The sequence below is a fragment of the Pseudopodoces humilis genome, chromosome 3 (genome assembly GCF_049639895.1).
Source record: "Pseudopodoces humilis isolate 2021_Gansu_Grassland_sample_001 chromosome 3, ASM4963989v1, whole genome shotgun sequence".
NCBI classification, from domain to species: domain Eukaryota; kingdom Metazoa; phylum Chordata; class Aves; order Passeriformes; family Paridae; genus Pseudopodoces; species Pseudopodoces humilis.
In genome coordinates, this window is record NC_142202.1 from 88,326,098 (window position 1) to 88,398,186 (window position 72,089).

A 72,089-nucleotide genomic window follows, 5' to 3' on the forward strand; every position below is an offset into this window, starting at 1 on the left:
CAAATGACAGTGTGGGGTACTCTGTTACCTTACAGTAAAAACTGTCATTATTATAATGACAGTGAAAGGTATAAAGAAAATGAATGTTGCATTAGCTGAATCTTTACAGAGCTGTGTACAGTGAATTCAATAAATATAAAAAAAAATCTTTTAATATACATTTTTCAAAACAATGTTCTTATAAGTGTAATACCTGAGGACAATAAAAAAAATTAAAATTAAAAATTAAAAAAAAAATTTAAAAAAAAGTCAAGATTTTACTATATCAGAGATTCTAGACAGGCTAGCACATTGCTTTCTTCTACTATTTACTGTCTTGTTTTTCTTCATTTATGACACTTACAAATGTTTTAGAGCTATTAGTTTAGTATTTTACTATTTGGTTTTCGGTGTTCTCATTAAGACAGGTCTTGACATCAAACAGTATTTCTGTTTAATCAAAACCAAGCTAGTTCCATGTCAGGTAGTATGCATTCTTGTAAGAAATGGGTTCCAGTCACTGATCATTCTTTTAGTTTCGTACATTAAATCATCTTTCAAGTGCCACTAGTACAAATATTCTTTCCAAAGGCTTCCAAGGATTTCCTTTAATCTATGATTGTATTTGTTCTTCCCCTTTCATGGCTGGTGTACCCTCACACACACTTGTCACTCCTTTTACTAAGCCACAAAAATTGTAATACACGTGTCACTGACACACAAAAACAGTAGTGGCTTTGTCATACTGATAAAGCTGTAGCCCTGGAGTTTATTATACAATAAAGTGACAAAAAGGAATGTAACAAACATATTATATCTGGAACATGGCATGGACAATCCAGAATATACAGTACCAAACCCATAAGTATTGGTGATGGTGTAACATTTATAATTCAAACTGCTCCACACAAAACTAAAGAGAATTAAGACATTAAAATTAATATTCAAGGGAAATCCTTACACAGTGGCTGATCCTTTCACAACCTTATGGTTGTATTCCACATCATAAGTTCAAATGGACATTTCTGTTTTCTGCACCATTAAAACTTCTGCAACTCTGATTCCAATAGCTTTAAAGAATCCAATATTAGATCTTAGTGTGATATTTGTCAAAATCAAAAGAAAAAAGAAAAGAAGAATTTTAGTGAGCTTTAGTCTCTACCAAATCCTAGTAAAGTTTTTTTGATAGGAAAAGAGGGATTATTTTCAGAAGGTTTAATGCTGTTTAGTATCTATTAGAAAATATTTAAAAGGATAAGTGTAGACAATCACATTTAAAATTAATCAATCACAGTAATGGAAAATTAATAAACAGATAAAATATCCAGCATAAAAGAAAAATCTTCTATCAGTTTCTGTGAAATTAATTCAGAAAGTTTAAAACAGTGTAATATTTATTATATTATTTTAAGTCTCATTTGCTATTAAGTTTGTGCTTAGATGAAGCAGAGAAATTCAGAATACTCTTAATGACATCCAGAAAATTATGAACCCATACCTAAGGATACAAACTTAAATTCACAGAAATTTTTGACAATTAGCTTAAAATATTGTATAGCTAAATGAAAAGAGAACGTCTTGAATGCAGGTATAACTCTCACAATGCTCGGTCTGTTTGGTCTCAAACTTTACCTTTGTTGTCCTAGCAGTGAATTTACATTAGTTTCATTCAAAGATGTGATAGTCTCAGAAAGATATACAACATAGACTTATCGTTTCATCATAGGATAAAATGCTGGGCTATCTTTTCTGTTTATTAAGAAATGGTTCTTTCCAGGTAAGCACAGGAAATAGAAATAGTTATTGATTTTGCTTCTGTTTTCTCACAGGAAATTAAAGGCTTTATCTAAAGTACATATATCTCAGGTGGATAAGATAATTAATGTATCCTGAGCAAATTTTAGAAATGCATGAATACTAAGGTAAAGAGGTCAAACCTGTTTGAAACTCTAGCCAAATTTATACATTTTAATGTCCTGCTGGAAGCTATAAAAACCTGGCATATTAGAGATATATATAAGTATTTTTTAAGCTATAAAAGTCGAATAAGGTGTATCTGTTCCAGAGAAGAAAAGGTTGCAATTTGTACATATATCAGTAAAATTAATGAGTACCTTCACGCATCCAGTCACAAAGTTATCAGATGTCATAAAACAGAGATAATATTAACATAAAGGAATTGTTTCAGCAATAATGTAGTTTACAATTCAGCAATCACAAATTTGTTTGGGTTTCAGAACCACTCTTTTACTCCCTGATAGGGAGTGAAACATGATAGGATTAATTTAGGTATTGCTAAACAAACCTGAAAAGAATAACAACTTACCTAGACCTTAAATCTGTGGGGATGGTGAAACTGCACTTTTTTCCTCGAAATTATTTTCAGTTGCCATACCTGATCAAAAGTTTTATTTACCCCTGTTGCCCCTTCTATAAATTAAGTCCATTCCTATTTTCATCTTTCCATGTTGACTGGAGAGATAATTGATGTTAGTTCACTTCATTATATCACTTTATACAACTGTAGACAGTTCTGTCTCCATCCATTTTTTAACAGACTGAACAGTCCTGCTCTATAGGTTGTAGTTTGTGAGGTTTTAGTAATTGTTATTGCTCTCATCAAACTCTTCTGCTGTTTGATAATATCTGATTTAAAATGTGGCTTTCATGATGAATGAAGAAAAGAAATATGGCAGAATGCCAAAGCACAATTTTTCACAAGACACTCTGGAGCTAAAGTATTCATTGAGGTAAACTACCATTTCAGCTTACAGACCATGCACAGACAAGGTGATCATTATATAATATTTTGTTGTTTTGAATTTATCCTGGTTCTGAAGAGTGCTAATGTCCAGAAAAACTTGCTTTACAGAAGCCAAGCATTTCTCTTTCTTTTAAGAATGAGCATATTTTTTTAATGTTTGTAAGCCATGCATCATCTGTAATTAAAATATTTTGAATACATTCAACCTCAGCACTACAATGGAACTTCTTCTCTTGAAGGAATATAATTGTATAGAGGTGGAGTTTCTAACTTAAATTTTGCATATGAAAGTCTGATGATCTACATAATCTGCATAATATCTATATTATCTTTCATCTTATAGTTTGGTAATATTTTTCCCTGTTTGTAAGGAAATAAATTTTAAAATATCTCATTCAAAGGAATCTTTCAGATAAGTGTTTTAGCACAAGGCTTACTTAGATGCTCACCATTGCAAGTGGTAGATTCTGAGTGCAAACAAAATTCAGCAAAGAACTAGACCTGTTAAAACATTAGTGAATGCACATCAATAGTTTCTTTTTTTTCCTTCATCCTACAGTTCTTACACTGTAGTATGTGCTTTTTTTTTTGTGTGGGGGAAAAGCCCTATTAACATACATAGCAATCATATTCAACCCGAGAGAAACGAAATAATGTTTTCTTAATATTCACTTTAATAATAACATGATTATGCTTTTCTTTTTTTAAAAAATTTTATTTACTTTAGTGACTCACATCTGATCTCTAAATGGAGATCAGTTAATTGCATGTGCAACAGCGCAATGGTGTATTGATACTCAAGTATCTACCCATTACAAATTTTATTCTTAAAATTCTGAAATATTCTTTATAAAACTCTTGGACAGAATGAACTGCATTCTTATGAACAACACCTTGACATATTATTGTCAGACAATTAATTTAGACATCAAGCAATCTTTCAGTCTGCACAGTGTATGTATTATTGCAAAAGTGTCAGTTTGTTTACTGGGCTAGATGCTCTGAAGTGTTATCTCTTTTCACGTCAAAGGTCAGTTTGAAATTTCTTTCATTTTCTGCCAAAAAAATCTATGAACATTTCATAAAGTTGTGATCTTGTTTCTATCTTTCCTTCTCAGATCAACAGAAAATGGTATCTGTAATGCCACCTGAGACACATCAATCTATACTCATGGCAGATATATCATCTGTGAAACTAGTTCAAGAAAACTGTCAGGTCTCATTGGGAAAATTAAGCTTTCTATTAGGGGAATGAATCATATATGACAAATACTGAATGATAGGTTGGAAGAAGTTATTGTCCATGAACTGCATTTTAGCTTCAAGTGCCTTCTCACTTCACAATTAAAGTAGTCATTTCTTATCACTCCTTTAATTTATATATATATTTGCTCATAAAATTCTGTTGCACCATTCTACAGATTTAGGATATACCATAAAATAATTATTCAAGGTATTACTATTATTCAGATAAGCAGAGAATAAATGATAATTCTCAAACCTTCATTTAGCAGAAACAAAGAAGTTTTATAAATTACCATTTTTCTGATTAGGTTCTACTGATTTTTTTCTGTCATACTTGTGATAAAATACATCTTATGGCAGAAGTGGCTAATCTTTCACAGACTGAGATCCAGGGAATGAAAATGTGCAATATCAGAAAGACATTTTAAAATAGAAACAGGTTTTAAATAAAAAATAAAACCTAGAATAGGTTTTAAAATAGAATCACTTAATTTAGTACTTATATGCTTTTTCATAGATTAGTAAAGTATTGAGAGCTTTGTGTGTGAACCCCAAGACTGCCTAAAGGCCTCTCTTGATATACATGGAAAAGGCATTTTCTTAGTTTCAAAAACGGCTTTACACCTGATAACCTTGTGAGTGCATGCATACTCATGCAGTGCATTCATTTAACTCTGACACTACACAGTATGCTGCTGCAAATAGCTGACTCTGAATCTGCTGTAAAAACATAATGCTAATTACATCTTGATTTTGAGAAACGGTGACTTCGACTGACTTTGATTCTTCTGTTCTTTTACAGCTAGAGGAAAGCATTGCCTATCCTGCTGTACTGTCACTGTACTAGTGAAAATCAGGTAAATCAGCTCCTGTGCTCTGAATAAGTTTTATTCTAGTCTAGTTAAAAAAACCCCCAAAACACAAGATCCAGAGTGTGAGAAAAAACAGGAACTTGGAGCTAAGTGACAGTCTGGTGAAAGAGGTAATGATGACAAACTGATGATAGCAAGGTACCCAGTGTAGCTGGGAGGAGAAGTGCCTAGAGTGACAGTCTCTTCAAAACTGATTGGTCAAAGTGTTAAAATTAGTTACTGCAGAAAGATTCCTTTTGCCAAAGAATGATATTAGAAGAGTAACCCCTGAAGTGCTAGGCCAGCATTTCTAAAGCATTCTTACTGCAAGTATTTCTTGAAGGCTCAGAGTCATGCTTAGCTGATCACTTTCAAACAGATAAATTCTGCTCCAATATACAGACATAGCAGTAACGTAGTGAAGCTATCTCTGAGAATCAAAGACCTGTTAAATTACATTTGACAATATCATTAGCTGTCTGCAGGACATGCATTTGCATTCCAATGATCTGAAATGCTGTAAACTGCTAGGGCTCCTTTTAATAATTATGCTGTCAAAGAAGCATTTGTTCCATTACAGAACTGGAGAATTTACTGCAAAAATCCTCTAATATGTTTGTTCTGGCATAGTAACAAATTAAGGATGTGAATAACATATAAATATTTAAGAATAACAGATTTATGAAAAGATACCTTAATAAACAGATATATATATAGATATAGATAGATATAGATATAGATATAGATGATATAGCTATAGCTATAGCTATAGATATAGACATAGATATAGATATAGATATAGATATAGATATAGATATAGATATAGATGATATAGATATAGATATAGATATAGATATAGATATAGATATAGATATAGATATAGATAGATATAGATATAGATATAGATATAGATATAGATATAGATATAGATATAGATATAGATATAGATAGATATAGACACACACATATGTACATAGTATACATATAGTAAGAGAGCAAGATGATTATAGCATATCCTAAAAAGTATGTTAAAACCACCTTTATTTAAAAAATGTTATGAGCAAGAATGATGATTGTTTGCACAATTTTAATACTGTCCTGCTGTATTTTCCCAAAATCACAACCTTAATTTATTTGCATAGTAATTTCTCACCACTGAATCTTAGCTCACTGAGCTGGTAGGTAACAATTAATCATTTTCTTCACCTTTCCAACTGGTGCACATCTTTCAGCCTCATTTAGTAATAGGGCCAGATGACTACCCAGCCACTTGGTCCATTCCCTCCTCAGAAGGACAGGGGGCAGATAATAAAATGAAAAAGCTCGTGGGCTAAGAAAGACAGGGAGATAACTTACAAGTTACATTATGGGCTAAACAAGCTTCACTTGAGGAAAATCATCTTAATTTACTTCCAAGTTAAAAATATGCAGATAGAGAGAAACAAAGACAAAAAATTAAAATAAATCCTTCCTGTTCCCCACTTACCCTCTTGCCCAGGAGGAAGTTTGCTCCTTACTTCTGACTCCTCTATGCCCCCATGACAAGCAGCACAGGGAATGGGGAGCAGGCTGTGGACAAACCTCAAAGCTCCTCTTTGCTGCTCCTTCCTCCTCACCCCTTGCCCCTGCTCTGGTGTGGGTTCTTCATGCAGGCTGCAGGCCATGAAATGCTGGTGTGGCCTGGGTCCTCTTCACAGGCTGCAGGGGGATCTCTGCACCCACACCTGAAGCACCTCCTCCCCTCCCTCTACTCTCACACTTTTTAACCTCACTCCTCTCTGCCAGGAAGTGTTTTTCCGTCTCTTATAAATGCTTTACCATAGGTTTGAGGTGGCCTTACCTTACCTAGGGAGCTCAGCTCTGCCCTGCAGCAGAGTCCAGTGGAGTGGGTTGGATATATCTCCATGGGAACAATACAAACCTCTGCACATTTCCACTGCAGGCTACAGATCTGGCTCAGTGGCAAGAATTTCTACTAGATGAGACCATTGGAGAGCAAGGAAACGCTTTCTTCTCCACTGGATCACACAGCTGTCGGTAGCATAGAGAAAACAGCTCTCTCTCTGTTTAAAGTTGTCTGTTAACAACACATTTTGAGGTCCAGTAAGCTTTTTGAGACTTATCTGACTTGGCTTGTTTTGTCCATCACTTCCCTCATTATGCATCCTATGCCTCCTGGTTTTGGAAGTGAAGTGAAACATTACACCCCTCGGCTGTTTAATACAAAACACTGGCAGCTACCCTGCCTCTGGCTCTTCTGAAAGACTGTGGGTGGCAACTGTGCCAGCTGTTCAGTTCAACTTTGACCTCCAATATACATACATAAAAAATATACATATGTGTATGTATATATATATATGTATGTATGTTTGTATATATAATTTATATAATTTGATGGATAGACGTACAGCTAAAAATTGTCCCTGGGAGAAGCAAATTCTTCTACAGTTGCCAAAGAGAGTTAAATGAGTCTGGAGAAATTATACAGGAAATGGAATAGCTATAAAAATCCTTAAGATTATTAAAAGCAGATATAAAAAGGTCTGGATTGCTTTTAGTGGTCTTAAAAAAAACTTTGAAAGTATAGGATGATTTTTAATATCCATAATAATGAAAAATGCATCCAAGACTTAGGTTCAGTTACCAGCTTTGTAGATATAATTAGATTCAGAAAAGGTTATGTTTTTGCAATGTTCACAAATGCCTAAACAGAGAAAGATTATATTGCTACCTGAGCAGGGTAGAACATTTAATTAAAAAATTCTCTTTTACTGCTAAGATGAAATTCTTTTTGTTAAAATTTCTTCCAAGAGAAGTCACAAAACTGTTTTCACAAAAGAAACTTTAACAAATAAATTAGGAACTTTTTTTACAAATACCACATTTTGCAGGGCACTTCAACCAACAGTAACATGGCAGTCTCAAATTTACAGTGGTCTAAAAAGTGATCTAGTAAGGTTTTGTTATGTGCAAGTGATATAATTCAGTCCCAGAGATTCATTTTTTTAGCAGGTCAAGTGGTCCCATTCCCTCTCTTCTACACAATGGTTCAATGTTTAAAGCAGTCACTGGTAAAGAACTGCTTTTATTTCCAAGGAGAAGTAAAGCTCCAGCCTCGAGGCACGTATTGCAAACAGACCCCTCGGGGTAAAAGAGCCACTCGTATTCCTGAGGCAGCGATTCATCACTGGACAGGGAATGCACATGGAAGGCAGGATGAGCTCCACTCCTGACTCAGTAAATATTTCTGTCTAATATTACAGTCTGTGTGATTAGATATAATGCTATTAGAAAGATATTTGAGACAGACAGAAGACTGGCCTTTTCAATAAATCACACAAACTGCCTCATTTACCTCTCTTGGTCTCTTTCTGACAAAAAAATTCTTCAGGCTTTGTTGTGAAATATTGAATGGGATGGACAAGCCTATCACAGTGACAGAGACTGGAATTTTGATGTGAACCTTAATGTTTCAGAGCTTTGTCTGTACATGTGGTTTCTGGGAATTAAGGTGATTCCTCTCTGGCTCTGATAGCAGAATTTATACAAAGGTTGAGTTCCAACCTGTTGCAATAGACTCACAAGATTTGAGAGTGGATATAATTTTAAGAAGGCTAAAATGAAGCATTTGCAAGGTATCTTGATAATAAAAAGGTTTTAAAATAATTGACATACTAGAAATTAAGTCTCAGTACCACAGATAACTCTCTTGTTTAACTGATGCTTCAAATTATGAGAATCCATTGCTATTAACAAAATGTAGAAAATACATAAAGAGGCTATAAACTCACTCATTTTCTAATCTCTTCCTGTATCATTTTTCAGCAGCCTGAGTAAGACCAGGAAAACTTGAAGAAGGAGCTCAGCCTGGTTTAAGCCACTACCCACATTGTAAGTCTTCTATATCTTCCATCTGACACCTAGCACATCTGATTCATCTGTTTAAATGGTCTATACCCATCCACCCAGCAGGTGCTCTTGGCTTAGCCTTCTTAAAAGTGAGTTGACGTGATTTAGAGAGTAATCTCCAAATTTGAATTAATGGGAGAAATAAAAAATGAAAATATTACACCACTGGAAGCTTTAAAACCTCCAAAAGGAACCCCTTGGAACTTTGTGAGTGACTTTCAAAAGTTTTGGAAAAGTCCCACAAAAAATAAAAGAAAAGAAAAAATTGTCACAATATTCAAAAGGAAGGAAAATATTACCATGCTAATTGTAAACTGTGTTGACATGACATTGAGGCTGAGCTGAGCTGGGGTTTGATTAATTAGCATTCAAAGTTGGATAATGAAATAAACACTGATTAACAGGAGAATAAGGAAATATAAGTGTTCTACTGAAAAAAAAAACCCTTCCCATTATTTACAGGTTGGCTGAAAGCAAATAATAGGGTTGCTGAATGTGTCTTACTCTTCTGCAAAGCAAATAGAAATATCTACCTTGGCATGTACTTCATATGGAGAATGGGCCCAGAAGAATGGGCTCTTGGCTTGGTTACCCTTTATTTATTTTTTTTTTCAGTGGACTGGAAGAATTGATTTGAGCTACTTAATAAGCTTGAGGCAAAACCCCTTTTGGATACAAACAAATAAACATTCTGAGGAAATGTCAAGTAGGTGTATTTCATATTGAGATTGGAGTGCTTTCTGCTGTAATACCGTGGTATAACTTACAGTGCAGGAAAGATGTTGAAATTGGAGGAGGTTCAGGGAAGGACCTTGAGAGTGATGCTGGGATGTAAACACATGGCTATCATTGAAATATATGGCTCAAACAGTTTGTCTAATAAAAGACAAGTCTGTGGGGGTGACCCAAGCATAATCGATAAATAATTTCTGGTGAATAGAAATCTATTAGCAGAGAACTAGCAAAGATGGAAGGTAATTGTCTGTAGAAAGCATCCAGCTAATGGATTTTCCATCTCTGGAGAATATTCATAAATCTGCACTGGATATTTTATTAAACAATATGCTTAAGCTAAAACAGGAATTAATTCAAGGGTTTCTCTAGCCTGTATTTTGTTGGAGAACAGACTAGATGATCATAGCCTGTAAGAGAATCCAAAAATGTGTATTTTTCCGCTGACTAAATGAAGTCATAAAATCAGTAAAATTCTATTAAGGTGCTAAGTCCTTTTTAAAATAACCACCAAAATATTGTTTCTTTGATTTTTTCTTATTGTTGTGGGAAATAATTATGCAAGAGTATTGCTAATGAAAAGAAGTAAATTTTACATTTCTTTTGTTCTTGTCACCTGCTACAGAATCTATTAGTGAATGACTAATAATATTTTAGTGGCAGCAATAACAGCAGTTAGAAAAGCACAGATCAGAATCACAGCAAAGTTTAAGTCTATATGAGGAAATCACAGGGTTGTGGTTGATTATGAGCTACAAAGCATTTTTATTTTTAACAGGTGTCACTATCATTTTAGTGAATTAAAATACAATTTAATTGTATTTCAGAAAGTATTCTTACAAAGGCGTATAGAATCATAAAATCATAAATCATAGAGTGGCTTGAACTGAAAATAAATAAATGTTATTTACAGAAGATGTAGAGAAAATTGCTAAAGCAGAGGAAATAGATCTAGAAGGCACCTGCAGGGAAGAATCTAACTTTTAACTTTTAACGAAGAAAATAAGATTAGAGACTTTTCATTTTTACAATTTTTTTTTTCTTGATGTTGTAATATCACATCCTTTAATAACATCAGGAGGGTTTGCCATCATCATTGTGTCACGTGGAGTAGGTGACACTTCTAGCTGTTAGCTGTTTTACATTCTAGAACCTCTTCCTTTTGTCATTGAGAGGCATTGGTTGCTTTGTGCCCACTGTATACATGAAGAGTGGAGAGTATGCACTGCTATTCTGACTGTAGTCTGTGTTTGAACCTTCTTTTCTGTCCAGCTAGGACTTCACTCAAGAATTAGGGGCAGTATTCTCTTTGACTGGATACTTGCATTCATGGAGAAATTAACTGATGTGAATGGAGCTGTGCCTACTTGCAATGAGTCAATCTATGCAGATTTGATCACAGATACATTTTGTGTACGTTAATTGAAGTTTTTTCTCCTTAGGAAATATTATGTGTTTCAGTCAATTCAGTGCATATGGTTTAAACTAAAATCTCATCAGTAGTGTGAGCATGTAGATCACAGTTTCTGTGACTGTCTTTTTTTCTCCTTACTGTAGCTACTGGATGTATGGGCTTTGTGTTTTCCTTTGTCAGTAAAAAATATAAGGGTTTCTTTGAAGGAGTAGACATCTCTTCAGTATTGTATGCTGGAAGTAAATGTATGAAGTGAACCTTGATTCTGCATCATATTCTTATAACAAATCAATACTAAAACACAAATTTCTTTTCAAATCACAGGATATTTCTTAAGACACATTATTTTCAGATTTCTATGATAAATGGTACAATATAAAACTGATTAAATTTTTCCATATGTATTATTTATTATGTAAATTATTTATTATTTAGAATATTTTTTTTTGTCTTTTGTTCGTGACGTAAATTTTATTATTTGGGTGGGTGGATTTGTCATCACATTTTTTCTCCTTAGGAAATATTATGTGTTTCAGTCAATTCAGTGCATATATTATACCTACTTTTTAACTTGAAAGTACTTAATTAAAAATATTCAGATCCAATTCTACATCTATTTGTTAAGAGAAAGATGATACTTATATGTGCTGGCTTGTGCTCAAATAAATCCTCACTTTACAGACCAACTGGCAATGCATACTGGACTGAGTAGAAAAGTGCTGAAGTCCATTTTATACCTTTGCCATTCTGCCTTGGAAATTGGGAGATGAACTTTACTGGCAGCAGTACTAAGAGAGTGCAATCACTGTACATTGCATTAAAATGCAGAAAAGTGGCTGTAGTCCAAGAGCCTCAGAGGACTGTTAAGTAGCTAAATCTCTAAGTTTCAGAAGCTCAACATATACCAAAGGGTTCCTGGAAAGATTATTGACCAGAGAGAGAAAAGCTCAGACAATATAATATTATTTACCAAGGTAAAATATCTCTTTTGAGTAAAACTATTTTTACGGAAAAATTGGCTGAGAGGCTGATGAATATTTTCTTTGAATGGTCAGTGACTTCAGAATTAACTCAGAGGAATATTCTTTAAAATATTACATAATAATGACAAGCAACTTTTCAAACATTTTTGTCCAAAATTTGGAATTACTTTTGCATTAATTTCTTCCTAGTATTGAGATCCAAAGAAAGACGCAATTCAAGGTAGAAGGGATGGTGGAGGGAAAAGAAGAAGAAAATATGGGACATTTATGCTGCTTAAATTTCATACTGTAGGTGCAAGGAGTAGCAGGGGGGGGTGAGGACTGGTACTGGCAGTCTTCCATGGGGCTGCATGCTCCTGGAAGAAGAAAATTTTCTCAAAGTTCTCCCTTATGTCAGCTGGCTCAGATCTGAAGGGCAGTCAGCTTTGAGGAAGAGACACTGCTCTGTCAGATGGAAGATGTTGAAAACTGCTGGAGCTAAGAGGATTCCTTTGGAAGAGTGTATTTTTTTCCTACTGGGAAATTCTTTGATAATTTTACATGAAGTAATGATTTTTGAGATCTGGCTGGTCACTGGTTTCCATAAAATACTGAAAGCATGCTCTAATGATATGTTGTAGTATTCCTTTTTAAAAATGAAATGTAATCTGTTAGCAAGTCACACTGCTTGACACAAATCAGACTGTAAACATTTACAGTGTTTTTTTGTCTGAATCACACTGAATAATAATATCAAATCAGATTGAATTAGGCTACATGCCTTTCCACAAAATAGTTGTCACAATTAAAATTTACAATTAGCATTCCTTATTTTTCTGTAGCATGGCTTTAAAGCATGTTAAATAATTTAGTATTTTCAGTTCAAAATCCTTAACTCTGTGACACATTTTCCATAGCTTTTTCTTCTGTTTGCAAGAACAATTTGAAATTTTAACAACTGGAATGGAATAGAGCATGGATTAAAACTAAACTGGAGTGTGGAATTGATAGAAAATCTGCTTTATTATTGAAGATGTTAGTGAACTTCATACCCTGTAGTTCCCAGTTCATGTATAGATATACATTAAGTCCAATGTAAACCATTGAATATGTTATATAACATATATATATATACACAACATAGTTGGATTTTTTTTTAATGTGATACTGTTACACTTACACTGTCTACCTGTACAACTGGTTTATGGAAGTAGAATTCAGTCCAGTTAACCAATTTAAGAGACCAGCTTTTCTTAGAAGTCTTTCAAATCAGATATATTCAGATATATGAATAGGACACGTATTAAAAATCTATTGAAACTACAAAAGGAAAAAGTAGAACACACAACTGTGAAGAAAATGGATTATTATTCATTATTTTGTACATTGAGTTTAATCTCTTTTATACATTAGTCACAGAAAAAGAGAAATATAGAATTAGAAAGCAGAAGATAAAACTGCAAAATAGGAAAATAGAATGATTACGATGTGTTTATCTTCACAGCATCTGTGAAAATTGCTGTTGTATTTTGTTGCACATTTATACATTACAGTGACATTTGATGTGCTCAAAACATTCATTTCAGGGTGATAACCAGTCTGGGTACAGTAAATAACCTACCACATAAAGAAAAGCATGATAAAGCATTTAAAGGCAGAGCTATTACATAGAAACAGCTTCTCAGTCTTCTGGTGATAACATTTATAAAACAATTTTGCTTGTTTCCTCTGTTTCTATTGTGCCAACATTAGTCTTTCTACCTTTGCTATATGACTTGAGATTGAACCAAAACTTGTTGCATTTTCCCAGTAATGCTTGTTGAAAATCTGCTACATTACATGAGGACGTGGAAGCACTGGAAAGTGGTGGTAACTGACGCTTTTTCCTTAAATAAAGTGGGGAGAAAGTGAACTGAAAATTATATACTAGAAAAATGGAATTATCTACTCACCATTTTTAGTATACTGTGGTTGAACAGCGTAGTAATACCTATAATATAAAATATTACTCATTTGTTTATTCCTCCAGACATTAGTTAACAAATTTTCTTCGTGGCCCATTTCAGTAGGCCACAGATCCCAAACAGCTTTCAAACTTTGGGCCTTAATGTTTTTTACTTACCTTTCAAGGCTCCAAGTGAGATACCAAAAGCAACAATTCTCAGTATAATGATCCAAAATCTGTCCTCATCAAACCTAACATCAGGATATAACTCTCTGATGATAGTATTTGACATACAATTTAGGCAAATATATCAAAATACAGCTTCATTTTTCATACTGCATTCTTTCCATGTACCCCAAGACAGTTAGAAAGACTTGAGCTACACAAGCAGTCTATTCAATTCTGAAGCTGCGTGCACAACTGAAGAGGTATGTTGGCTCTTACTTCCTCGTGCATAACTGGGCTCTTTTTGACTCCTCGCAAGAAAATGTGTTGGAGATGCTGAGACACTTTTATCTTCCATTTAACCTATAAAATTTTATAACCCTACTAAAAATAATAGCAGCATTTCATATTTGCAATTGGGTACATTTAATAATAGTCTTTAACAAAGACAGCATGTCGGTGTTTGTTGGAGTCAAGGTAGGAAAACAAAGCCATAATTCTCACACCTTTATTGCACACATATATTTGGTACATGTGTATTTTTGATTTGTGAAGAACTAAACAAAACAAAACAAAAGCCAAAAGAAAATCAGCTTTTAAATAGATTGACTTTTTGATCTTCAGCTCTTTTTGAAGACCTGGAAATATGTTTTCTTATGAAATTGTTTGTGTTATCTTACAATGTGCAGTACTTGCTTCCAAGGTCAAAAACCTCTGATGAATTTAGTAAATGCTATCCACTGTGGATATTCCTGTTGTAAGTGGCACACTTATTTATGCTTCCATAAGAGTAAAATGATAACCATTTGTTTTCTAATACACGTCAAAAATAACAGGGAGAAATTAAAAAACATCAGTCATATACTCTACAAAGTGGTCATTTTGGTCACTGAGGAAAAGGTTTTCATTTAGCAAGTCAGAGCAAAATGCAGGGATCAGCAGAAGCAGAACAGATTTGTTGAAGTTTCGAGGAATCCTGTTGACACCAAAAAGAATCCTGAAATATTGTTTCTATGTTTTCACAGTTTGTAAAATCAATGAATTTTCCAATGGCTGTCTTCTTACTGCACTTAGACTATGAAGTGAATCTATATGAAGCACATGAAGCAATGATCTATCATAGAAATGTAGGTGTTTTCTGTATATCAGATTTGAACAAGATGTTGCAGTATAGGGATTTTTTTTTTTTGGCTGAAATAAGATCTATGCTGCAAGACTGTTTAAAAAACCCCCAACAACTAAGTAGAAAATTTATTTCTTCTATAAAAGCATAATCAGTTAGACCTATTTTCCTTCTTGGGTAAATTTTATTCTGCAGAAAGACAATTTCTGAGTCTATCTGCTCTGTTTTTGACTTTCCAGCATAGTTCAGCTTACTGTAAAGAGATGCAAGTTGGGAGGCAGCCTGGGTTTTGGGCTATCAGGTATTCCCAGCACCAACATTCCCATTTCTAAGAGAACTATGAGTGAATCCAAGACAAAAAAGAGTCAGTCCATTGGGGATATTAAATAAGAAAACAATGTTGCATATTTCTTTTAAACTCTGTTCAGTGCAGTAGCTTGGACTGAACCTGTGAGCTGTTTGTTGACATTCTACAGCAATGGTTCCTCTGAACATATGGAAAGAATATTCCCAATTATAGTTTGATTACAATTGCTCCATCTCACTGCTACCTTATGTCAGCGTGCCTTACTTACTCCCATCCTCACTTCATAGCACAGATCCAGAACATCAGAAATAAACAAGGAAAACAAAAAATAAAAATTTTGGAGTTATTTAAATGATTGTGAACAGAGAAAGGCAAACTCAATCTGAAAATGGTGGTGTCTGTAAAAAGGTCTTCAGCGACAAACCTACAAATGCTATCTATGAAACAGCAATTTTTATAACTTGTTTATTCATTAGGGGGCTTTTTATTTCTTTTTTTTCTTTATTAATTATTATTTACTATTAGAGACTGAGTAGTCTATCAAATAGGTGTCTCCTATGAGTCAGATAGCAATTATCAGGTTATTGGGCTTGCATTAAGAAAAAAGAATTGCAATTTTGGCTGATAATTTTTTTTTCTAGAGATTTTTTTTTTCTAGAGATTACAGATGTACTCATTAGTCAACATCATAAAGCATCCCTTTTAAAATGCCAAATTACCTTTTAAACTGAAGAAAATACAAATATATGTATACTGTTCAAGTACTGATGAAGATCCCTTTGTCTGCCTGCTGCCCTTCAGATTCCTTAATATAAATAATGATGGACATAGGGGAAACAGATCTCTGTAATTCTTTCTTGTCAAGTCCTTATCATATAAGCCTTTTGATACTAGATCCATGCAAGCCAAAGAAGGTAAAGTTCTGCTGAATATACACATTAGGATTAAATTGAATTGAAATGCCTGAGTGATGTTTGCTTAGAATTTTATTAATTCATGAAAATTGGATTAGTAAAAGTTTAATATTTTCAATACAAATTTAGTTAAATACCACACCTTTTCTATTAAATATCAAACATTATGGAGGGAAACACTGAAATTCCCAGGACAGGGGATGTATGTATTTAAATTAACCTTCTTAAGGCATAAAGATCATTCAAGTGGGCCCCAGACTGGACACTTGACTGTTTCCTGTGGCAGTCTTCATGAAATGAAAAACTAACTATTTTCCAGGAACAAATCAATGTATTGTATAAAAAAATCTAGTCTATGAACACAATCAGAATGTACTTTCTTGTTCTCTATGTTCACTGTGATTGCTACAGATTTTACTCTGGGTAAGACCCTACAGCTGCATTACAACCTATCAAACATTTTTCAAGATACTTTATTTTTGATTTGCAGCTCAGGTCTGTATTATCTTTTTCTGTAGTCTGCAAGTTTAGCATGCTTCTTCAAAAGTACCTTCAGGTAATTTAGAAATTGAAACTGTGTTCAGCATGACACTGTAAAACAGGTGATAATAGCTGAGAATAACTAGAACAATCAAGATAATGTTAATTTGTTGCTACAGGATGAACTGACTAAAAAGATCAGTATTAGACAGATTTTAGTCTCAAGAAAGTTGTTAGAGCTTTTTTGCAAAAAAACTGTGAAAGCAAGAAGCTTCTACAATGTCTTCTGTAAAGTCTCTGTTAGTCTTTATTCGAGGTACTGCCTCTAGAAGTTCCTGAGGTTAACCTTATCAGGCTCACTTTTGTTTTCCATTGGGTTTTACCCTGGTGTAAAAATACAGACCAGTTTCTCCTACAAAGGCAAAAAGGAGAATCAATGTAATTGTTTTTCCATAAGGCATGAGTATGGAAAAATAAAACTTGGAAATTAAGGGAGGAGCAGGAGCGCTAGAATGTAAGTGGTGAGAAAGCTGGAAAGAAATTCAGTTTGCTTTATAAACCTCCTCCCCAACCCCAACAAGCAATATTAGAGCATTACTTGTTCTTTCTTATTCTGAGCAGAAATGAAAAAGAAAGGAACTTTGGTGAGTACTCCCACTATCTGAATTTAGATGTAATTTGGATACTTAGACTTGCTGTATTGTTAAATCCCAGCAAGGTTGAGTGACTGTGTTGCTTGGGATGTCTAAACTCTGGAGACAAACACTGTTCACATTTAAGTATTAGAGGCAGGGAGAATCCCATTTTGGAGAATTTACTTTGGTGTTAAAGTTATTGACATGAAAAGTCCTCCTTCATCTGTCTCGTTGCACTTCAGGCTTGCCTGGTCCTTGGTTTAAGTTCAGAGCACATTGAGGATTGACAGCACTTCAGTCAGACTACAGAGGATTGCCCCCAAGCTGATCCTTAACCAAGTGCTGTGCAATTCAGATGTGCTTCCAGTTTCTGGCATATCCCTGGCTTGTCATCATGTTTTAAAAACACTTTTGTGTCAAAACAATTCCCTAACTTAGGTCAACTGTCTCAAGGCAATTTTCAGAAACTTCACGTATGTTGAAACAAGTGCTGTGTGAAATGCAGCCAAAAGGTTTCTGTAGCTCATGGATGAGTATATCTTGTAGGCAGATGAAACTTGACATTTCAGACAATATTTGTGGCTGTATTATGAGAAAGTATTAAAATATTTTATATGGATGATTAGAGGTGCATTTAACTTCAATATTTTTTTCCCCTAGAACATCTGATTTTTCTAGGATCAAAACTCCTGTCTAGCATCTGCGTTATGGTCCTAAATCCACTCTCTGCTACTAAAGGTGCTTATAACGTAAGTAGGGTGTGTTAAGTATCCTTTGCAAGTTATTGTTTTATTGTCTTGATTTCAGCCTTTTTATCTACCAACCCTTTTAGGGACTTCCACTGAAGGTTTAATCATAATTAACTGCAAAGGAAGTTATCAAAAATCTTACATCAAAATGTCAGTGCCATCAGGCATTGTTTATTGCAAGAATGGGGCAGAGAGGTGTAAACATTTTTTCATTTATTGGGCTGACTAGATGTATCTTAGAACAAAAAAAGTTCTCAGCCATGATGACAATGATAAAATGTCAGTGATGGTCATTGTTCTATATTTCAGAATAAATTGAATTGCCAAAAGAAAAAAAAATGTTATCCAGTTGTGGTTAGTAATCTACTTATTTTTCCATGTATTCCCTGTGAAGCACAGAAAAAAGCTTTTGTCATTCATCCAGAGGGACTGGGGCCATAATTTATTGATGTGTGGAAGGATCTTAATATTTCTGGTTCTAATTTTATGGTTGTTATCAATACACTGTAAATAAAAATTTGTACACTGGAAAATGACAGAAGTGATTTCTGAAGTGCTTGTTTTAGCACTTTGTAACCACATGCTTTGTAAGGAAGAAGAAGCACAGATTCAGATACAAAAATTTGTGTCTTTTGCACAGATTTATCTTGTAAAGAACATCAGAAACTCATGTTAAATATGACAAAACAAATGAAAGAAGGACAAAAGCAAGCCCTGTGCTTCACATGGGCAAGGGCAGCAGTCCTACCCAAAATATGGCCTTATTCTGAGCCAGAAGCATAGTCAAGACAGCTGAATCTCTTGTAATTCCATATGCAAGCATGGTGGGACATGACTCCCTTAAAAAGACTGAAGATGATTTCATGGACCTGAAAGCAAGGCCATTTTTTCCCAGCTATATTGAATGCTCTAACAAATAATGTTGCCTTTCAGTTTCCCTCTTTGTGTACAGTCAAATGTAATTCTGTAGAATATACATTGTGAGCATTACAAAATATTGCAGCAGATCCTCCTGTCATGCAAATCAGGATGACAGTTGTAGCACAGCACCACTTTATCCTATCTGTTGACATGGCCACAAAACTTTTTAAAAATAGGCAACTAATTTTTCTCCTGCCTCCTGCAATAATCTGCAGCTTCTGTGGTTATAAATTAATTATATTTCCTTTTTTCTTTCACTATAAAGTCTGTGCTACACATTTAAATACCCTGTGGTAGTCTTATAACATCTTATTTTATTTAACTTTGAGTTTCCTCATTCTTATTGATGTTCGTGTTTTATTTATTCACTTGAGTTCAATATTCTCAGTAAGGTGCTGGATCTTCAAAAGAAATCTTCAGTCACAGCAGAGTTCAATCAAATCACATTTCTGCAAGTTGTCTGCCCAGGTTAAAATTAAAACATACTTATCATCCCTGGACGTGGAATGGAAACAGGATGATTATGAAGCTCCTTATGGAAGTTGAAAGCAGAAAGCTGAAGATTTCTCAATTAATATTGTTCCTTTAAAATTACGATAACTTACAACTACCTGCTAACCATGTACCTAAATTAATTTCCCGCACTTCACTTTTCTGCATTTCACACATACTTCAGAACACCCCCAACAGAAAGCTCAAGTGAGACAATATTGGGAGTCTGCTAAGAGATCACATTGCCCTTTGTCTGGTAAAGCTGACAGATGAAGGGTTCCACTTTTTCTCTGTGAATCCTCAAGGATTTATTTAAAAGATTATGATCTCTTACCTTACTGCATATGGAGTTTCAATGCTGGAAATGTAAGAACACTGGAAATGTAAGAAATTTTAGCACTTCTGTGCTGCGTAGCTGCTAAATTAATCAGTGACTCCAGGTCACAGCCTGTGACAGTTCACATCCTTGTTAGTGAAATCTCATGAAAACTGGCACCTGCTCCTGAGTGTGAAAGGCCAGTTTTCTCTTGGTCTAATTTAATTTTCAAGGGTTAGCAGAGGTGAGACTCTGAACTCAAGAAGTGAGTGGACAGGGTTCTGGATAATATAATTTAGACTCCCTTTCCCATGAAAAGGTGGGCCTGATGATCTTTGAGCTCCTTTCCAAACTGAGCTGTTTGATGATTCAATGAACTTGGGAAATAACCTGTTTGAATGCTGTTTTGAGGGTACTTGCTTCCACAAACAATTATTTGAGCGAGTGCAGTTGGCAGAATATTTCATTTCTCATAATTTTATAGGTGAAGAATTTTAGCTTACAATGTTTGCTGCATGCTATGGTATTCCTGGTGCAAGAAAAGCTTTGAAAACCTGAAGAGGGACAACCACAGTGACTATAGGCCTGGTGTGCAGAATGAGAGAAGAGACTGAGAGAGCTGGATTTGTGCAACTTAAGAACAGGCTGACGGGGAATCTAATTGCTGTCTGCAAATACACAGTTTTAGAGATGGCAGACTTGTCCTGGAAAGGGACAGAGAATAGATTGCTGTGGCAAGGGAAATTCTGATTTAATTTCAGAAGAACACTTTTCACACTAAGCAAGGTTGCCCTGAGAGTCTGTGGAACTTTTACCCTAGAATATATTCAGCACTTTACTAAACAGAACCCTTGCCAACCTGATGTACCTTTGAAATTTGTTTTGAGCAATGGGTTTAGTGCCAGAGTCTTTTTCCAACCTAAAGTATTCTAGGGTTCCATGAATTTCTGGGTGTGAATGTTCAAGTAACAAATGTTTAATGTGCACATGCAATATTTTCTGGTCTGGGAAAACTTGCTAAGTGGTCACAGCCACAATGGAGAAGACTATGCCATTCTAAATCGGAGCAACTCTGTTCTAGGTTGTTCTATTTTGATAGATAATTTTGACTTTTGCCAACATCATGCAGCTCCAAACAGATAATAAAGCAAACACAGGCCAATCCCAATGATCAGGCACCACTATTGAAGCTAACAGAAATTAACTGGGTACAAAATTCCAGTTTAAAGAGCTCATTAAGTTCTAAATTTCTTTATCTGAATATAGTGATTGCAAAGGGAAAACTAATCAACATCCTGATTGATTACATTCCCCAGAATATTTTGACAGTTTTACAGACGGGCTTTTATAGTTTCTAGACTTTCAACAGTGCATATATTTAATTATGGGTGTTTTGAACTTATTTACCACAGCATTGTTATTATTACTATTATTATTATTATTATTATTAATCATTATTATTTTTCAGAATTCAGCAAAAATACAGAAAGCCTCAAAACTGGAGAAAATACAGGCATAGCAAAGAAGTCTATTTTCTGATTAGTTTTTTTTGGGGGGGGTGTTGAGTTGCTTTTGACGTGAATACCAAGAGATTGTTGTGAGTGAGATTTATTGTTCTCTGATGGGCACTCTTCAGACAATAAAGGGAATAGCTTCTATTCTGAAATCAATGTTTGCAATTTTCTGCTTCTTCTTCAAATACAAAGGACAGTCTTTTAATTCACAAACCAATTAACAGATATTTCTTCAACTTTGTTCATTCACTTGTACTTGCAAATAGCACTTTATTTTTGTTTTTTGAACTAATTTAAATAAGAGTAGCTGTTTAATTTGAAGATTTTAAGTGTAGGTTGTCTTAGGATAAAAGAAAAACGTAATAAAATATCATGACAAAATACTTTCCATAAATCTTTCTGTTGATGACAGGCCATGTATTAGAATTGCACTAGTTCTCAGATACATTTTTTGGAACAGATCTGTAAATGGATTAAATGGTTTAAATGGATTTGCATAAATTTATAATAATTGACAAATTGGTCTATGAGGAAGCTCAGTATTTACAGAACACAGCTTAAACTAGAATGCCATGACAACACCAATAAAGTTTTCATGGGCATTGAGGTAAATGAAATTTTTTATTGTGAGGTGTATACATACATATATGGATAGATAGATAGATAGATAGATAGATAGATAGATAGATAGATAGATAGATAGATAGATAGATAGTCTTAAATAAAGAGATGGATGAAATAGTCTGTATTATGGAAATTTAAAGACAATTTCCTTAGAGCTTTCTCTAGAATAGGACCGTCAATGATTTTTAGGTCTGCGGTTGCCTGAGCACCTGACCTGATCAGATTTTTGCTTTGCTGAAGGATGAAGGTCTCATCCTTCTTTGTTCCTTACATCCCATCTCTACCACTCTTCCCATAAGGGAGGAAGAAGAGCTATGGGAAGATCTCTTAGTGTTGATTATACCAAGGTGGTAAAGCAGTTGACAGTGTCTAGTAGAATTACATATTTAAGATGCATGTTTGCTCTTGACAAGCCATTTATTTCTACTTAGGAATGTCCTGGACTTTTGAAGGAATTTTGGTATAGATGGTCAGACAGGTGTAGGAGGAGGAACTGGAGGTCAGTCCTTACTATCCCAATGCAGTGTTACATTTGGCAATACATTATTCTGCTGAATAGTGATTGAAAGGACAGCAATAATTTTGAGCCCTTTCACTTTGGGACCATTATAAACTGGGAAGGCACGGTGGGCTGGGATTGAAACCCTGCCTTCATTAAATCCAGCAACAAAATACTCCCCCAAGCTGAGGTACTGCTAGCTCTGCTTAGTGATAGAGCAAAACATACAGGCCTAGATTTAGTACCCTGTTAATCTCAGCACACAGGCCTGGAATTTGCCAGGCAGAATCTCACCTCCTGGCATTTTGTAGTGCAGAAGTGAATGCCTAGGCTTAGAAAGAAAAACTGTAACCAGATATGAAATAAGGCTAGTATATCCCTCCTGGCACTCAAAGCATGAGACAGAAGATGGAATGAGGAGGTCTGAGGGCAAGGAGGCTTCAGACTGCCCATAAGGGTCTTGTCGAATTCCCGTTTGGAGTGCTCCATGTAATGACACAGCAGAGTAACATAAGTGCTGAGATCAACGTGCTAAGCGTTTGTTGAAAAGCCTGCAATTCTATGAGAATCACTGAAACTGTTCATATGCTTTTCAACATACTGCTTTAGTCTTCAATGTCACAATTATCAGAATGGCTGCTAACATTTAAATGTTATAGCCTTTCATTCTCAACACTGGAGGTCAGCTGGTAGTAAGGAGGAATTCTGTGCAGTGCTGGTTTTTCCATGCTGAGTTCTTGCTATAGCCTTATACCTCCATTGAAAGGATTTATAGGTGAAATAATGTGTTTACCTTTCTTGCAGCATAATATTTTACAGAACTCTGGTTTAATTCTCAGTTTTGTAAATAAGACTAATAATTAACACGAAGAATCACAACATAAAATCTAATACATTCTAACATTTCTCTTGAACCCCAGGGACAGACAATATTTCCCTTTATCCCTTTTCATTTGACACACTGTAGAACCACCTTGGATGTAGTTGTGTCAAGAGCAAGACTCAATGACTTGACATATGTTACAACATTGGTTGTTTCACCTCCTGTTTGTCATGGACAAATGATTTTTTGTAATGGTCTCTTCACCTCATGCTGAGATACTGTTTGGGACACTACATAAGGGAAATGCAGCTGAGAGTCAAACCCTGGAAAAACTGAATATAACTCTGATATGGAGCCTAGAAGATATGATTTAGAAATAATTTTTCTCCTAAGGTATGCAAAGATTGTTGTGGACTGCCTAGCTTGGTAAAGCAGGAAGTATTATTTTTTTATATTCTTATGTTTAAAATTCAAAGGCTTATAATGGCTTGTTATTACAGGTAACTTAATTGTTCTAAATTCTAGATATTGTAAAATTTTAATAATCCCTTAATTAATGCGAACTTGAAAAAAGCATCATTGTTATTGGTGATAATAGCTTGATTTTCTTTTTCCTGGAACTTTAAAGGCTACAATGGACAATCACAGGCATATGAGTTGCCCGTACATTTTCAAGAATAAAGTGAATTCACTGATGATCATTAGTTATCATTATCTTCAGTACCTACCCGTGCAGCAAAGAGCTGACTTGAATTTCAGCATGAGTAAAGAATGATAGATATTCACCATTAAAGACAAGCTAGCAAAGAAATTAAAGACTTTCTTTCTCAGTCTCTCTCTTGTTCCAGGGAGAGTCTGTGCAAACCTTGTAATAAATACAAATTGCCTCTTTTGCAGCGCTGCTTCACCTGTGCCAGCCAAGGCCTCTGCCACTGCAGGGAAGCTGCAGTCAGGGAATCTTTTCTTTCTCATCCCTGCAGAATAATTCCTTTGGGAGGTAACGCAAGCACCCTGTAGACATGCTATTTGGGACTTACTCTCTTTCTGCCACAGGTAGATTTATTAGCTGATAGAGACTTGCCTGTAAGGTCTTAAGGGTCATAAATCCTGTGTAAATTTTTCAGTCAGTTGTAATCACATTACTGGACACAGAATTTAGCTGCTGTTCTAGTACTCTGTGCAACATGTTTGAGAACTGCAACATGAACCTGGGAAATGTCTTTGCACCCCTTTAGTGCAGGAGTGTTTCATCACTGTCTGTAGTAAAAATCCAGGGTGTCTGTTGAACCTACAGCAGCTTCTCGCCTTGCCTTGGACCTTACATGAAGCCGCTGTGTTAGAGGGTGTGACTTGATCACAGTATAATTATCTCATCTCTGTCATTTACTTAGGTAGAGGGTCTCATTTACCACAGCAGAACACTACCCCCAGCCACTGCTCTGGCTCACACAGCTCCTTTCAGCTCTTCAGCCCTTGAACCCAGCGTTTAGGAGCAAAGACAAAGCAGAGGACACTATTATCTGTATTTGATTGCATCAAATAGGAGAAAAGTCTTATGACTCTTGGTGGTAATAGTAATTGAAAGAACCTATCTGGAAGTAAATTTATATGTTAGCATCATTATGTTTTTATCCTAAAAAAAGTTATTAATCTAACTGCTGCTGCCAGCAAATTTGTAAGGTGACAAAAACTCTGCAATCTAGTGAGATAGGAGGGGAAAAGTGAGGTAAAGGATGAGGAAACCAGACAGAATTCTCTTGAAAACATATATAGAGAGAGTATTCCTGTATATAACAATATAGTTTCTGGAAGACAGGCTTGCAGTTCATGCAAATATGTAATTCCAAACGGGTAATCATAAGGTGATGGTACTTCAGCATAGGCTGAGGGTAACAGACCACTGTTCATACAGTGGCTACATGACTGTGTAGTTCATACTGCAAGGATATACATTTGATAGTATATGTGCTGTCCAGGACTTGTAGGTGGTCAGAGCTTGAGGATGAAGAAGAGGAGGAAGAGAAAGAAGAGTTCTTGTCCTGACATGACGAAAGGACATAGTTTTAAAGGCAGAGTTTTAAATTTTCTTTCAAAACATAAGACTGTACTTACCTCAGATTTGAGTAGAACATGCAGGCCAGACGTTTAGTTGCTGTAATTACAAGTTCAAAATTTTAAAAGAGTAATACTCATTTACTGTGGCTGTTCCTTTGACAGAGGAAAGCAGTGCCAGCACCAGAAGGAAGAAACCAGAGGAACTGATTTGTCCACTGCCAGAGCAAAGCTATATATCTGACATCTGTTTGTGATTGTTTTGTTTGTGATTCTTATACTGTCTCACAGGTAAAGAATGTGGGTGGGGGAAAACCCCCAGAGAAGTGTTCACTGACACAGAGCTTCCCCAGTCCCCAGCTTCTTCACCAGCCATGGCATGGCTGCTCCCATATCAACTTCTCTGAACCTGTGAGTCAACACACGCAGGCAGTGGGAATGACCGAAAACTCATGGCTAGAATTCAAAGAGTAAATTTGCTTCTATTAGCTTTCAAACCAAGGTATCTCAGGTCAAGCTGGAAGATCACTGGTCTACTGATCACACAGGCTTAGTAAGAATTGTTCCCAGCTGCAAGGTCTCTTGAGTGTTTTATATTCCACTTTGCTATTGTTCTGCTTTTTACCCTTTCTTCCTAACATCCTCCCTTCCCTTCTGGAAAATTACAAGAAAGAGCAGCAGAGAATATTTTTTTAATAGAGAGAGAAGGTTCCTATTAAGAGTATGCTTCATAGCCTTATAAAAAGGTAAAAAAAGAAGAAGAATATTTCCATAAAGAAAAATAAACAAAAGACTTTTCAGAGTTTCATTTGTTCATGTTATACAAGTGTTCTTCACCCTCTAAAATACTGAAAATAAACGTAAGTCTATCAAGTCTTCACTAACCCTGCTCTCCTGGATTTGTAAACTTGTATATTGGTACTTTTTGGTTTGGTTATAAAAGAGCAGTAGCAATGATCTATTAATTCTATAAATCTTGTAAGTATTATCTAACACAGTCTATTTAAAATATTATGAAAGAGATGCAAATACTTTTTTTCAGTTGATAGCCATGTCTTTCATTTATCTCTAGATCTTAGATGTTCTGTCTTCAATTCCTTGTTAATTTCCTTTCATTCTCTGTAGCTGGTCTGATTTTTGGCATCAAAAGATTCAAGCTTCAAAGAGTCAGAGGGTCAGACTGTTTTACACACACACATCTGTCCCTAAGGTCAATTTCATCTTTTAGACTTCCACCTTCAAAGCACAGATACTTGGAGGCAGTAGTCTAAATTTCCATTTTGCATTAGTGATAACCCTGAAAATGAAATATTTGTGTTTCATGTACTTAATCTCTTGATCACAAATCAGTGAAATGCTTGAGATAAAAAAAACTTTGGAAAAAAAACCACAGAGCTGTCCAGGGAAAAAAAGTGCAAACAGTTCTGCAAAAAGAAAAGAAATGATTCCTAAGGTGAAGATCACGCTTCAATCATCAACACAGGGAGATTCTCCTAATATGAAAACAGCATAGTTAATTCATTGACCAGCACCAGATTTTGGAGACTGGTGTGAAACATGCAAAGAGCCCAGAAAAGACAAAGTGACTTCACAGAGCTGTAAAATAAGTATATAAATAGACCAAGGACAGAGCAATTGAAAAAAAAAAAAAAAAGAGAATACGAAAGAAAGGAAATGTTTCAGTGCTACTTAATATATTTTGAGAACAGGAATCTGAGAAGGAAACGCACCAGTAATTTGAAAGGATGAGAAAATGACACAAACATCAGACTTCCCAAAAAATATCCAAAATAGTGTGAATGTATTTTAGCAATGAACTTATCTGAAGTGCTGTAGAAATTTTTAACTATCCAACATATGCAAAAAACATACAAAGCACATACAAAACACAACACATACAAAATTTAAAAAAATAAAAATAAAAAGGAAATATTAACAAACTTAGATTGTAGTGGGAAACTGGAGATTTGGAACTTTCTCCATGAACAGTATCACACAGCATATGGCAGAATACCTGCCAAGTTTCTCATGCAGCTGAGCTACTGAGAATGCAGAGAATTGGTTTCCCTGTTCATTTTGTTCCTCTTACCTAAGAAAGAAAGTTTTTAATTTCCTGGTTTTCAAGTCCCAGCTCCATAATGATCCACCTGCCAAATATAGACAGAATCTGTGACCAGGGTCCTTGGGATCCCAATATCCTGGCTGGCAGATCAGTCAGAACACTGAGCAGCTAATTTCCATCAGAGCAGAGATTCTCAGCATCACATTAGGCAGCAGCTGGACAGTGAACCAGCCAAAACCCCTCCTGGCAGAGGAGAAAGCTCCTCAGACCACGGCTGGCACTGTCTCTTTCTCACAGAACACTTTGGTATTGATGGACTGACATATTCTGTGAAAAAGCCACTAAATCAGAAGATTTTCTGGCAATGAAAATTCCCAACCAATATTCTGAGTGGCATAAACAGGGCTTTAAACAGGTGTGAAAGACAATGCATCAATGTTCCTCATAAAAACACTTGGAAAGATAAAAGAAACAAATGTGAGTAATACTTTATAAGAGAAAATAAGTGAAATATGTATTCCCCAAATATCAAGACTACAGCAAACAGCTGGAAAAAAACAGGAAAAGCATTTATTAGAATGATCAGCTGTGCATTGTGCTACCAATAACATTTGAAAAGGGACAAACTAATATTAGCCTATACAATGATCTCTGGGAAATGCAGGGAAATTCTTACAAACATTGCTGATCTCCTGTTAAAGGAGAAAAAATTTATGCTGTATAATAGGGACAAGAACTACACATGACCAAATACTTCACTACCCTATTTCCATTCTAATTCTCTGTTTGTCATAGTTGATTCTGGTATCAAAAACACAGAGCACAATAGAAGAATTCTGGCTGATATTTTATGATGATGAATTTGCATTGAAAGAATGCTATCCCTTTTAAGGGCTTTGTTCCTTTCTTCCAAGGTTTTGAGTGACTCCATTGTAGCTGAAATACAGTAAATGAAAAATATTTAACTTCATAATTCACATTCAGGTAAAAATTTTCTCAATCACTTTAAACTGAAGAAATAGACACATTAAAAAAACTTTCTAAAGAACATTACATAAACAAACCCTTGTGTGTTATATTTAATTTGAGAGGACCAAATTAAAAATAGCTTGGAAAATATTTTTTAGGCAGCAGATAATTTTCTTCTTATTTGCATTCACCATATATTTTAGAATAACTAAACCCTGTAGAAAGTGATGATTTGCATGATTTTGTGGAGTTTCCAGACCTTTGCAGGCATTAACCCCCTTTTTTTGCAGTCGTCTACTTAACTGACATGGTCTCCCACATCAGCAAAACTACTTACAGGAATGTAACTGAGAAATAGTTTACATGGTCAAATGCAATTTAAATTTTTCTGGCTAAATCAGAAACATTTTTAATTTCTTTCTATCAGGAATTTAGAGCTTTGGGTCTTTCTTAGGTACCTATATGATTATTTTTCAATTATTAAATCTTTTGACATTATTTAGAACTGTTTTGTTACCTTTGCATAGTGTGTTATAATTTCAAATAAAAATTAGAAGATTCCATTTCAGTAAAAGTCCAGATTTATTTGTTAGCAGATCAATAAAAGTAACTGAAACATGTTTCTACAATACCAGCAAAAAATACTGTGAGTTTGAGTGCTAAAACACAACAGTTGCTTAATTCAGTCAAAAGAGACACAGAGCTGTCAACATCAAACAAGGATTGGTGTCTAATTCCTCATGAGGTTTTTCTTCAGGGTAAAATGCATGGTGCCTCTATTATAAAAAATAAACTAGATATTAAGAAAAACAATGAAAACGTGTATTATTTATTAAGTTCTAAAACTTGCATCATCAGCCAACAGACAAGTTACTGAAATGAACTTTTAATTGTCTTCCCTAATAAGGATTTTACTTAGAAAATATTTCAAAGCTCTGTTGTTCCAGAAAGTAATGAAAGATGATCTGATGAGACACAAAAAAAAAGACAAGTGTAAATTAATATTTTTCTGCTACAGCCTAAAATATATTTCATCAGTCAAAGCAGTCCTAGCAGATGGTTATAACCATGAAACAGGGCAAATTTCTGTTATTAAACAATTAGATAATTGGCTTGCTATTTTTCCCCTGCCAGAGAAGGAGTCATAAACATACAAGATTCTTATTATAAAAGACTGTAACATGGTAATATTAAAAATACACTCTCCCTTGGCATTCCAGATAATCTGCACTTCACTGGACTTTATCTCTGCTTCTTTCCCTGGAGTGTCAGGAGATTAGTGCTGGTTTGTCCCAAAGAATTGTTAACCTTTATGCTCTGTGTTAGGGATTGAAGGAACAGAGTGACCTGGGTCCTGAGTTGTCTGTTCACCTGCTTCAATTCCTGACATGCTACACAGTAGAAAACTTTCTTTTTCCTCTCCTCAGCCTGAGTTTCCAATGCACTGTGCTAGAAGCGTCATATCTTACCAACACAGCTGCAGTTTCTGCTCTGTGGGATGTTACACAATCCAAAGTCTCCTGGCCCTGTTTTTGTTTTGCCCAAGAGCAGACTGTGCCTGAATTACCCCGTGACTGATGATCCAAGCACAGTGAGGACACAGTTCTGTGTGACATGCCCGAGGACTGCAGTGCAGGTGTCCTGCACCACAGACAGTGGGGTCTGTCACCATCAGCGTTTTACACATTTCCAACCCTTTTTCAGCCTTGCCTCTGGCCCATGCTATGGGCAGACAGAGTGCAGGGAGAGGCCAAGCATTGTACCACACTAGGCACAAGGCACTTGCTGGGAGGGAAGGCACCTCATTCCTGCGTGGCATCACTCGGAGAGGAGGGAGGTCACCAATGAAAAGCCAAATATTGAGCTGTCACTGTCACAGTACAAACACTACACAATAAATATAAATGAATTTAAGGGATACTGCACCTCTGCAGCCTTTCTCTAGTCAGGACCCAGTACAGTGAAAAAGAAAGAAAGATATGTACAGAAAAATTCTGTTCAGCCTTCGAGTTCAGGATCAGATTTGGAAAGGGAGAATATCTGCAGATCTTAGGACCATCACACAATATACGTGACACATCTTGTAATAAAAGATTCTCATGGCAATAGCATTAACTGTCCAGGAGCCTCTTAAGTGAACTTCAGTGCCCTTTAGTCTCTCTTGATCTCTTAATCTCTCTTGACAGAATAGCATATAAAACCATGCTTATTTTCAATGTGAAGTTTACAAAAGTTTTGCATTGTACTATATTAGGACAATTTATTTGAGCCACCCCAACAGTGAAACAATCTTTCAAAATATTAATATATAATAGATTGACATTTACATTATATTATTTTCAAGCTTCAAGTTGAAGTATATATATCTTACAACACAATTTGTTTACTTATTTTCCACATTTGATCCAGTGCTTGCTCATAGTAAGCAATTGGCAGGAAAAAGTCTTGGTTTACTAAATCCTAAGGAAAAGAATATCAGATCATACACTGAAGAACCAGGTCCTGGCTTGCTTCAATCTCAAATTAACCATTGACTTGAGCACGCATTCAATCAATTATAAAGAGTATAAAAATTGTTGGATTAAAATCTTAGATGCTAAATCAAAATGTATTTTAAAAATGCATTTTTAAAATTTTTAAAATGCATTTTAAAGCATTGTTGGCCCTAGAACAGTATTTTAGTATAAGAAATGTACTATTGCCTCTTTCCCAGTCATCTCATTGATACAGAGTTGCATTTCCCAGCTGCAGACAGAGTAGGACTCACAAAATTCAAGTCTCATTGAATTTTCAAGTTCCATTAGAAAATAATAAGACTAAGAAAACCTCAAAACCAATTTAACCTAAAACCTATAGATAAGAAAAGCATTCAATGCTTTCTTTCAATCTTGAAATAAAGAAATACCATTTACTCATTAATATTTTAAATTAGCCCCCTCTCCCTGCTAAAGGAATCCCTAGGGTCTCCAAATGATGAATCTTGCAAGATAATGCTGCATGATAAATAATTCAGATGGTTGCTCTTCTCCCTACTTCTCCTTAAGAGGTATAACTTTAAATTTGCAATATGACATTTCTGAAAATACCAGAATCAGTGAGGAGTATAAAACTTGAACCTCACTGGTTTTATACTTCTTGTTTTATTCAGCCTTGTAAATCCATAGTGTGAAAATTGCATTCTTTTTTGGTTAATTATAAATGAACAAGTGGCAATGAAAATACATATTCAATTCATTGTGAGAGTATGATTTTAATTTCATGTACAGAGGATTAACTGGGAATAGAACTGCAACATGTTTTCAAGGAAAAATAGCAAAATTTCAGTTCTAAGGAAATGGAAAGAGGAATGATGAATGTGGTTGTTGTAGTTTAAGGCCTGGCGATGCGGAAGATTTCGAGATGTAACAGAAAGTTAGCAAAAACCCCTCTCTGTTAGGATAGTAAAACCTTCTGTAATTAGCCAATAGCACTTAAGTGTGACGTGAGCAGATGGGAGTAACACAATGACCCTAGGTTATAAAAGGTCAAATTCTCCTGCAATAAACGCCATTGCTTCGCCATCCATCACATTGATGTCTTGTGGGTAGAATGGTCCGAGTGGCCAAGGGGGGGCCAACGTGCTGGCTTCTGAACCAGGGTGTTTGCCTTGCTTGGAAAAACCTACAATTGGTGCCAGAAACCCGGGAAGAAAAGCGGGAAAAAATCCAGAAAGCGAGGAATCCCTGAAAAAACAGAAGCAGCGACCAGGAGAGCTGGATTTAATCCATCCTGGTGAGGGAGACGTCCCTGGATCTTGAACGAAGATGGAATCACTGATAAAGGTCAGATTGCAATTAAGTTGTAAACCTAATTTGCTTGCTATCGCAAGGCTTTGGGTTGTTAATGTTGTAAATGAGCTTGTAATGTTTATCCACCCTAAGGTGTGGGACAGATGTGCTAAAATCCTTGCTGAACAAATTTGGGAAATGACAAAGAACTGTTTGCTGGCTACCCTGAAATTTAGGGTCAGAGCTTTACAGCTCCCAGACGGCAGCAGCTCGGCTAAGCCGAAGGGGGGTCGGGAGTCCCCTTGGTCCCAAAATTCTTGTGTGCTCTGGGAGAAACAACAGAAAGCAAGAGACTTTTGGAAAAAGTTAACAGAAAAAGCCAGGAGTGCCATGGGAAAAGCCCAGAGAGAAACATCTTCCCTGGTGTCTAAAAATGGTGCTGAACAAAAAGACATACAGCGAGAAAGTATCTTAAGTAAAAACAAAGGACAAAGGCTGGCATTGAAAGAGGAACGTGGTCGGGGGGATGGGAGAGAAAAGGAATGTGAAAAAGAAAGAGAAGCTGAAGTGAAAGAGATAAGATGTGGGAGGATGAGCGCAGAGGCACAGAGATTGGAATGCAAAGAGAAGAAGGGGGGAGCAAAAAGCGGAGGGAAAGGTGGAGTGAGAGGCGGGGTGGAAGCGGAGTGGAACCAGGTGGGAGGGAACAGCCTGCCCACAGGGGTGGTAGCGGGGCCGGGGCCCAAGAAAAAGGCACGGCAAACAGGAAATAACCAGCTAGTTGAGTTCTGACTCCGACCAAGACACGAGCGGTTCACCAGCAGCCCCCCCCATCCCCCCCCCCCCCCCCCCGGGAAGAAGCACTGGGATAATAACCAGTTTGTTACAAAGTCATGATTTATTGAGTTTTTAAAAGGTGTTTATATACCCTTTTGGAGTTAATTTTGTGTTTTAAGTAATTATGAGTTTATGCAATTGCAGTTTTTAGGATTTTACTAGAGAAATTATTGTGGTTCTTTGAAAGTTAAAAAAAAGAAGAAAAAAAAAAAAAGGAGTTTAAAGTGTTTAATAGAAGTTGCCTTGCAATAATTGGTTTTAGAACCCAAGGTTAAAATATGGTGTGATTTACAGCTTCTAAGAAAACCTTCCAATTAATGTTATCTATAGAAGAGATTTGTGGTTTAAAAAATAATTAGTTAAGAGAACTTTACTGTACAAGACAAAGTTAAGTTAGAGCATGTATTATCTATTTGCTTGTTTTTTCCACAATTTTAATAAGGTAATTTCAATGTGAATCTTTTCATTATATAAAACACATATAACAGCATATATACCAATTTGGATTTTGGATTTAATTTAAAAATTAGACTTGATGTTCCTGAGAAGTGCTTCAAAAGCTGAGTGACAGCTTGCCAAATCCTGTGTTGTCATGGTTTTTCCCTGGAGAGGCTGCATTTTGGAATTTTAGCTAATCTGGGCATATATTAGGCAAATTCTTGTTGTGAATAAGTGTTTTTAGTAACATTTGCAGTTATTGTGAGTTATTTTCAAAGCTAGATAACATGGAATTGTGATGTATTTGTTACATTTTTATAATTTTTATAGTGAATCCATGTTACCGTTGACTTAAATGTTTTTTAGTTAAGCTGTATAACTTAGATATTCTCTTAAAGTTAAGTTTTGTTATTTCTTTTTGTTATAAATAATTATTGTTAAGTTTAAATGTTGTTTAATTTGAATTGTTTTATGTTTTATTGGAAACACTTGTCTAAATTGCAAAGTATAGTTATTTTTCTAGAGATATGAAGACAGCTACAACTGAAGCAACTGTGATAAACCACTGATGAACACCTGCTTGTGGATGGAAGTGGATGCTGTCTGTAACACCCTTGATTTCATCGAGAGCTCTATTGGTTTTTGCAATTTTTGCAGTTTTGTTTGTTATAGCTTTTTTATTTTTCAGTATTTCCAGAATTTTAAGAAGATATACCATTGCTGATGATCAGTGGCCATGGGAGATGCTTCAGATTAAACCAACTGCTGCATGGTTTAATTGGTCTGGTACCTAAGGCTCCTGATCATTTGATTTGTAAGTTCTTATTAATTGTATATAAAGTATGTGTTAATGTTGAACAGAAATACATCTCTTTTTTATTTTTTTTTAAGAAAAGGGGGGAAATTGATACCCTAAAAGCAATTTGATTAGTGTAATTCATTAACTTCAAGGAGAGAAGTGCCCGTGTTTTGTTGGCAGGTTCAGAAAGGTCACCTGTCCATCTGACCAGACTGTCTGCCTCTAAACACACGAGATCCAGTGAACAGAGAAGTCACCACACAGCCTTAGTACTCCAGACATGGATCAGAAGTGGACCTGTCAGGACACAGTTGTGTCTGAACACTATACAGACAGTTGCCAACAGAAATTTTATGTTGTTATTATGATGTGGTGTTTCTACCAATTTCTCAGTTATCCTTTGTTTTAAGATTTAGAAGGATCTGAAGAACAACTTGAACATCAAAGCCCTCAGTCACCGATCAGCTGCCAGCTGACATCACGGGAGCAGCGAACATTCCAAGACTGAATCGTGTTGGAGAAATTCTGTAGAAGATCTAAGAAAAGTGTAGAGACTCCATCTAACTATATACAAAGCAAATTGTAATTGTGTGTTTATTTTTCTAGCAAATTGCTTTCACGCTTAGACTATATATATACCAGAACACGTGTGTTAAAAGTAGTTAAATAATAGTTTAAGGTAAAGTGTTTAGCCTGTGTAGTAATTGTTATGTTAGTATAAAGTATAAGTATTTTTCTTTTAAGAAATAGTATAAGCATCTTTGAAGGTTCATTTAACGTTAAAGTTTTAGCTGTGAGTTTGTAAGTATGGTGTCATTTACATGGTAAGCTGCTTATAGTAACTGTGCTGTTTATAGTCATAACACCTGAAGCAGTGAGCCCCAACCTTGTGGTACAAGCTGAGAACCCATGATTTAATAGTCTAGCCCTTGTATTTATACCCAAGCTTTAACTCCTCTGTTGACTTTTGTGTATTAGCTATTATCATCCCCAGAGTCCTATACCACCTGGATGAAGAGTTGAGCCTGCAAGTGGAGAGACTCACCCGATTTCAGAAAAGAGAAGTGGTGACAGGTGTAACCATAGCGATGCTGCTTAACCTGAGAGCAACTGGTGCTGCCACAGGTGTCTCTGTCATTGCGACCCAACAACAGAGACTGTTTCAGCTACAGATGACTGTAGATGAAGATCTACAGAGAATTGAGAAATCCATATCCTTTCTAGAAAAATCAGTCTCCTCACTCTCTGAAGTTGTTTTACAGAACAGACGAGGTCTCGACCTTCTGTTCATGCAGCAGGGAGGCCTCTGCATCTCCCTGAACGAAGAATGCTGCTTCTATGCAGACCACACTGGAGTAGTGAGAGACACCATGGCAGAGCTACGAGACAGGCTGTCTCAACGGAAGGCGGAGAGAGAAGCTCAGCAAAGCTGGTTCCAATCCTGGTTCGATCAATCTCCATGGCTAACCACCCTGATGTTTACGCTGATTGGACCAGTTGTGATGATTTTACTCGTGCTAATCTATGGACCGTGTATTTTAAATAAGCTTGTGTCCTTTGTTAAGAACCGATTAGAAAAAGTTAACATTTTGTTTATAGAAAGGCAACATGCTTTAAAAATATACTTAGTCACCGCTTGTACCTCATATTTACTATTGAAAACTGTAGTATCCATTTTATAAGCTTTTAGCTTTTTAGTTAAGTATTTTATATTTTACTCAATTTTATATTATCCATTTTTAATATTTTTATATTTTAGCAAATTAATTATTCATAAAGAGGGGGGAATATGTTGTAGTTTAAGGCCTGGCGATGCGGAAGATTTTGGGATGTAACAGAAAGTTAGCAAAAACCCCTCTCTGTTAGGATAGTAAAACCTTCTGCAATTAGCCAATAGCACTTAAGTGTGACGTGAGCAGATGGGAGTAACACAATGACCCTAGGTTATAAAAGGTCAAATTCTCCTGCAATAAACGCCATTGCTTCGCCATCCATCACATTGATGTCTTGTGGGTAGAATGGTCCAAGTGGCCAAAGGGGGGGCCACCGTGCTGGCTTCTGAACTAGGGTGTTTGCCTTGCTTGGAAAAACCTACATGTGGTGGTATTGATTAGCTTTAAACTTTTCTATTCATTTGCTCTCAATGGAGATATCAGAACTCAGCAAACCTAAGCAAAGATGTGAAATGAAAGAACACAATGAATTCTTTCATAAGGGCTTCTTATTAATCAGAAAAGCCAATATAGGCAAATTAAAATTCCTGCTCAATACAAACTTCAATCAAAATGTGAGCATTCAGTTCAAAAAATTAATTAAACTGTCAACATAAACATCACAGAAATAGTCTTTTTCTTCCTTCTTCTTTCTTAAGTCCTAGGGGTATAACAATAAATTTCTCTTTACCATTCAGCAATCCTCAGACAGTAGTTATCAGCCTTTGCTGGTAATTTTCTCAATGTGTATTATTAGTACAGTACACTTTTCATTTCACCTTTCGAATGCTTCGTTTGTTATTTTTATTTTTTTATTAAAAGACATTTAGGTAAATATAATTTCAGAAATGATACATGAGAAATACCTATTATGCTTTTTATAGCTCCTTGTTCTTTCAAGGTTGCTCACAAAGTGTAGTATCTTTTCATTGGACTCATTCCCTTGTTTACAATGCATTAGTTTGGATTTTTTCAGCACAGCTCAGAAGCGGATTGAGCAACAGAATTTACATCTTTTTTTCTCCAAGAGAGTTAATGAGCGGGAACTGAGGTGTGTGCACTCAGTCCAGAACAGGTCTTCAAAGTGCCTCTGGAGTTGTTATGACTACAGTCCCGCATTTTCATGGCAGATCTTAATTTCCCCCAATCCCAAGGGAGAGGTGGGTGTGTGTATCAGCATTTTGCTTTGGATCAGAGCAGCACCCAGACCCAGCTGGGATGTGTCAGCACATTCATGAATGTGGGTCAGGATCAGGCCTGGCACAGGGCCCATGGCCTCAGCATGTGTCTTCCACAGCAGAGGAGCTCAAGTCTTCTAGCAACTGCTCATGTGGCCATTTCTTCACCCAGCTTTATCTTGAGTATTCCTCAACAGACAAAGAGGTTTTGGGTTACTGGAGTAAGCAGCAGTGAACTTTTCAGTCAAAGCATGACTGGGCTGTGTGGTCCCTGACCCCATGGTTAGTACCTTGCCTAGCATCAAGGTATTGTTCCAGAGAAGAATGGACCTGAGGCTCACAAAAATATTTCTTATTGAAGAGTTAAATTATTCAGCAGGCATCCATCACTTAACGGGAAAAGGATTAGCACAAAATGATAGCTCGGCAAACAAGTGTTTGGAATCTTAAGCTCAGTTTTCAAATCTAAATTTCAAACCACAATCATTTCTCCTTCTCAATAAAGGAAGAGCAGAGAGAGATTTTAATGAGATTACAATTATGATTTTGCATAAAAACTAAAGGCTTTTCTCCTGCTTGCAGTTCCATGAACCAGAAGCATGAATTAATTGAACTATACTTACATATTTGCAATGAGTGTTGATTACTGGGAGAATCAAAACCAGATTCATGCTCTTAACTTGGAATCTGGGGGAAACGATGTTCTAATAAAATACCACTAATCCTTTTTAATGAAGGTTGAGAGGTTCAAGGCCTTGTTTTCAGGGCTAATACCAAGACTGAGGTAACACATTATAATTAAATTTTAAATTCCTACTGGAGAGTGAAGGGTTAGTATTTTCACAGTGTCATCCTTATTGTTATGAAACAAAGGTAGAAGAAAATATTTTTGTTAACAAAACAACATATACTGAGATTAATGAGTCATCTGAAAGCTCATAAAATTAGTTGCATAAACCAGATTAATTTAATGCAGACTGTGTGGTTCCTGTTTTTATAGTTATCTGATTTACATTTTCTTTTCTTCTTTTATATTCCTTTAAAATAATGTTTTTGTGAGGTTCTGAATTAAAAGCTCTTCTGTACTCATTTTTATTATCTTTTTCTATGAAGAACTGACAGATGCCTTAATAAGGAATAGACAGCTGGTTTATATACCAAAAGGCACAATCCATTTAGGCTACAGTTTAAAAGTACATAAAACAGCTGTACTCTACTAATGAGTTTTAACAGTTTTGTATCTTGAACATCATACCATTTGAAATATTGATAATTAAATGCACATTTTGTTAATGAAATTTTTCTCTTGAATAATTAAAACAAGCAACTTGTACTTTCTGTAAAAACTTCTCAGACATGTTTGGAGAGCTGTTTTGCTTTGGCTTGGGTTGGTAGTTTTTATACATATTTTTTTAAGTTATTTTAGCTTTCAAAATATAATTATTCAGTATTGATTTGTCTGAACAAAATTTTTTTTTCCAATTCTGTCGCTGTGTAACAGTTGCTAGTTGTTTCCCATTCTAATGTTGCTTTTGATTCTGAGAGATGCACACAAAAAGCACAAGAAAGGTAATAATAACCATTAAGATACATGGAGAACATGATGGGGAGATTTTTAAAAAATTTTGTTTATTTGTTTGTTTGTTTGTTTGTGTGTCTACTTACCCATGGCAGTGTGACAAACAGCACAAGAAAATTTTGTGAGATCTAGCAATTACAGCTTTAAAGTCCTTTCAAAAATAAATAACTTCTAGTTTTTATACTGGTTTTTTTTCCGCTGGATTTAAGATACAATACTTTCTAAATTAATTTGGAGATGGATGAAATTAGTTAATTTAATTACAAAATTAAGGAGGGTGGATGATTTTAAATAAGTTTTCTATATAACAAAATTAAATTTCATAATTGGGCCACTTCTTGGAAGCAAATAGGGTAAATACATCATGATTCTTATAGTTCCTCATTAGCTAGGAAACTAATGACTCCCAAATCACTAAAATTACTGTCAAATGGCAGAGTGTCACCTTCAGTATCACCATAAATTCAATTTTCTCTTCATTATCACCTGTTTACTGTTCTAAGTCCAGTTAGCTAGAGTGGAATATTTACATAACATTTTTACCTCTCTTACTGTTCCAGATTAGGTCATAATTACACTTGAGATAGAATCTCCAATCATTCTTATAGATCATGCTTTGCTATACACCAATATCAGAACATGCAAATTTGACTTTGAAATGAAACTGAGCCATGTTGACAGCACACCTAATGAATTCCAGCCAACAGGCCTTCCATCAATTGGGCCAAAATATTTTCAGAAAGAGCCTCCCTAAAATACACACATTATGGATGTCTGGTCACATCATTTTGCTTTACATTACCATTTCTGCTGTACCGCATTGAGTGCTAGTGTGGATGTAGGTGAACACAGCCCAAATAAGAGCTATGGCCTGGGACATGGGTGTGAGCAGGGGGAGGAATATGTTGAAGGAGAAATCTGGACCTGTGCTTAGAGGATTCAAGTAGTTGGGCTAAGTATGAATGTGACTGTGTTTATTCAATCAAAATCTGCCCCTACTTATCTCAGCATGTGGGCATAACATTTTCATTCCTAAGCTCTTCTGAGCTGTTCTTGACAGGAGAGGATATCTTCCTGCTTCCCAGGCTAATACCTAAATAGCTTACCTAAACATGTAAATTGGAAAGTCCCTGAGAATATCTTTGCTCATACAGAACACAGCATGGTAATCCCCACTGGAAAGACAGACATCATCACTATAAACTACACACAGACACACAAATTGCATTTATATTTTACCTTAATTAAAATGAGGTAGTACATTCTGTATGTATGAGTACGAAAAAAGATACCACTAGTTTAGGACAGCCTCACCAGGGCATATGTCTGTGCAGGAACATGGCATTAACTAGCAAAACAGAATAAAAATTACTGCATCTTATGTAATCAAAGCAGTGGAGGACATGAAAGTCTAAGGAAATAGGTTTCTAGGGAAATGAAAGACTGAAGTTCCTTAGGCAAAGGAATAAAGTGATTCAGGGAGAGAAAGCAGTGCTGAGTACCTAAGATTACCTACATAGTACTGGATGTGAAAAACAATGGCTTTATGACATGCTATAGTTTTCTCAGCCCTTCAGGTTAGCCCCTTCTAGTTCTACAAGCAATAAATTACCACCCTTTTTTGGATCAGAGGGATCAGCACCTGACTTCTAGAAACAGAAGTTTCAAAATTAATTTTTTTCCTACTGACACATGCCCATGATTATCAATAAACTAAAGTATTCTTGTTTTGAATGACCCCCTTTAGTATTCTCCAACAGCATACATTTACCTTAATGTTTGTGTTGTTCCACTGTATAAAAGATTCATTCCCTTAGATGCAAATTTTAGTGAGAGAAGAAAACAAGTTTTCTAATAAAACATCAGATGTACATTATTATCCCAGAGAAAAATCAGAAGAGTAGAAAAGGTACATATAATATTTTCCTATTTCCTTCCATTCTCTTAAGGTTTCTGATAATTAAGATTTTGGAGGTAAAGTTTCTTTGTATCAGATACACTTGGTCATTGAATGTGTGATTTAACAAGGTGTGAAGCATGCCAGTTAACACATGCTAGTTGATAAATAAGTGTTTGATATCCATCAAATAGCAGCTTCTCAGGAGGAGCTTCAAGGCTGTGTATCCATTAAAACCCAAACCATCTCTGTGTAGTTCCAAACCTTGAAGAAAAAGTTAGAAGAATCTGTTATCTTCTTGGCCAGCTGTGCAAAGCTCCTTATGAGATGTCAGTTCAGACTATCAGGGAACCTATGCTTTGGAAGTACCCAAATCCTTCCAGTTGCTGAACTGGGCTGATGAATTGCCCTTCAGTACTTGACTGTCTGGTTTGTTAGTCTTTTCCTTCCACTCTGCATGGAACACTTTGGCCTTAGATGTCCATTGCAGTGCTCCACTTGCTGCCATGGGAAATGAAGCTTTTCATCTGTGTACCATAGCTAAGACTCTTATGCTGAAGCCAAAAGTAATCCACTGCATACAGTTTAGAACAGTTATACATTGGAAATGTGAATTAGAAAGTTGGTTTCAACAGTGTTTAATGAATTTCTAAATGTGTGTTATGTTAAATACTGCAGTTGATACGTGAGTTAATTTTATAGTTGGATTTTAATGAATAGAAGAAAGCATAGATTTGTCATCAGTGGAATGAAAACGTTCATTGACTACTGAAATAGCAACTAAAGATAGGCTTCTGATTTTATTGAAACAAATCTGTTTGCTTTGGCTCTGACAACAGTTAAAAATTATGAAAAATAACTGCCTGCTGAGAAATGGGTGAAAGCCATCTTTTTTTCATAACTAGATCACCATATTCTTTCTAACACCAACAAACTGAGAAAACTGCATTATACAACTTCTTTAATCTCCAAGAGATGCAACCTCTGAATCCAGCTTAATAAAAGCCTATTAACACAAAATGTCATATTGCATTATGCAATCAATGTGGGATGGTATTAACATAGGGACACCTCATAGAGATTCTTGCAGAAGCCATAAGCAAAATTTCTGCATCTAATTGGCTACTCAAATAGAATTTTAAAAAGATTCAATTTGCTTTTAAAATTAACACTGTTAGATGGAAGAACATTGAATAGGCTGCAAGCATGTCAATAACACAAGGTAAAGCAATATAGCTAGGGGATATCTTCAATTACATTTTCTTTATGACATCCCAGAAAATTTATCTACTATAAATTACAAAATATCAGCCCTCTGTGTGCCAGCTCAAACTCACATAAGAGTCTTCTAAGAGAAAGAGAAAACCCAGTTTCCATTACAATTCTGGTAAATAAAGGTTAAGTGTTGGGTAATCATAATATTTAGGGACAAGAATATCAACAGTACACAGGTATTCCATAATAAATAGAGTTTCAAAGCAAACGGTGTGTCTGAGTTTCAGTGACAATTTTACAGAAACATTTTTATTGGTTTAGTTTTGAACAGGCTGAGTCTTTGCAGCTTCATCTACATAATCAACCTGTGATGGCAAGGTTACACAATAGAAGAATATTAAACTTGTTTGCTCTAGTTATTTAAGTGAGAGGATAGTGACTTGCAGACTTAAGCATTCTTCCTTTAATTTCTAGCTTTTCTAAGATACAAGGCAGCATCTTCTGGTAGTAATTGCCTTGTTTGTAAATTAGAAGAGATGCAGCTGCAGAGAACTCTACAGGGTCTCTATCTTCCAGGTAAACATAATGGGGAACACAAGTGTATTTGTGGACTATTTTGTAGACTATTTTAAGGGGTATTGTGAAAATAAGGGCTGCAGTAACTCCAGACAATAAGAGGTATGACTAATAGGAGGAAGTCTTGAGATATAGGACAGAAAATAGCTGGAAGCAACAGGAATATGTTTAAGTCCTCAAAGTAAATCAAATACTCAGCTTTTATTCCCATAGGCATCTGAAGATCTAGGAAAAACTGACCTTCAGATCAGAAAACAATGTGTAAGTTTTCTTTCTTTCCTTCCATCTGCCCTTTGGAAAGATTAGGAGATTAGCTGTGCACTGAGAAACTGAGTGTTCAGCTACTGACATAATAGAAGCACTACTATCTGCTGCTTTTACCTGCAACAGTGGGCCTATCACTGTATGTTGGAGCATATACTCCCTGGTCTGTGGGTATATTTATGGTTTAATTGGATTTCTCTTCTGTGTTTACAAAGTGTCTGCAATGGTGCCTTGATCCTGGACTGGATAAAATATGCCAGCATGCTCCGCACGTAAACCCCGTCTGTCGAGATTTGAAGGACATTGCTTTTTCTGAGGAACTCCAGAGTGTGGCATTCAGCCTGGGAAGGCTTCGGTGAACCCTGAACTTATCCTGAAAAAGTGACTTGACTTGTCTTTTGCTGATTTGAATTTTTCTCAAGCTGAATTTCAAGGGAGAGGATACTTATGTATCCTTGATGCAGGGAGATAGAGTTTTGATGACTCTGAAGGGCAAAGAGGTGAGGGAATCCCAGCCCCACAATTTTTCTGTCACACGTTAATGATGGACATCATTCCCCCCAGAAAGTGAGCACTGTGATGACAGGTCCCTGTAGAGGTCTAATTTTATTGATATTAGCTGATTGTGTTACAGAACTCAGAGTTCAATGACTGACCACTTTCAGTTCTTTTCACCTCAGTTTCTTCATAGTCGTCTTATCTAATCTTTTGATCTCTTTGCACAGCTGAATGTCTTGTGCCTTTTATTTATATCTAATCCAGAGATGACTTTGAACACCAGAAGAGAAAATATCACACTCTGAAAAATGGAACAGAAAATTCTTTTCTCGGAACTTTACAGAGAAATAGGCTGAAGAGATTTCTCATTTACTTTTTAGAGCTGTGAACTCAGTCAGAATAAAAACTCCAGTGAGCTTCTAGAACTTTTGAGGCTCCTATTTTAAACTATTATTGCTGGTAACAATGAAAATGATTGGAAGAGAGGTTGTTTAAAACAAAGGATTGCTAAAGTATTTTAGAATCAGTGTATTTTCATCATAAAACTTCTAGACAATATGAATATTTTTATCAATGTCTATTAGATACATCGCAAATTACTAAGAAAAAATTTTGTTTCTATTTTAGTGGATAATATTACAAGTTTTTTGCAATTATACATATTGATTTTTCTTATCAGATTAATTCATGTTTCACTCTCATTCTAATGATTTAACTTAATATAGAAAGCCTTGGCCATACATTCAATTTGTTATTTATTGCTCAATTATATTCCACATAACTTTTAGTGTGTAATTATTAAGACATGATTACAAATTCTTGGCTTTCTGATTGCATATGAATGTATGCTTAATAGAAAAAATGCTATCGATATTGAAATTAATGGTTAAATTTTTACTGATTTTCATAGCATAGGATTTAATTTGCCTTATATGCAATATTTCATTTAGCTCTGCTAATTAAAACACCATATGTAGCATTTAGTAAGAAATAATTTAATTTCAACATCAGATTGAAACCCCTTTTTCTACTAACACTTGGGAGAAATAATGAAATGCAAATAGTCTTAGAAAAAGATCAAGTGAACAAAATCCTCAACTATTGGTATTTTGGTATATTGGAAGGTTTTATATTTACATATCCAATCAAATGTATGACTCCTTAAGACCATTTTCAATGTTTTCCTTTTTTTATGCAAGAAAATTATCTTTAATTAAATGTTTTATTATTCTCTTCTGTTCTAAAAAAAATTATTTACTTAAAATTTAGAAAACTTTAATTCCCAAATATGTCTGGCAGAATGTCTGCAATATTTGGTAGGCATGGATGTCTATCTTTGAAACAGCTTTTTTTTTTTTGTATTTTTAGGAATCTGTAAAAGGTGTTCAGAGGCTTTCATGTAAGAAGTTATTTTGGAAGGTCCTAAGTCTGCATTATCTGCCAACTTGTCCAGAGTTATATTATCAAGAAGAGAGGTTCAGTGACACTTTGGACATATTCCATTATCCTTTTAATGTCAGACTAATATTAGAAACAGAAATGCATTTGCCAAATGTCTTTCAAGTTGCATTTATCTGCTTTTACCTCTTTTCTTAGGAAGCGTTTTTGCAACAGTAAAACTAATTTTTCCTTCAATAAGTCATTCTTAACAGCATAAAACGGATGTAGAAAGAGATTGTAACAAGGAAAATGAGCTGAAAACTGAAGTGCATTTTCTCTAAAGGCTTTTTCCATCTGATTTTATCAGCCACGAGAAGCAGCCAAAGAGATGGGAATTCTCTCTTCCTCCTTGAAGCAAGACCAGAGATAATACATGAATCCACAGTCTGATAAATCTGAAAGTGAAAATATTTTCATCTAACTTCTGTTTTTATTATACAAACTTCATTCCATTGATTTTAGAAATGTAATTGTGTGCCTCTTAAAAATAATTCCTTCCTTACAAGAATAACATCCTTGTGTGTTTTTAGGCTTTTTTTATTACCTTTCACTTAGGAAAATACATGCCTGTTTCATTTATGGCTGAACTATGTGAGTTAACCTTGGTGGTCAATGATCGGCACGATGTGCAATATGCATACATCTTAAAACATACTTGAATTTTTAAGGCTTCTATCTATTCTTTTAACTAATTTGTCATCCTCACTATACTTATTATCATTACTTACATGGAGGTCTTGCCCACACAATATTTTAGGTAAGGTTGCACTCTGAGGAGCTTGAGTCATTAAAGTCGTGGTCATAACAGAGCTACATACTCATAACTTCTGCTCTTGTCAGACACCATGCCCTGACAGACACCTTTCAGATTTTAATTTGTCTGCAAAACTCTGCTCTCCTTGTCAAAAAGACATGCCTTTTATTTTTTGAAAGCCTCTCAGGGCATCTGTGCTTTCCTGAAAATTTTGTCTGTTCCCACTGCTGAGGTATTCTGGGGACAAAATTTCTCTACAGCTGGAAACATGTGTTTTCTTTAGTCATAACTAATGGCTGATGGCTTACCAGGAAAAATGCTGTTTCTAAGATCATTAATCATTCCAAAAGGTGAGCATGCAGAGGAAATTCAATTCACTGTTATTTGCACTTGTTATGGGAATGAGCACTCAGGGTATAGCTGTCAGCAGTCAGACCAGACAGTCTTTTTGCTCATGACAGTGGCATTTAATAGCTGTCCATCAAACTCTGAATCTTATCTGGACACCTGAAGGATGTAGGAATCAATTTAGAGCAGGGTGACAAAATACATATATTAAGCTGTGATGGTGAGATGACACAAACTTGTGTTAATGGGGGAAGTGAATTGGAAACATTCAAATTTTCTCCAGTCCTGCCTTTTTTCTGACATGAAATTGTCTAAACTTCAGAATTAAATTGTCTAATCAGCTGATCCTAAAGTAAAAATCCTGCTGTCACAGCCAAATATTACTGTGAGGTCACCAAAGGTGGAAGGACAACTTTATATTCCTGTTCCATGTGTTAGCTAAAAAACATTAATCTTGTTGTTAATTTCATCCTCTGAAATAAAATTTGTTGTCAGAACAAAAATCTTTGTTCAATGGGTAAGACAGTTTAAATGGACCTTGTAGAAATAGTGCCAACAATTTTCCATAAGAGGGAAATACATGAAATGACTATCCATCTTCTTACAGAGATGGACAAAGAGGCAAAGTTGATAGTCCTGAGGGATCATTACTTTATCTCATATAAGCAGAAGAAGCTTTCTAAGGATTAAGAAACCTCTAAGCCTCTGAGAGTCTCAACTGAAATGAGAGTAAGTACTTTGTCACCTAGATTTCTGACACAGTAAGTGAGAGCTAGAGTGAGCTGATGGGCTGTGAACACAGGCGTTCCATAGCCTTGTAGCTGACTGGGGATTGTTTTACTAAGTAAAAATTTAAATTCTGACATTTAGTTTCAAGAATTCATTTGTTTCCAGTCAGAAAGCTAATCTATCCAAAATTCACACCAGGGGTAGAACTGCCATTAGAAGAACCGTATTGTATTTTAAGAGCACCATTAGACTTTATGAAATTTTGATTGAACTGTTATCACAGATCATCTGTTTTCTTGCCATCCAGACATTATGCATAACTTCAATTTATGCTGAAGAGTGTAAAGATCTTTCCTAGATGTTCATAGTCTATAAGCTATTTAAGATTAATATAAGTAATATTTTTCATCAAGCAATTTCCTGAAAAGTGTCACATAAAACTGGTCTTTATATTTCCAGGCCATTGCATAAGAGTGTTCAAAACATTTGTGATGAAATCATCTTTGAAATTATTAAACATTGCCAGAAGTTGTATTAGTGATAATTCAACTTGCATTACAATGCCTTGTCACTTAGAAAAATCATTGTAATTTAGCTTCTTAAAAGGTCTGAGATATTACAGAGAAAATGATAGGCAGAGAGGCTGAAATTCAAGCAAACAAAAGGACAGTACCTAACAATTAATTTCTCTTCTAAAATTGCAGATATCGATGTTTCTGCTTTGGTACATTATATATATACATATCTCTATATCTATCTATCTATCTATCTATATATATATATATATTATAGTAGCTAATTAAATATCAGTATTTGAGCCTGAGGTGTAAGCAAGAATTCCTAGATGTATTTATAGTAGAAGCAGCTTTCCTGAAATAATAAATTATTGCTGTTTTTTCTTCTGTGTCAATTCTCCTAAGCAGCATTCTGCCAGGCATCCTGGTCACCACAAACGCTGAGGACATGCAGAAGAGGTTTGTATCCTGCCCTGACCCAGAAGATTGTGTACTGCAGCTGTGCATACCCTTTGTTCTGATCTCATAAGGTTTTCTCATGACACTGGGAAGTCACTAAGGGGTCATCTGGACTGCCTTTTGCAATAGGTGTTGATAAGAAGTTGAATCAATTATGAAGGAAAATGATCTGTAATTTAGGTGAATGTAGGTTATGCTAAGTGATCATAATTTATTTTCAGACCTGTCTTCATTAAGTCTGTATCCCTTTTAAGCACAAGTATAGATAACATGGATATACAGTCTCAATTCACAGTATATTGAAGTCTAAGGAATAAATAAAAGTAAAATGCTGACTAGAATAAACTAATTTAAAATAATTTAATCACATTATTAGATTTTTTCTGTGACCAAATAGAACTTCGTCAATTTCAAATACCACAAAGTTTTATTTAAAAATAAGACTTTCAGAAGATAAAATAATTTCTTTTTCGATAAATGATTGTTGTGAAAAATCTGGAACAGAAAACTACTTCTGTGGGTCTCACAAGAGCAGAGTACAGGGGCAGAATCACCTTCCTCAACGTGCTGACCAGACCTTTTGCAATGTAGCCCAGACATGGTTGATTTTCCGGCATGCAAGAGCACGTTGCTGAGTCTTGTTGAGCTTTTTGCCCACAAACACCCCCAGGTCATTTTCCCAGGGCTTGTCTCAATCCATTCACCACCCAGCCTGTGCTTGTGCTTGGGATTGCCCCAGCCCAGGACAAGACCTCACACTTGGCCTTGTTGGACTTCATGAGGTTGGCAGGGACCCACATCTCAAACCTGACAAGGTCCCTATGGATGTCCTCCCTTCCTTCCTGAGCCGGTCAACCTCACCACACAGGCTGGTGCAGTTGGCAAGCTTGCTGAGAATCTAAGAGAATGGGTCAGAAAAGCCTGTCCCTTTATCCAGCACCTATAGGGTTAATTGGAATGTTATTGCCTGCCATTCACAGCACTGTAGCAAATGAATTAGAAGTTACTAAGGTAAGTAATGTCTCAGTTTGAAGTCTTGGCTAATTTTTATGAGAATAACACAGGAAATTATCCAATTATTTTGTAAATACATTTGCTTTTAAAAAACCTAATTCTCCGTGTAAAAACTAAAAATAGTCAATTATAAAATGTCAGATGATTGCAAGAATTAATTCTGGTTTTTATGTGTGTGTGTGTGTGTTTAAGTCTGCTTAGTAGTTTTTGAAAAATATAGTCCACTTTCAATTTGCTTAAACCTGTTGGGTAATAGGAAGACATGAACAGGTGTGCAAGGGCTGTGCTAAATATACTTGATCTTGCATCACTATAAATAACTGGATAAATGACTGAATTCTCTTGCATGTAATACATATTTCTATAAAATACCTTACTGCTTCAGAAATAGAATATGTATAGTGAAAATACATAGTTGAAATATACATTATCTACAGATGAAGCCATTAAAAAATATCACAGCACAGGTAAATCTTTCAGAAGTTGTTCTGTATATCAAAATGTTTATCTTTATTCACCTAAAATAACGTTTAAACCAGTTATACCTTGGAAGGAGAGTACATTAGCTGTATGTGAAATGCAAAGTGCTCATCGTCTAAATATAGAATGGGTTCTTATAGATGGTGAAAATTTTTATACAAATTGCCTCTAAATTAAAACACCCTATAAGAGTGCTGCTTCCAATGATATTCTTTCTTTCTTTTCATTTCAATTCAGACAAATAGGAGTAGAAATCAGACAGTTCTGGAGGTAAAATTTTTGCCTTAGGAAGCTTGAAAAATAAGTGGCTGTGCTCTTTCAAATCACTCATAACCCAAGGCCAGCTACATATGATGCCAAAATGCACTCATGATAAAATCACATTATCATGATGTGATCTCTGCTTTTAATTTTATACTCTTTAATCATTATTTGAATAGCTGGCAACGAGGGCCCACACACTTCGATTATGATTTTGTTTCCCATTAAGATGAACCAAGGAATAATTTCTTAGGAATAATTCAAGGTCTTAGCTAGGCTGTAGTGAAAAAGCTGAATCATTCTATGCTTATTTTCTATCATACTGATGATTTCTTTTAGCACCATAAGGATCAGAAGTGTGAACTATTTCCCATGAATCTTGAACCTGCAGGAATAAATCTCCTGGCCAGATGATTCAGACTTGGCTCATCTGTTCTTGTGGGACAAACACATGCCTTGGTACACAAAAGAAGTTAATACCCAAATTTCAGTTGGGGAACACTTGCCTCACTTTTGTAAGAAAATAACAACTAGAAGGTTTTGCAGAAAACTAGAAAACTAGACCAAGTAAGTGTATATTGCTGTAATTTGATACTTAAACTGTTTTGATAGAGTGGAAGGAGACAGGCTTCAGTTCCTGTTGTAAAGATTATTGTAATATTTAGTCCACATTTATTTGATTTTTCTTCCTGTATAAATAGGTTAATTTATATCATGGTACCTGTGTTGCCTTTGCAGCACTGCTATTCTTTAACTCATTAAGACAAAGTGAAATCCATTCCATTGAACAGAATGAGGAAGCTTTCATTTCTTGCTTTATAACAATCAGAATATCCTAGAACTTGAATAGCCTTGGACCACCTGTAACAAAACTCCAGCTACATCTGACAGATTACAGAAATGGCTCAACAACTGAGCTTTTAAATTAAAAAAAAAAAAAAAATGAAAAATCCAACCTAGGGTAGTACTTATTTCTGAGGAGGAACAGTGAAAATAAGGCTAATAAAAAGTTTTTAGTCCCGCTTCTCATCTCAGATAAAGATGTAAAGTTCCCTTCCCAGAGCTTCCTCCTCAGAAGTTTCTGAAGGATCTCAAAATCTTTTGAGAAAAAATGTGCTGCTATTCCTCATCTGACCTTTAGAAGACAGAATCATCATCACACAATTTTTATGCCAAATTACACTGTTGATAAACCAGAACAACTTTGAAGAACATTGAGATAACATGGACGTGTTACAGCAATCTAAACCTAGCAAGAAAAATTACCCGAAATATCAGATTTTGTTCAGCTGCTAATTTTCTGTTTTTACTCATTTCCATGGTCTTAATATCTTCTGCGAAATTTTAATAAAATGGTATAGGGACATATATTCTCAATTGGCTTTGGTTTCAGTGTCTTCTGCAAGATTGCCTCAATTTGTGGTTAAGATTTTGGAAGCAAGTTCATGTGTGAAATCACCAAGTTTTTGACATGGGATAGTTCACAATACCTTATGTGTCTCTGTGTGGAGCATGGAAACAGAGGGAGTTCAGAAGCTGGAAGCAATAGCAATCAGACAATGACCAGGACATCTCTTCAGAGCATCACATTGACCAGGACAAGAGAGTCACAACTAAGAAAATATCCACTCTGTCTTCTGGATTGGTGGAATTGTAATAATTTTTATTAACTTTTGTAACTTCCTGTCTTCCAAAATGACATGATGAAGGTATGACTTCTTTCTGCTTATTCCTAAGTGGTTACTGCAGTTCTTAGTAATGGAGGGAGGTCCTGAGATTAACAGGAAACCGTACTTTTAGAAACCCAAACTGTCATTTAAATTCACATATCACTTTCATCCATATAACAAATAACTGTAATAATATGTATCCAATATATTTTGCTAGGATTTACTTTCCTGATTGTATTTGTATGTTTAGCTTGTCAAAATACTAAAGGAGTCAGTTTGCATGTGAATTTGAGTCAACTTAATATGAAATGTACATGGAAGTGAAGTGTTGGAACCCTGGACACAGAGAATTTCATGCTTTCTGTGATGATAGGCAGAGACCCACAGGAGAACCATGTATTTGACCTGAGGTCATGGAAAAGGTTTCCAAAATTGATAGAACTGAAACTGTTAGTGTATAGTTTGAATAGAAGTGTGTTATATCACTTGGTGGAAAATTTTGACTTTAAGGTTTTAGAATATAGTAATATATATGTAACAAGATTGAGGTTTTAGGGAATTAGCTTGCCTTGTTCTTTCACCTTCTTCTTCTTGGGTTTTAGATGATATTGTGTGATTGGACAGAAAAATCCACACTGTGGAACACGGGTGCTTGGTTACTGGGTTATAAGTAAAAATAAATTAGTTGGCATTTTATAATTAGGTAGCTGACACTTAAAAGGCCTTGGTGAAAGACACCTGAGGCTCCATTTTTCTGGACTGTTAGCTTAGTGTGTAGACAAACTCACTGTCTGTGAGAATGTATTATAGATAAAAAAACATAAACAACTGAGTCCAAACATGAAAACCATCTCTCTCGCTCATTAATCCCAACCTTGAGGAAAAGAACGCAGAGACATTCGGCAGTGAAGCTTAAACTGCTGGAATTTGGTCAAGTTTGAGAAGAAGCTGTGAGCCTAGGAGTCTCAATTCGTGGATAGGACAGGATCAGAACAATGCTCTAAGGTCCTGTGGATCATGTGCAGTGATGAGCATGGAAAAAAGCGCTTAATGTGGGTTATATCTGTGATGTCAAAACAGAAGGAAATTCTAATGTAAATGGAAGCAGAACTTCAGCAATGTCAAAACATCAGTGCTTATGTGGATGAAGAACCTGACAAATTAGGCAGCAGCTGAAAAAATCCGCTTTAAAGATATTTTGTGGACTTAACATCAAAAGTAGAAATTAGTCTGATGTCAGGGCTTATTGTTAATATAAAATAATCTTTTCTCCTGTTGGTATAGCAGAACTCCCCCAAACTCCACCAAACTCTAGCCAAGTTTTTGTTTACCATTTACCAAGATGGTCTGAGTGGCTTACCTCTTCTAACGAGGAAGGTGAAACTAAGGATAGTCAATCTGGGGAAAAAAAACCGAAAACAACCCACTCTATAAAAAATGGTATAAGATCACTGCTTTATTTTTAGTTCGAAGCAGACATGTTTTTATTGTACCTGCCAGTGTACAATAGGAAAACATCTGTAGGGAGTAAACCATAAAGAGTAAGCTGTAGAAACTTTTCAGGCTCTTCAGTTTGAAGGACCACGAAAGAAACTTGAATACCAAATAACCTTTCTGTTTTCCAAAGTATTGAACATTTCATAAAAGGATGACTGCTCTTAAGGAAAATGAGCAATGAGGTGCTGTTATAAAAATCTATACAATATACTTGTGAAAGTGCAGCTCATTATGGAGCATGACAGACAATTCTTCAGTAAAAAGGCACTGCTGTATAGACTGTAATGATATATGGATTGCATAGCCAAATTTAATGTGAGATGAATTCTTCCAACAAATAAAGTGTGCACTTTGCTCTTTCTTCCATGAAAAGTTCTGTAAAAAGGAGGTATTAATTCAAGGTGTTTGCATGGGTGTGGCTTTAAATGCTGAACTTTGTAAATAACATGAAACATTTAAATCCCTCCCCATCTTGATTGCTTGAAGAAAACATCTACTTGTCCTTCTCAGCAAATGGTTTATCAGGTTAAGTTTTTTTTCATAGTACATTATGTATCTCTATATTTGAGAGGAACCTATGAAAGAATGAGAAAAGTGATGTAAGAGGAAATTCCAGACTAACAGAAATAGAGACCCATAAATGCATGGCTTGTTTTACGAAACATACAAATAATGTCACTGTTTTCCATTTTTAAAATTATTATTTAGTCTTGATATATATATATTCTATATACTCAGAACTTAGGCTTGAACCATAAACTACAGTTTATATAAACAAGGCTGAAGTGTAAATGCACAATTTTACTGAAATTTGTCAACTAAATGTTTTAAAGTGCACACTGTTTAGTGTAATACACTTAGGAAGCTAAAGAATTTATACAGGATTAATGTACTCCATTAACTATAACTAAATTAGCTGCAGCTATTTTGGTGGTAAATATAATATCAAACCCAATTTTTGTTTACAATTGGAAAGACGATATTGAGTTTCTCATGAAATAGAACTCATAAAAAAGTAGCTCAATAGAACATTTGGCCAGGTTCTCACATAAACAAATAGAAAACTCCAAACAGAGTAATGAAATTATGTTTTATGAATCTTCTGAAATAAGCAGGAAAACAAACAGAGGTTAATCAGTCTAGAAATGCCCTAAGTAGATTTCTACTGTTTGAAGGCTTCAGGTTTTTCTCGCATTCCAGTTACAGGAAGAAAACTACTTTTTGTGGCTTTCTGCAAGTCTAAACTAGCAATATATAAATGTCTCTGTATCAGTTTCATCAATCATTATGCAACACAAAATAATAGGTTTAAAACTATGAAACAGCATGCCACGAAAAGTTTTTCCTTGGAAAATGAAACAATTTCTTGAAATATTTCTCCTGGATTCAAGATCATATATTAACCAGACATACTCATGCTGTCTGCTGGTTAATCATAAAGTTCATTCCCTAGTTTTTGTCAATTATAATTTATTCTGTAGTGCAAAAAGGCAGTTCCTTCTGGAGTGTTTCAGACATTTAGGAGAGCATCTGTTTTACTGTGAATGCACATAAAACTGAAATGTAAAGAATATAGTAAATAAATATAATGAATCTGAAACATAAATTATAACAAAATATAGGAAAAATGTCATTTATTAATTTTAATTTTACCTGCCAGGACAGAAGTAACAATCTCAAGAACATTTGTGAAAATGCATAAAAGAACAGCATAACTTCATCCATTTGCCAGAAATATATTTTTAGAATACTCACTTTTCCATGTCTCTGAAAAGAAATCATAAGAATAACTGTCAGATTAACCCAGGGAATAATATTTTTTTTTTCCTCTTTGTTTTCTTTTTTCAACTTACACCAAATTTCCTAGTCCTCTTGCCTGTGGTCATTTCACTCACAGGAGCCCTACTGACATCTGTGAAGTTCAAAATACTGAATGAATAGCAGAGGCTGGTATGGACTGACCATAAAGTCCCATTCCCCACCCATCCTGCCAGTCATGGGACAGGTAGAAAAGTCAGGAATGAAGTTGAGCCTGGGAAGCAGCAAGGGGTGAAATGAAGTTGGTTTTCTGTTTCTTACCATTCTACTTTGGTTTTGTTTGGCAATAAGCTACACTAATTTCCCGCAGCTGAGTCTGCTTTGCCCTTCACAATAATTGGTAGGTGATCTTTATCTTGGCCCACAGGCTTTTTAATCTCATCTTTTCCCTGTGTTCTGTTGAGGAGAAGGAGTAAGGGAGCAGCTGGGTGGGAAAACCAAGCTTAACCCAGAACTAAAACAAAGGATAATTCTCAGATAAAGAAGGTGCAGAGGCGCGAGAGAATGGGCACAAGAGGATCTGCTAGCAGGAAGAAAGCTCACAGACAGCCAAAGAGCACATCAGGGCAGAATGCCAATGGTCTTAATGATATAGCCAATGCAAACACAATGGGAGATATCTGGATTTGAGGCTGGTTGGAAGAAAAAAAAAATGAAAGTTATGTTGCAGTTGGAGAAATTAATCCAACACTTAAGGCAGGGCCTTTTTTTCTCACCATCTGTGTTCCTAGTTTTCCCATTAGCTGCATCTTGGAAACTTGTGTGGCTCCCCAACCTTACTGCTTCCCTAAACTCCACTATCAGTCTCAAACTGGTGTCAGATTCCTTCCAAACTCTCTTCCCTCATCTTCTTCCATGAGTTTTTCTCCTACTGCAAATTTTCTTGTTATCTACTCCAGAGATACTATACTCCAGCTTCAGCTGTTTTGATCTCATACCTTGAGGCAGGGAGGGTTAATTCAGTTTTGAATTACTGCTGCCAACCTTTAATTTCTTAACAGTGCGGTACATACAGCTCATTCTGAGATTCCTTAGAACAGTATTGTACTTTAAAAGCTTATTGAATTTGCAGAAAATATTAGCAGTCTACAATAACCAGTGCTCTATACTTAACTGCTGCAGAGGAGCCTTGTCCACGTTTCCTGATAAAATGTGACTATGTTATTGCAAAAAATACAATTGCTGGGGTTGTTGTATGGTTTAAATCAGTCAGTCATGAGCATAAATGTCTGCATTATCCTAGAAGTGCAATTTTTCAATTTGTACTGTGAGACAATCTCTTGTTCCTTCTCAATCCTGTGAATGATTTATGCCATTCTGCAGACCCATAATAGATCAGATGTGCCTTGGCACCCTCCTGTCTTAGTAGGCATCATCCTGTACATACCAATGTTAGCAATGCAGCAAACAGATTTTTACTGTGTGCAGAACTGCTGCAGTCTGGAATTCACAAATCTATGAAGGGAAAATAATCTGGGTTATAGAGTCAGCTTGTGCTTTAGATGATGCAAATATACAATGTACTATTTACAGCTTTGTGCTCTTGGTACTATATTTCAATACAGCAGACAAATATTCCCATTAATTCCCCCTAAGGGAGATGTACACAAAGGAAAATTTAAAATGAAAGGGTGAACAGTCATGTTTGACTCTGAAAAGTTGTGTGTAATAGTTTTCGAAGGCACATGGAATGCTGGTTTCTTACATAAGGAGGGATTTTCCCCTGTTAAGGGACCACTGATACTAGTGAGACCCTGTTTTTCTGATGAGCTTGTGGAGTTAAGTTTTAACAAAATCCAGATATCCCTCTATGTATAAGCACGGGTATGTTGTGTACCAAACACAATGAATTAATAGAAATATTTATTAGAGTAATGGCCAACATTAATTTCTATGTCCCTATCAAGCTTAAGTGTTGAGAACATTTTCCTACTCATTCTGGACCACTGAACAGGATTTAAAGTCCAGCTTCAGCCATTAGTTTTGGACAATTGCTACCCATCAAAAGCGTTTTTGAATTCATGGTAGGGGAACAAATCCTTTGGTCAACAGAAAAAAGAAAAAAAATAGGAAAAGTAAAAGTATTCTGATGTCATTGTTTTTGATTATCATGTGTCAGTCAAGAAAAAAATAATTCTCATTGTTGCATATTTAAAATTACAGACAGTGTAGCAGAAGGTAGATTCTTCTCCAGAGGTGCCAGTATACTACTCTCAGACTGTATCTTGTATGTGGTCACTACTGGAGTATGTCTTCTGGAGTCAGAAATCATAAAGAAACAAATACAAAACAGCATATTAATGTGCTATAGCATATGTTAATAGAAAGCATGTTCATGTCTCATTTATGCTTTAATTTTTGTCATAACTATCTTTTGACTTAATATTATTCTTTTCTTCTGCAGGGATCTTAATCACTCTGTATCTCTTGTACTAATCACTAATCTGACAGAGGGGAGAAGGAATTAAATGAGTTTTAAGAAATTTCCTGCCTTATTAATTCTACCAGTGGAAGAGCATTCCCTCTGTCAGATTCTCCTCAGTTAATACCCTCTTCTCTTCACCATCTAAGCCTGAAGATTCTTACTTAATTAATAATTTTTGATTCCATAGGTTTCCTGATAGATTTGGGGTCCCAGACAGCTGGCCTAAGGCAGCTTTGGTAGTGTGAGTGGTTAATTCCCCTCATGCCCAGCACCTTGTTCCCTGCCTTTCTTATATTCATCCTGGCTCCTTCACTCTCAGCTGGGGAAATCCCAGAGGGAGGGTGGGTTAGCATCTAACTTCTATCAGTGGGGTAAGTAATGAAATCTTTGTACAAGGCAACAGTCCCAGGCTCCAGCTGATCTTCTGCAGGCAGACCCGGCTGGAGCTGAACCTGCCTTTGGCTGAGGTCTGTCAGCAGCCAGGCTGCTCCCTGTAGGAGCCATCTCCAGTGGGCATCGACTTCAGCATCACTGGTGTGACACCGACATTCATCTCAAACCTGGGGAAAGGATCAGCAAAATATGCACCTTGAATAGAAGGTGAGTTACATTCTAGACTGATTTTCCTAAAATACCCTTGCCTCATTCTCAGAGAGAGGCTGCTACCCTTGTCTCCTGGACCACATGATGGCCATGGCTTCCTCAGATGGCCTCCTTCAGATACTTGTTATTAATCATGTTGGAGTTTTTTTACACATAAATTCTAAAGAAACTAAGCAAATGTTATTACCTTAGTTTTTAAAAGCATTGTATTTCTCTGCAGCAAACAGTTTGAGTCGTTTTTCCAAATAGTTCGAGATTTACTCAAATGAGAGCTTTAATTTAGAGAGGTTGCTTCAGGCACTGGGAATTAATATAATCACTTTTCAGTCCTTTAAGTTACACCTTCATAGAAAGCCATCAGTTTTACAAGGCTGAAGAGATTGTGCTATTGTCAGATTAAATTAACTCTACATTTAAATTCACAACAGTCCCTGATAAAAAAAAAAAAAAATTCTTATCAGGGATATATGAAAAAAGCCCCAAGATTGCAATTGTCTGGCAATTGCAGAACTCACATTTTTAAACTTGTACTTTAACAAAACAATTGAAAGGAAAGCACTTTTAAATACCCACATTTATTTTTGTAGGCATTTCTTTGGGATTATCAAGTAGAAGTAATCTTGGAATTGGAATAATTTTAAAAGCAATTCAGCACTTTGTTGCACAAGTATTTGCTCTTGTTTCCCACTCAAAAGGATGCTAGGAAAATAAGAAAATAACTTCTTTTTGAGTTATCAAAAGATCATAAGGCCGTGTAACAAATGATGCTCCTAGCATCTCACAGCAGTAGCTGAGACAGACTATCATCTTCCTCACTTATAATTTTCTCTGATGGTTTGAGACAGTGCTTTGGCAAAGTGCTGTTGCCAGCATTGAATGATAATATCTGTCATCATTTGAGAGGGCAATAACAACAAAAATGGTACAAGTTTGAAGGTTTTGGAAGACAAATACATAGTTTTTAACCTGCAACATGCTTGAGAGGGATCAGAAATCTGGTTTCTTAGAATTCATTGCCAGGTTGGAACAGAGTAAGATGACCTGTATCCTGAGTTCTCTCTCAGCATGAAACTGAAAGATGAAGTTTTAAACTGCTTTATATTACTACAATATAGTGTAAAATATAGACTGGAAAAAAAACCCTGTCAAAACCCCCAAACCTGTACTAAAGATTAATAATTTTGTCTGAAAAGTACAGTGGAAGTTTTTAAAAATCTGTCTACATTTCTAACACAGTAGAAAGACATTAATGGGTGAGGCAGACCCAAGGAAAGTGCCATACATGGGCCTGTTACCAGTAGGGTTGTTGTAGCTGGCTTTCCTTGCTGGATTTTAGATTGTCTTAAAGCAATACAGGCAGACTGTGGGCATGGCACTGCTCTACCAGCATAAATCATATTACTGTGTTACGATCTGGATATTGAAATCATTAAAAAGCTTCCTCTGCCAAAATTAAGGTGCAAAGGAGACCATATGGCAAAGTCAATAGTATGGATTTTATTTAACATTAAATGTGACGGAGAGAGAGAGAGAGAGAAAAATAGGAAAAGGTGGGGGGAGAGAAAGAGTAAGAGAGAGAGACAGATGAAGTAGAAATTATTACCACTCCATGAGTCCCGACAGCCTCCTGTTGGTCCTCTTCTGGTCTTCTTGGTGATGAGGTCCCAAAACAGAGTTTAATGAATTACTATACACTTGGGCCCACAATTACAGCAAAATACAAGATTGTTGCCCTACTGTAAGCAGGTTTGCTAAGATCTGGCTAAACCAATAAAAGTTTTGGAGGGTCTCCTCTGAGTATGAACCAGGCAGTTCTTGAAGAAAAGGAAACTTCATTATTCTATGCCACATTTTTCAAAGGGAGAAAGGAAGATGCTTCCCTCTAATAATATATTTTTTTTTTTATTCTGAGGAGACAGTAGTGTTATGTTATAATTCTTTGTTTTACAATCATTGCTTCAAATTCTATTTTCTCTTTTTCACATGTAATGATAAAACTGAGAATTTTACAAAATTATTACATCTAAAGTCAAACTGTAGATAGCAGAATTGCCTGCAAGATGAGTTCCACCTTTGGAAAAGCAAAAATAAAGAGATATAGATAAGTCAAAAATGCTTTAAGTCATTTTTTACTGTTAAAGCCCTTGTCAGTATTTTTTTTACAATCCTACTTGTAGTACTTGAACATTGATAAATGATTAATCTCCATATGGGGTAAACTTCAGGCTCAGGTCAGGATTTAGAGAGTTTAAATATATGACTTCTACACCAAAGTGTATCCAGTGTCTCTTTTCTATTGTTTCTTTTTTCATGAAAGGTGTGAAACAGCATGTAAGTGCTCAGAAAACTTATCCAAATTGTAAACTTAGTAAGTCTTGAACCATTTGTAATTATTTTTCTTATACTGTTAACATTTATTTACAGTGTGTATTTCTAATCCTGATAACAGTTTTCTTTCCATTCTTGCATGCTGGTAAAATAGGGTTGCAGATAGGATTGTTAAAGGAGTTTTGCTTTGAACAGATCCCAGTAAGAACAAATAAGATATGAAGCATAAAAAATGTTAGACTTTAATGAGCTAAGTGAGAGCTTAACTCTCTTGAAACATCTGACCTTACCTGTTTCTGTAGAACTCTGGAAAAGTATGTACTGTACTAATTTTTGTAACCCGTTTTCTATTAGCTGTGTAGTATGACATTTTACTGCTAAAAGATGACACCAAAACATCTCCAAAAATCAATTACAGTGAAAAGGAATATTTCCAATTCTTTTTTTCAATTTTGATGCTTTACGGGTTGCATTATAGGCAGAATTATTGGTGATGTCTCCAATTTGCAGAAACCTATCAACATTACTTTTAAATGAAAGTAATGAGAACTAAAATCATTAGTTTTTGTTTTTAGGGGATGGTCTCAGAAGCAGCACAGTGCAGGGGACTGTTAACTTGTTGCTTCATACAGTCCCATGGAATGTAATATTTATGTCAAGGTGTTGCTTCACTGAGTGTCAGTCAAGCAAAGTACCTAAAATGCCAGTTCCTTATTCCTTGTCCATGTCATGGGCTTCAGACTCAAGTATAGTGTTGCAAAAGGAAAAAGAAATAAATTCCAACTAGACTTCATAATTTAAAAACACTTCTGTTTTAAGCTCAATCAACTGAGTTGTGCTACTTGTCTCTGGACTATGACAATAATTCTTCCCTCTGGCAAATTACATGAAAACTTCAAGTGTGTTGTTCACATAATAAGTTCCCATTCTGAAAGTAAAAACCTTATTGGAGCATTTATTAATATCATTATTTTGCAGACTTCATCTTTGTTCCCTTTAATTGCCTGAATTATCAAATTTTATGGATAATTTTCTTCCTATGTATTTAAAATAACTCATCACAATTGGCTTTTTGATTATGATGTTTTATTTATGATATTTTGTACTCACCAATTCTGTATTTAATTGTGTCTAGCTTTCATAGGCATCTCTTTGTGACACAGTATGTTGCAATGATATGTTGATCTACATTTTTTTTTGTTAATCTGTGACACTTTTAGCAAGAAGTATTGCAAGATTATCTAGTTTACTAGGTTAGCTTCTTGCACGTGCTATATAGCTCTGATGACACCATTACATACCTGGTAATGCAACAAACTTAATTTGATTCGATACTAAGTACAAAATTGAAAAGAGATTAATGTTGGCTTTTGGTTTTAATTACAATCGATATCAAAATCAAAATCATTATAACCTGGAATAAAGTTCTTGGAGTTATGTAGTCAAGTTTCCATTTTCAGTTTACCTATGGTTATTTTTCTTCATGAATTTGGGTTTGAAAATTACTTATAGGTACAGGATTTTTTAGATTAAAAAGAAACTAGTTAAATTTAAATATTAATAAATATTTAATTAAAAATCAAAACAATTAATAAAAAATAATTTGCTTCTTCTATGTTCCTTTTTTCTTTGGGGGTTTTGTATTTTTTTTTTGTTAAGATGTTTATGGTTAGTATACTTAATTTTATTCCTTTTATAACATCTGTTTAAGGAGTATGCTATGCACAGGAAAAATATTCACTTGGCTCTGAATGGTTGTGCTCATATATTATATATAAATGCCTGTTAAATTCTGGAGTATGCTTTTAGCCTTACCCTAAACAAATTGCAAATAAAAAGGAGTGGAAGTGGCTGTTAGTCCACTTAATAATTTATCCTATGGCAGCAACTTGAGCCCACTCTGCTGAAAGGCTCAATCTTCCTCAAAATCTGCTTTTATGTGGAAGACACCCAATGGCACAGGCAAAGTGGGAGCTCCAGTTTTCTTCAGTGTCTTAATCTCCATCTAGTCTTAATCTCCACAGGAGTCAGCAGGAACGCTGACCTCCAAGAGCTGAGGTATCCAATGAAGAAAAGCAAGGACAATCTCAACTCTCAACTCTAATGCCATGACTAAGAGAATGTCAGTACAGAGGTACTTAAACTTGTGGGTTTTGGATACAGTTTCTGAAAAATCAGACTAGTAATGTAGCAGTGATGTGTGAAATAGGAAAAGCCTCCCTTTGGAAGACATCATCTTTCATCATACCCTTACTCATTAAGTTTCATTTTTCTTTAAAAACATGGTTTAGGTTAAATCATGAATGTAAGACTCATCCTCAGCTGAGCAGAGGTACTGAAGATTTTGCCAGGTGTTGTACAGCTAAAAGGAAGATCTCTGTCAGAGATTAAAAAATATCGCCTTAAAAATACCCACTTCTGTTCAATGACACAACTCACTCTGCTGAGCCTCAAGGTTGGTGAGTAGGGTAAACACAACCTCTGAGTGTGCAAACAATGACAGTGTGTATGAGCATGAATAATTCTATAACTGATGACCAAGTGAAACTAAACCAATGAAAATATTTCAGATATCTATTTTGAAGATATTAACGACATTTTTTTTCATATCCATGTAGTTTCTCTTTTTACAAAGCAAATATCCTTGTTAAATTACTATAGCATCAATTTATATCTTCTTTTTCCTAGGGAACTTAAGTCATGCATAAGGGTGAAAAAAGTAAATATATTAAGAAAAGGAAAATGGACAATAAGCAGGAGCCACATTTTCTTCACTGCAGATCATAAAAGCCTTTTAATATATATTTTTTAAATATTTGATCCAAAAAGGACTGTTTCTCATCTGCTTTGTTTTCATACTGTATCTGAAGTATTCTATGCTAATGAAAACTTTTTTACAAAAGCTTTAATTACCTCATTTTCCACTTGGTTATCAGAGAAGACCTGATAAATGTTGTATTTATGGCCATTTCAGAAATAAGTAACCTGAAAATGAAAAGACATATACTAATGTGAAGATAAAATTTAATTCCTTAAAACTTGTTAAATTGATTTTATAATATAGAGATTGCAGACAGATTATTAATTGGAATAATACCTATCTGTATTTTATCTCCTTTCAGGATTAAATCCAAGACGTACTAGGTCAATTCCAGGATTTTATTTTTCTAAAAATTATATTTTTTTATTCAATGGAAAGATTCACTTTTTGGATGTGAGATTTTTTTCATCCTCCTAGGAAAAGTGTTCTGCAAAAGTTAATAGAGATGTCATTTTTTTTAAATAATATGTAGCTCTTAAAGGAAAATTCACTATTGTTCCAGATTTTTTTTGAAGAAATTTCCCTCATTTGTTTTTAAAACCAAATTTCAGAAAGTTTTTGAGATCATCTTTTGAAGCTGTAATGGCAAAATTTTTCCCAAAATCATGACCTGAAGAGTCTTTCTGCCACCAAAGCAGATGCCAACATGCAAATGCAAGATGCTTATGGCATTACTGTTGTCCAAAATCTTGCTTTGATTGATTTAGAGCCATTTACTAAAGGCTAGCCAAGAAATTCAATGCCTTTTGGAAGGGATTCTAATGGTTTTTCCCTGATCTGGACCTGCCATTATCTTTGCATATATTTTTACATGTGAAAATTCCACAAAAATAACTAATCTACCCCAATTTACCCAAATGTATTTATAGTGTCAGAGAAATGAGACACAGTCCTTCAGGCAGACCTTAGAATATTGGCATTGTAAAGATTACGGAAAGCACAATCATGTAAGCTCCTGAGAAGCAGGAAGGCAGTTCTGGGTCCAAACACCTTTCTGCTGGTCTGGCACTCAATGACAACAAGCAGGTCTAGAGGCAGAGAGGGACCATCTGAACTGGGACACAACACAGGCCAGGAGAAGAGATTGACAGCCCAACAAGTAGGTAAGAAGGTGGCAAAAGAAACGCCACCTATTAAAAGATGTGCCTGGGGAAACGATTTTCTGGCAGACAGAGCAGGAGCAAGAGAAAATAAACTTGCAGCAGGTGCAGAGAATTATTCTGTTTAACAGGCAGTTTACAAAATTTCAATGTTTTTAACAAGTGGTTCTAACTAACTGCACTAACTGCTTGCAGCACAGGGCAGGATCTTCTCATACAGTATAAGGGCTGTTGATTTTTAAGGTTGATGTAAATTACACCTGGTAATCTTACACCCAGTGTAAGATGCTGCATAACCCAGGCTGCAGAATCCAGTGAGTCCTGTGGTACTGGTGAAATTTGTATCATGGCACATTTAAAAGGATTACAATAGATATTAATCTAAAGTTTTCAAATGATAGCTTGGAGCATGGTAGAACACTACAAAGGTTTTGTAGTATTTACTTTTCTTCTATAAAGCAAGGGCCTTTTGTCTTGTTTAAATATATCTAAATTTGGACTCCAGATTTTGGTTTTAAAATGTCTCTTTCTTTCTAGGATGAAAAGCTTCTTTTAGCAGAAAATCTTCTCACTTAAGTATTCATTAGCCATGATAAAATTTACAGTTGAAATTCTCTTGTATATGTTCAATAGATAGAAGGGCCAAAACTCTTCACAATAAAGATTTATCGATACCTTGCTGAAGCAGTTTATATTTTGTCAAAATACTTTTAAATGTATTTGGTTTTGTATCTCAGATTTTCCTGTCAGCCATTTTATACATTTTATACTTTCACCTATACTGCTTGTGAAATGAGGAACAAAGCACGACTAGAATGAAGTCCATTAATCTCTCCAAAACACTTTGCTTGCAAACTGATTGTTAACTGCAGTTAATTTAGATTATGTTACCATAAAATCTTTGCTTCTTAATCTATCCTGGTTTATTTTTGTCTTCTTTCTGTCAAATTACTTTAACTGAATCAAGTTTTACACTGTCTTATCAATGCATTCAGAGTTTCCTTCTATTGCTTAAGAACTTCCCAAGTCCTGGCAATTGAAAGTTCCCTTAAGCTCTTGCAATCAGTATTTGTTTCTACACTGTCAAATCATTATTTATCTTTAGCATTTGGTCTTGGTCACATTTTGAAATCATGGATGAAACAATTAAAATATAAACCAAAATACCCCTGTAAGATGTGACATGATCCTTCTTGGTTATTTTGTTCTTCTTCCTTTGATTTTTAGCATCTTGTCCACAGCCTCCCACTTGCATTTAGCTATTGATTCCAATAATCTGAAACATTAAAATACTTTCAGCAACTTGTCTTAATGAGCTATAAAGGTACCATTTGATACCTGGAGACACAGTAGTAAGAGGAAGAAGGCCCATAGGGAAGTGTGCCTCAGAAGAAGAGGTGTATTAGACTTCATTTTCCTTTAGATTTTAAGCTCTACCTGCTGCTGTAGCATCTTAGCCCTTTGTGAAATGGATTGTGCATGGGGAAAATAATAAACAAAATAAAAAGAGCCCAAACAAAACCAAACACAAGACACAAACCCCAGGAGCTTTAAAACATCTTCAGAAAAAAAACTATTGACAATGCTCATTTTAATTCAACTTCAGAAAAAATATATTGGAGGATGATTCTTCAGGACACAGAACAGGGGTACACACATAAGCACAAAATAGGAGGCTTGGGGACTTATGATTTCTAGAGTAAGAGTTTCTAGTTCTCCTTGGGCACAGTATGGAAAAGATCCACCAAGGAAGTCTTTCACTGGGCAGAGAAAAAAACTAAAACTGGCAAGGCCCTACACATGATGGCAAATTTATATTGGTTGCATTGGTTTATATTTGGTTTGGATATAACAGGACATACTTGTGGCGGAAGAGAAACACTGGAAACTTTTATACAGTATTAGCAAGTCCTTCCTTTTTTAGTCCTGCCAGGTTTGACATATCACAATCACTTATGTTGTAAAATCTGACATACTGACATAATGAGAACTGATATGTCACCTTAATGATAGGCTTATTCTGAAAAATGTAAAGTGGATCATAATATCAGAGCCAAGATTACTCTGGCTTTCAGTAACTTGCCCTTTCCAATTAAGTTTGTAGTCAAGCTGTGCTAAACATACATGTGTGTGAATGTGGTCAGTCATATCACATGCTTTTATAATTAAAACTACATCATGTCATTTATGAAGAAATTTTTCAGAGTTTAGCAGTAAGGCAGACAAGTAGAAAGGAATGTAGAAAGGCATACAGAAATTTTTGTAAGTACTTAATGGTACTTTTAATAATAGATTTTAGTAGATTTGCAGTAGCTTATAAAAACCACCTTAAGGGGTTTCTGTAGCAGAAATACATTATATGAAATTAAAAAAAAATATTAAAATGACTGGCAAGCCATTTCAAATCTAACAAGATTAACCATTCATTCCTAAAAACTCCAAAATTATGTACAATATTTGGTTTATTTACCCACACAGAACATTATTGTCATTTCCTGTGGAGAGCATAGACATACAGTAAGTGCAAGGCAATTTATAGAATGCATTTGTCATTGTTCCTTTGTGCTATGCTGTTATCAACATGATAGAAATACAGCAAATTATTGCAATTACTATTATGTTACAGCTATGACATTTGAAATGAACACAAATTTTGAAAAGTATTTTATTCATCCCTTTTGTTGAAAGCTTTTAAAAATCTTTTACTGTCAGCCTGTGACCCTGCAGAACATGATTGACTGTCTGAGAAATAAGAGGTGCACACTTTCCCTGTCATAGTACTGAGCCCTTTCAACTCCTATTACTGTCAGGAAAAAGCAAAGCCTTTTGGTATTTTCTATGTAATAGGTCCTACATGAAGACTTTTGTAGTTTAAGCTGTGCATTGTAAACCAAGGAAAACTCCTTACTGAGTAAGAGATATATGATTGTATCCCTGGGATCAATTTTCTGGCTGTTTTTCTCTTTGCCATTTTCAACTTACCATGAATTTATGCATAACTAAACTTTGTTTTACTCCAGCTAGTAATATTTATAACCATTCTGTGCATGTTTCACTTTTTTTTTAAACTAAAAGCTGGACTAGGCATTGTATTTTAGCTGCTTATCTCTCAATAACTGGGGAGCATTGAGGAATTTTGTTTACTAAACAATTTTCATTAAAAAAATTCCCTCTCAGACTGAAACTATAAAGAACGCAAGATTATAATAAAGCTTTAAACATGTGAACCCATTGTGACCACCCATCCTTATGGGGAGGGATGCACTAAGATTCATAAGAGGAAAGACAAAGGAGGGTCCACAAACACTCAGGGTTATTAGTTAATTGCAAACTTGGCATAGGAATTGGGATATTTGTTCCTGACCTACTGTCTACACACACAGCAGTGAGCTTTGCATAAAAGGGTGGGGTGAAATGAAAGGAGAAATTAGAGACACAAATTAAAGAAATAAAGGGAGAAAGAAAAAAGGTAAAGAAAAAGGAAAAGAGAGAGAAAAATAGATCACCAGTCCTGGTTCCAGCATTGATCCAGCTGATAAGCATCAGTCCAGCTGCATTGGTTCAGTCAATGAGATATCTTGAGGGGCATCATCCAGGTTTGGGATGGTATCTTTATACGTACAAGTTTCTCCACCCCAAAGACAGGCTTGTCATTTTCTATGTAAATTAGTTATCATGCACAGTCTGTTCCTTCAGGCCTTTCTGGAAATGGCTTTGGGGACCTTTGGTGGTCTTAATCCCACACACTATAACCCATTCCTACTTCTTGGCCTCATTCCTGCATTTGCACTGTACTTTTTTGAGGTCCTTTCCTGGCCTCACTTCTCCAGCCAAATCTTTCTTCTCATGGCATGTTAATTCCAATAGTCCCTGGTTATTACCAGCAATTCTTGTCTTTTATTTCTAACAGCCCTTGTTTGACTCCACAGCCATCTGGTTATTGGTGTTTGAGACACACACACTATCCCCTTCTGGGATTCAAGAGCTCAAAGGGTCTCACTTCAAACTGCTGTTTTTAAGGTTGCAAGAGAGTGGGATTTAATTAGAGAAATTTTCCATCCTGGTTGCCATTCAAGACTTTCTTTGAAGGTTCAATGGTAAATATACTATTCCATTAGGCTTGCTATTCAGAAAAGAAAAATAGGTTTCCACGGATGTTCATTAAAAAACAGGTGCTCGTTAGACACGTGTTGGATCCTGGAAACAATGTTTCTGATAATCACAAGTGGGCTTACTCCACGTTCTTTTTCCTCACTGTTGAGACCTAATGGGCATTTCTTAAATCATAATGTGGCCTTGGGGGTAGGGGGATGCACAATTCACCCTGTAACTAAAGCAAACATCTCTGGGCCTCTACCCCCATGAAATTTAAAATATAACTCATAGTCCTCTGGTGGCAAAAAAACTCAAACAAAACCAACACATTTTCAGAAGAAACACCCTTTTTAAAAATAAAGAAAAATAATTTTGTCAAAATCTAGTAAAACCATGTAGCATGTAAAATTGCTGTTTTCAGCCACTAAAAATTCGGGTCTGGAACTATTGCAGAAAGAGAGAAGCTAATACAACACTTTCTACTAGCCTGCATAACTCTTTTCCTGCGTCAACTTCATGCTGGAGAACTGGAGAGACGCACAACTTTGTCTGAAAGATTCATTTGCAGAACAATCATGCCAAGGATTTGATCATATAGCTTTTCTGTTTCTCAATAAACTTTTTACATTCTTAATTTTAAATTTGTTTTGACCATCAGAGGATCACTTAAAATATTACAGGAAAATAAGAAAAAAACTATATACATGGGAGAGATGTATTTCATTATCTATTGCATGACCCTGTGAAATATAAATGAGATGCCTTTAAAAGTGGAATGCAACAAGTAATTTCACAGCTTAATCTTGCCTGTTTCTTCCACTTTAACATTGGAAGAAATAAACATATAGTACATTATTGGAAGGAAAGAATAAAATTAATTTGGAAAAAATCCACATTAATTTTGATTTCTTCTGCAGAATAACTTAATTTCACAGATTTCCAGCAACTCTGAAAGTGCTTGATCAGTACAAAACCAAGTAAAGTTAATTGATGATTTCAGTTTCAAAGCACCTTTGATTAACTGAAGTCAGTACATAGGGAGGCAAACTACTTTTCACTAATGACTCTTTTATCGTTTCTATTACAAAATGCCTTTAATTGACAGCACATATTTTCCAAACAGTCTGTATTATTAGATTAGAACTCTTGACGTTGTTCACATCTTAGGCACACGAGCAAAAATAATTAAGTTTAATAATAATGGAAAAAACACTGTAATCCATCATACTACTACTGTAGCATGAGCAATGAAGTCTGAATGGATGCCAAATTAAAAAATGAATCCATAAAAATATGCCAATTACTATAACCATAATAGAATTTCAGCTTCTGTTCAAATGACTATGAACCATAATCCTCTCATTCAATATCACTGGGGTCTTGTGATTTCAAGTTCACCTAAAAACATATTTATGGTGACTAGTGTTGCACATTGGTTTTAAAAATCACATAGAACACTGTAGTCCTGACTGAAACAAATCTTCAGGACTCTTCAATTTAAAGTTCCTCCGTTTTCTCTGCTATTGCCTCAGCTTTGTCACAGTGCTCGGTATGAGCCAAACTATTTTTCCAAACTCATTGTTCATATACTGGAAGCCTCCTAAGGCAAACACAGTATGATTCTCTTTGTTTAGACACTGCTTTTTGTATTCTTCTCATCTTTCTCGAGCAAATCTAATTTTTCAGCTTTAGAAACACATTTGAAGAGGAAATAGGGAGCTCTGAACATTCAGAATATTTGTGTCTGTTCCCTGAAAGCTATTGTTCAACAAACATCTCCTTTATCCACAGTTAAAATGGATTGCTATTGTAACAACCAATAAAGGCACCATGTAAATGCTGTTTCAGCAGAGGAGATTCATGCATCAACGTCATGTTTGTTTCATCTTTTTCCATATGGTAGAAGATAACATGCCCTGGTAGATATGCTTTCATTAAATGCTCATTATGGCCAGTTCATGAGATCATTGATAATTCATGTGTGAAGAGACCTTGGGAAGTCTCCTGCCCAACTTCCTCTCAAAGCAGGGTCAACTAAGGAGTCAGGCTAATTTGCTTAGAATGTTTTGCAGTTGGGTCTCGAAAACCTCCAAGAGTGGAGACTCAATAACCACTGTGAGTAGCCTGCTCCTCAGTTGTGTTTTCCTCACGTGGAAAAGGTTTTTCTCTGTGACCAGCCTAAATCTCTCTGATTTAAAGTTATGTCTGCTGTCTCTCAGCCTTCTGCATGCACCAAGAACAGTCTAGACCTGTCTTTATAATCCTGTACAACTGGCTGGGCTGCTGTTAAATCCCTCTGAAGTTGAACCTTCACCAGGCTGAGTGAGCCAGGCTCTGTCAGTTTTAATTCACAGGGAAGTGTTCCAGGCACTGAGCTCTTGGTGGCTTCTGCTAAACCAGTCCAGTTTATCAGTGTCTTTCCCATGCTGGGGGACCCAAAAAGGTGAATAATCCCTTCCTTCACTCGACTGACCATGATCTTGTTAGTACACCTTCAAACATTGTTGGCAGTTCACTTTGCTGCCCACCAGGACCCCCAGGGCCTTTCCTACAGAGTTGGTCCCCCACTGTTCAGCCCCAGCACAGAGTCTGACTTGGATCTCCCCCTTCTCACATGCCAGATTTTGCATTTGCCTTCACTGAATAAACTAAACCTCAACCCATTGTTTCAACCTCTCTAGATCCCTTTGGATTACTTAAATAATTGATCCATCCAAGTTACTGATGATGTTAAACTAGTCACACAGTAGACACTCTGCGGTTGCTACTGTGGGTTAACCTTGTCAGGAACCAACCAGAAAGCTCTATAACTCTGCCTTCACAGCTGGATAAAGAAGAGAAAATTAAACAGGAAACAACTTGAAGGTTGAGGCAAGGCCATTTACTAAAGCAAAAGCAAAAGGTTACCACATGCACAAGCAAATAAAAAACCCAAAAATTTTAGCCCCTACTTCTCAGCAGCAAGTGATGTTCAGTTACATCCCAAGAAACAGGGCTTCAGTGTGTGTTTCAGTTGCCCTGGAAGGCAAATAATGGGAATAAAAAATGCCCCCCCTTTCTCCTTTCTTTGTCTTTTATACCTGAGCAGCTGTCACATGGTATGGAACACCCCTTTGGTCAGTTTGGGTCAGCTGTCCTAGTCCTGTCCCCTCCCAAGGTCTTGCTCCCCTCCCCAGCCTTCTGATGGTGGTGGGATGATGGAGAGGCAGTGCTGATGCTGTGCCAGGACTGCTCAGCAGTGCCCAAAACACCGGTGTGGTACCAACACCCTGCAACCACCAGCACAGAGCACTGCCCTGGGAGGGCTGCTGTGGGAAAAATTAACTCCTTCTCAGCCAGACCCAGTACAGTGAGATTCTGCTCCCACAAATTTTTAGGTTCAGTTACACAAATTAGTAACAATAAAGGCAACAGAAAATGGAGAGAAAAGTGGGATATCTAAGTAAAGATGAAAGTTATCTTCTGTAATTACAGTATTCTAATAGCTAGGTTCAAAATTTATTTGCATTCCCTCTACAGTCAATGGGCTGATATAGACACTTCCTGAATATGATTAACATGTCTCACTAATCTCTTTCAGGAGGTTTTTCATTCAGCCAGTTTTCCACACTGGCAATAGGGGAAACAAAAATAGTTTATCTGGAATGCCTGGGTTTTAAAGTGGCCTGTGTGAGAGAGAATGCATATCACATTAAATTTTCAAGGTTACCACAGGATTTCTTGGAAGGCAATGGAGTGGCCTGGAGGATGTATGGCTGTCTGACCAGGTACTGTAGGTGGCACCACTTATACACAAGAACAGAGATCTGCAGTTTCTTGGTAAATATCTTTGTCAGCAGAAACCAAGATGCTCCCAGGCTGTACAACTTGGCACGGAAAGCATGCTGAAGGTCAAATAAATTTTGGATGTACAGGTCATGAGAATATGATGAGATGCAGACAATGGAGCATCAATCATCATGCTGAAGACCAGAATCTGGGTCAAATCCAATTATCTGCAGTGGGTAAGAGGACTGAAAGCTCTGAGAAGCTTGGAGAGCCTTTGTTACCTTGGAGTTTCAGGATAAGCAGATATGTTTTCTGTCCAGTTCAAACGTGATGGACAGATAAGGAGTAGATTCCTGAAGTACCTTGAGATATCCACTTTGCTAGCAAAATCTATATGGTCACATGGTGACCAGCAAATACCAAAACCAGAAACAAATTTTATTTATGTCAGAAAAACATGAACAACAACAAACAGGACAGGACAAAGAAAACTACAATTTTTGAAGTAAAATAGGGCAGACTATATGTGTTTCTTCTGTAAAAGGTGGTACTTCTTAAATATAATGGTGAAGGAATATTTTCAAAGTAAAATAAGCTGTTATTACTGATATTTCTCTTTTTCTGCTAGCAGTGATAAGCTTTGCCAGTGTGAAATCTTTCATCATTCAAATACTATTTCTTGAAAAAACTTCATGTTCTATAGTGAGAAACTCCACTTGCAGAATCAAACATAATTAAGACAAGAAACAAAATTATAT

The 72,089-nt window shown here is 35.7% G+C and overlaps 1 long non-coding RNA gene across 1 annotated transcript; it reads right to left on the reverse strand.

The window, feature by feature from the left end:
- Positions 1 to 52,408: 52,408 nt before the first annotated feature.
- On the reverse strand, positions 52,409 to 54,415 carry LOC148184697 (uncharacterized). Its single transcript, XR_015772317.1, has 3 exons — positions 54,227 to 54,415; positions 54,027 to 54,140; positions 52,409 to 52,948 (listed from the first exon to the last, which is right to left on the reverse strand). It is a non-coding gene; the product is annotated as an uncharacterized LOC148184697 (long non-coding RNA).
- Between the last annotated feature and the right edge of the window lie 17,674 nt (positions 54,416 to 72,089).